The following is a 71,936-nucleotide window of genomic DNA, read 5'->3' as shown; positions in this document are numbered from 1 at the left end:
ATAGGTTTGACAGCAAGGGAATCCGTATAGTCTTCGGAGCCACCTACAATCGAATCCTAGGGATTCTGCAGTAGAGTGGGGACTACTATACGTTTTTGTTTATACTCAAGTTAAGAGTAATATCTTTGAATTTTATTTTTTTATTTTTAAATCACTTCGATTTACCTAAGAATTAGAAAAACAAAGTGGACTAATACCTCCCCGGCAACGGCGCCAAAAACTTGTTTGTGAATTTTAAAAGTAACCGCAAGCGCACGGTATCGTGTAGCTAACGGGTCGATCTCAGGGAAATATGCCACTTAAAATTCAACTTCTTAATAGTAATGCGAGAGTGGAATGATTCAATTTTTGTTAACTAATTAACTAAACTAAACGATCCTAATCTATATGTCTAATGCAATATTATTGAAACGAAAAATAAATTAAACACAATCAATGCATAAATAAAAGACAGGAAAAAAAAAATGCAAACAATAACAAAGCAATAAACAAAGAAATAAACAAAGAAATAAACAAAGCAATAAAAGGAAAATGAAATAGCTAAAATGCAGATGCAACACCACCCGTCACCAGAAGCAGAGCCACGACTGTAGGCTTGCTCCGGTTATGTGGTCCGAGATAATGAATGAATAGGTAGAAAGTAAATAACAGAAAGTAAATAACAAAGCAATAAACAAAGCAATAAACAAAGCAATAAAAGGAAAAGGAAATAGCTAAAATGCAGATGCAACACCACCCGTCACCAGAAGCAGAGGCACGACTGTAGGCTTGCTCAGGTTATGTGGTCCGAGATGATGAATGAATAGGCAGAAAGTAAATAACAGAAAGTAAATAACAAAGCAATAAAAGGAAAAGGAAGCCTTAACCAAAGAGAGGCACGACTGTAGGCATCTCTGATCAAGGATCCAGGGGAAGGGAGAACAATAAATAATGCTGAAAGTAAATCCTAAATTAAGAATATGGAGGGGTAGATAGAAGCGGGAATGGAGGGAGGAGAGAAGATTAATAAAGAAGGTTACTTACTTGCGAATTGAACAAACGATTCGAATCTCAACCAACCCTAACAACCAGATCTAGATCTAGAATGATCTAAATCTGCAATTGCTAGACTCAGAGAAAAACGAATCTAAAAAAAACTGAAACTTGAACTTGAAGAAGTTTGAACTTGAATTGCATTACATAAAAAGATTAAACCTAAACATTGAATCTAGAAATTTAAATCTCACTAATGCAAGCAAAGAAACAGAGAAAATCTAAATAAACTGAAGAGAGAAGAAAGAATGCTTCTACTAAGCTCTAAGACATGTTCTCCTTTGATGGAGTAGGCTCTCTTTTTATAGAGTTTACATCAGATATGAAGCACGGCTGAATTTGAATAAAACTCAGGGTTTCTATCTGACTCAACCAATTAGGGTTTTGACGTAGTAATCGCGCCGACTTAGAGAAATCAGATGCATAATTCCACCGTTGGATTTGAGGTTTAAGTAGTCGTGAAGCTCTCCTCCAAAAATCAGCATGATCGGACATCGGATGACCGTTCGATGAAGGGTTTGATCGAAACTGGACAGAGGCATTCAAAAACGGGATTTTTCCTCTTTTTCTTTTTGAATATAATTCTTTTTCCTCTTTTTCTTTCTTTAATTAAATCCAAGATAAGAGATAAGATATTGAGGTATGCAAGGACTCTTTTCCATTTGGACTCTCTCAATAATATCTCTGTAGATTTGATTTAAAATCTCAGCCGTAGATCAAATTTGCCTTCTTTATCTCTTCAATATTTCGGAGTTGGCTCATAATCACACATCTCTAGCCCATCATGCTCCAGATCAGGCCCATTTTCGCATTTGAGAATTTGAATGGACTTCTTGACGTGTAAAATAGCATGATTCAAGCCCAAAACTCCAAATATTTGCTTAAATCTTGAAAAGTCCTAAAATCTGCAAAAACAACATAAAACCCAAGGTAACTCCACTCTAAGTGTATAAAATGCATGCTTTATGCCATAAGATTTCACACATAAATGTGCTCATCACCGGCCAGAGAAGAGAGGGATTCCCAAATAAATATCAGCCTCCGATGTAGGTGTAATATGAAAACCTGCAGAAAGGTCTCGCTTCATAGCTGATGATGTGCTTGGGCTGTAGTGAGCTCTAGTTTTGTGGAAATTGAGTTCTTGACCAGAGTGCGCGCAATAAGTTTGAATGATTTTGCCAAAAGTGCGAGCTTCTTGTTTTGTAGCCTGACCAAACAGTATCAAGTCATCGGCAAAGGCTAAATGAGATAATTTCTGGCCACCACGAGATAATTGAATGCCCGAAAACTTACGGCATGAAACAGCTAACTCTAGATGAGATGTTAACAGTTCAGCACATAGAATAAATAAGTAAGGGGAAAGTGGATCCCCTTGTCTGAGCCCTCGAGTTGGTAAGATATGACCTTCCACTGAGCCATTAATAAGCAGTGAATAAGAAACAGTTTGAACACAAAACATAATCCAATTTACCCACTTGCTCGGAAACCCATAGGCCTGTAGCACTTGCTTAAGAAAACTCCATTCCAATCTGTCATAGGCTTTGCTCATATCCAATTTAAATGCCATAAGACCTTTCTTTCGCTTGGTATGATGATGTATTTTGGACTTGATTTCATGAGCGATCAGAATATTATCCTGTATATGCCTGCCCTTAACAAATCCATTTTGTTGAAATGAAACCAAATGAGGGATAATGGATTTCAGTCGATTGACCAATAGTTTGGATATAATCTTGTAGGTTGAATTGCATAAACTGACTGGTCTATAATCAGCAACCGCCTTTGGTGAATCATTCTTTGGAATGAGAGTGATGAATGTAGCATTATGAGAGAGTGAGAGTGATGAATGTAGCATTATGAGAGAGTGAGAACGAACCTGTGTTATAGAACTGATGTACCATCGCTGTAATGTCAGGTTTAACCGACTCCCAAGCATGCTAATAGAAAAGTCCTGGAAAACCGTCGGGTCCAGGGGATTTCAACCCTTGGGACCCGAACACTGCATCCTTGATTTCGTCTTCAGAAAACGGATGCATTAGAGAACTCTTGTCAGCATCACCCTGAAGCAACCAAGAGAAAAAAATATAGAGAAAAGAGAAAAAGGGTCCGAGGAGTGAGCGAGAGAGAGAGAGAGAGAGAGAGAGAGAGAGAGAGAGAGAGAGAGAGAGAGAGAGAGAGAGAGAGAGAGAGAGAGAGAGAGAGAGAGAGAGAGAGAGAGAGAGAGAGAGAGAGAGAGAGAGAGAGAGAGAGAGAGGCGATCTGCTTTACCTAGGGTTTTCAGTATTGCCTTCCTGGTTTGAGTCTTTCAGGGTTCATTTCATTTCTCTTCTATCATTGATTATCTTACCCTCTCTCTTTCTAGACCAGTAAGTTACAGGTGTATGATTTACACATCTGATTGTAAGGTTGATGATCTCAGGGTTGCAGGATGGGAAGTACAACAAACAACAACGATGCCTAGGCATCTAAGTAGGGTTATTCTATTGCTCTATTCCTTTGGTAATATCATATGGCTCAGTGGGATGCTTATGGAGGTCTCTCTCTCTTCAGATCTGACAGATCTCCTATCACAACGCCTATTTTCTTTGGATCTCTTTCCTTGTGGCAACATGCTTCCTCAGAATCATCATGATTTAGGCCATACCCAACGTCCTTCCTACCGGTTTTTCAGCTTCGGTATTGGCATGCATGTGCCATGGTTATCTTGCTGGCGCACTAATTATATATGTGTACATCATCGGCAGTAACGGCCGAATGCATGCAAAGGTGGTTGCATCTCTGTATGTGGGTTTCCGCCTGATTGACGTGTTTTTCTTTCAAAGTCTTCGCTGCTCTGATCTTTTGCAGGTAAGGGGTTACTGTGAGCAGAAATACTATCTTCTCTCCCATGCATGTATTGATCGGGTGTCATCCGTCTCCCATCACAGCTCTTCAGTTGATGTGCTATATACTATTGCGGCTACTGTGCTTGTGTTACTTGTTCGGTTAGGGTTTCATCTCTGCTGGTTTTCTATTTTCTTTGACATAGTGCATGCGACATTTGTAACGAGCTCCGGAGCTAACGATGGTTGAGGCATTGGTTCTGTGCTTATATATATCTTCTGGGAGCAGCTCCTTGATCCTCCTCACCGAGAATACTCAAGAACTGAGGTTACTGAAGTGTTCGTGGTTTCCTCTTCATATCTTGTTGTTTTCTCAACTGCAGGTGGCTCATATATGGTGTCGTTCTCTGCTTCCTGCCCTTCTTCTGTTTCTAAACCGGGCTCTTGTGATCGTTTGGCGGCGGAATTCGCAAAGATGGAACTGCATGTTCGTCCTCCAGCAAAGGTGGCCTTAGAGAAAACTAAGCTTGCTCAACTCAAAAGCAATGTACAATACACTGTTGTAGGATGGGTTGTGGATGAAATCGTCGTGACCTATTATGATGTGTCCACTTTCGTCTCTCGGGCCTTCAAATCTGAGCATTTTGAGATTACTGGTCATCACCTAGTGGAAGGTTCACAAAGCCGGTTCACCGTCACATGCAAGAACGAGAAATCTATGCACCTTATCTTATTTGGCCAGCCCTGGAATTACAAAGGCCACTTAATTCTCTTTCAACGATGGGACCAGACTATCCCTGCGGCCTCTTTGCCTTTCTCTTATGCCATTTTCACGGGTACAAATCCTTAAAATCCATTGGCGTTTTCATGATCATGAGGTTCTCAACCTCATATTCAGTCAAGTAGGGTACGTGCTTGAAATTGAAATACCTAAAGGGGATAGTAACCCACCCTATACTCCTGTAGCTCATGTGCTTATTCCTATGAATCAGGATTTGGTCTCTTCAAAGGATATTTGAAATTTTCCCTCTCGAGGTTCTCGCAACTTAACTTTGCTTATGAACTTCGCTCGGGTTTACTCTGCTCCTACTGTGTTCGATTGGGACACAAATATCAGGATCGTAAACTCAGACAGATTGCAAATGCGATGGCAGGTTCCTCTTCGAACCAGCATGTTCCATCGGCTGCAGTCCCCCCTATGGCCATCCTTATAAACATCAAGTAACGGTGAAACACATGAAGGAAGTTTATGAACGTATCTTTGAAGGGCATCGCATTCTGGATCCGCATTTGTTCACAGGTCCAGTTCCACAAGATCGTGATGAAGCCTTACATCGCAACTTTCTTAAGTTGGCCGTTATATTCAATGTTCAATCGACTCAATGTGCTGAAAACATCCTTGATGAAGTCACACCCACTGCTATGAATTTGTTCTAGGGGTCGGCATATCCAGCCAGTCACTCACAATGACGATATGTTTTTTCTAGTGCATCATCTCAATCCCCCGAATCTTTTGGAGTTCCCTAAGGAGGGCTCTCCTAAATCAGCTCTGGAGCATGTGATGTCTTACTCTCCTCCGCCAGTGCCTTCATCTACTCCGATTGAGGGTATAGGACATGGGATGATGGGATCGTCTGAAATGGATCTTCACACTTTGGTTGCAGCTCATTTCTCCTCTACAGCTCAGGATAAAGGTAAAAAGATTGCCACTGTTGAATTGCTTCCATGTAAGCGAAAGCTTCGTCTGCAAGAGTTACCCACAATTGAGATGCCGAAGTCCATGGGGGAATCCCATAAGAAAATGAAACTGGATCAGCATGGGTCCAACTTGCAATGTTCTGAGGTGGTGATGACCAACCTTAATGGGTCATCCGCAGGAAAATGAATGGAGTAATGCTCAACTGTAGAGGTCTAGGTCGAGCTTCTATACAGCAGGAAATTAAGGTTCTTATATCTAAATACCGACCCTCTTTTGTCTTTCTGTCTAAAGTTAAGTCAGTTAAAGTTGATGTTAGTGTGCTATGTAAAAAAATGGGTTTCTCTAAGTGTGTCTCGGCTCCCCCAGTGGGTAGAGCTGGTGGGCTTGTTTTTTGTTGGCTTGATACTGTCAATGTGAATGTGGTGTGGTTTTCTTCGTGGTGTGTGCATCTTCTTATTTCGGATTCTGGCAACATGTGGTATTTCACTTGCGTTTATTTGAGCCCTATTCCATCCGTGCAACATTATCAATGGCAAACTCTTTCAAATTTGGCGTCTTTTATTGATAAGCCATGGGTCCTAAGCGGGGACTGGAATTCTTATCTCGATATATCTGATCGCCAAGGGGGGAAGCCTTTAACCAATTCTTCTTTGGCTCCATTCTAGGGTTTTGCCAATGAATTTGGTTTGATATCTATTCCTTTCACATGGCCCAAATTCACGTGGTCGAATAAACAACAAGTTTCGCATCGCATTGAGGGATGTCTTGATCGCGTCATATGCAATATGGATTGGCTTCAGCTCTTTCCAGAAGCTCATGTTCAACATTTATTGGTCTCTCATTCAGATCATAAGGCCCTTCTTCTTCATATTGATAAAGCTCCATCTAAGCAAGTTCGGCCTTTCAGATTTGAAATATTTTGGCTTCAAAAGAGCTCGTATCTTGACTTATTACATCAATATTGGGCTTTTCCTTTCATTGGTTCTCATTCTTATGTTTTGGCAGCTAAGTTATCAAAGTTGTCCTCGGCTCTTAGAACTTGGAACAAGCAAACAGTTAAAAATTTGGAATTTAAAGAGGAGGCACTGAGGCAATCTATTACTGCTCATGAATCCACTGCCTTGGTTTCAAGAATGGAATCTTGGTATATAGAAGAAAAAAGGAGACTAGCCCTATTGAAGCTGAACTTAAATCAACAAGCTAACAAGTGGAGACAGAAAGCTCATATCTCTTGGTTGCTTCAGGGTGATAGAAATACCAGGTTTTCTCATCAAACTACCATGGTGCGCAGGGCTAGAAATAAGATTCGGCAAATTAAACATAATGGAGTTGTCTCTACAAAGCAGGCAGATATTGCTCATGCATTTGAAGGGTATTTTAAGGCTATCTATTCATCTGCTCAACCGGTCTTGTCAAAATCTTATGTTTCACCCATTGCCAATCGCCTGTCTGATGTTGACAAGAGTTCTCTAATGCATCCATTTTCTGAAGACGAAATCAAGGATGCAGTGTTCGGGTCCCAAGGGTTGAAATCCCTTGGACCCGACGGTTTTCCAGGACTTTTCTATCAGCATGCTTGGGAGTCGGTTAAACTCGACATTACAAACGATGGTACATCAGTTCTATAACACAAGTTCATTCTCACTCTCTCATAATGCTACATTCATCACTCTCATTCCAAAGAATGATTCACCAAAGGCGGTTACTAATTATAGAACAATTAGTTTTCTCTTATTCTTAGTGATATATACTTTTGCAGTCGATCATAAATGTGCTAGGGGATTTAGATTCCCCTACTATCTTCATACTTTTAAAATTTTCTTCCACAACTCACTTAATTCAGATCACTCTGACACACCTATAGTAGTTGAAAAATATATTAGATAAAAGAGTTAAATTTAGGAAATCTGGACGACAACAAAGTAACAACTGTTGAAACGGTTGTTGAGGAATCCGCAAATATACTTGAATGCTTGTTCTCACAAATACTATCAAATGAGTTAAAACGTACCAGAGGTACTTTCTTTAAGGTATTTAGACACCCCGATTTGTGCAATATGGGTTCTACAGTGTCTTCACCCCAAGATCAGTCAGCCCAACCTTTAAGGTTGCACCCTTTCTAGAATGGTTACTTCAGGTGTATCAGGTAATGTGCACTGCTTGACAGAACAACAACAGGGAGAGAGAGACAGAAAGAGGAGGAGAAAATTCAGTACTTAGAATGAATTCAGAAATGGCTTTATATAGAGCTCCAAAGGCTGTAGGTGAAAGGGTAAAGTCACCTTTCTTTGTTGATGGTCCTTTTTCAGCTCAACTCCCTTCAAGAAGGTACCCATGACAAAGGTCACCTCTCTTTGTTGATGGTCTTTTTTCAGCTCAACTCCCTTCAAGAAGGTACCCATGACAAAATGGGCCTTCCGGATCAAGTTCCAAGTTCCAAATCATATATATATATATAATCATGACAGGGTCACAACCCGATGTGGGACTAAATAAAACCATAGATAAAAAACACAATTAAAACAAATATTTATATAAAATAAATTTTAAACATATTTACAACAACAACCATGAACAACAGAGGAAGACCCCACCACGACCTAGACTAAGAGAGCTAACAAGTTCCTTTGACTAAGAAATCAACAAACTGATTACCATCCCTAAGAATGAAATTGAATTGAAACCTGATTAAAGTCAATATTTTACAAGGATTTTCTTCTTCTTTTCCTTCGAAAAAATTATGATTTTTTTGAATTATTGCAAGATTACTATCAAACCCGGCCCACTTCACAAAAAAATATCGGTTTGCCTTGACTTGGTTTGGTCTCAACCTTCACTCCACATATAATTGAAACAATGTGGATTATAAGAAGGATGCATGGTAGTTCTTCTAACATTTCAATTTATTCTAGAAAAAAATTTACATATGAGCACTAAATATTTTCTTTGCACAACAATTTGAGTAACTCTTGGCTTTTCCTTCATCCTCTTCTCTCATACATGATCACCAATTATCCTATGTTGATAGCAGAAAAAGATTCAAAAAGTGCAGGAAGTATTACTAATGTACAGTGAAGAAATGATCCAAGCCAGTCAATTTTACCCAAGGCAATCGCTATTGAATTATTCAGCGAAATGCATCCATCTTTTGTACTTCAAAGAGCACACAGACCTTTAGACTTGGTATAAGCTTTGGAACTAAATCCGTGAATCAAGTTGCAAAAGCCTTGGGTTCCCAAGTTTATAAGACATAATAAAACTCCTTTTATAGGAATTGAGAAGTAAGATCAAGAAATGAAGATTAACCTGAACAACTTTGTGTTGTAGCTCTGACCCTTGCACTTTCCTGTAGCTTAAATTCAACCCACTCATCTGGATTGAGAGCTGGAAAAGGAGCAGAAACCCAAAATGAATGCATAGAGTAGTGTGTCAGGAACATATGCAGTAGGGTACCATACAAACTTCAAGTTTAGAATATTTGCAGTAAAAATTTTAATCAGATTTTGAGGTTTGTCAACATGGAGGCATCATTTTAAAGGCTTCCTCTTGGTCAGCAAATAACTGAGTACCATGTTTGCTTATTGACTTCTAAAGCTAAGAATGATATACTTTACAACAGTTCAACAATAAGTGATTGTTTCAATTTAGTTATACTATGCACATGCTGTGGAATTCTCTGCAGATTCACATTCAAAAAATAGATAAATAAATAGACAATACAGTATGAAAACTAACCAACTTTTTCATCTGCCGCTTCAGTACTGTGATCCAGCTGAACCTGCAACCAAAGAAATTTCAACTCTCAACATTCAATCAAATAACTTACTTTCTACCGGAAAAAAGATCAAACAAATTACTAAATGTGTATTAAGTAAACACTGAAATATCAGAATTGTACAGTAATCAAGAAATAAAGCAAGATAGAAAAAGGCACCTAAATCCTAACATCCATGACAGAGAATATGAGAATAGTAAAAATATAAACAAAAAGTTAGGTCCAACGCTTAACAGAATTTGGTCAAACAAGCCATAATCTAATTTAACTCAGATAAAAATCAAATAGACAATACAGACGTCAAGCTATTACTATTATAACCATTAAACCAAACTCAAGAGATCCAAATGCTCGGAGAACACAGATTTCCTCCAAACCAAGATGAAGATACCGTGCTTGAAAACCGGACAACAATGAACCTCTGATATTCAAGACACATCACTGCATCTACAAGCAGTTCCCACTGAAAAGACTAATCTACAGCAGGAACTACCATATTCGCGAAGAGTAATAGTAGTATGAGATTCCACCAGAAATAGCAGCGATTACTCCAAATGGAATTCTAAAACCACCAGAATTCGGTTTGGGTCCATATTTGAATGTATTGTTCAATACAACTGGAGTAGCATTTGATAATCTGTTGTAATATTAGTCCCACATCGACTGATGTGGGAATATGTGGAGAGGAAGAGGCTATAAAAGAATGCCTCTTCCTTCTTCTTTAATCATCCCAAATATCTTCTCTCTTGGATATTTCTTTATTTATAGTGGAGTTTTTTCTCTCTTACCCATATATTATTGTGTCTTTCTTTTCTCTTAGTTGTTATTATTGTGTTCTTCTTTTCTCTTATTTGCTGATTGTTTTATTCGGTGGGTTCTTCATAACCCGACATAGAACAATCAGCAAATAAGAGAAAAGAAGAACACAATAATAACAACTAAGAGAAAAGAAAGACACAATAATATATGGGCAAGAGAGAAAACTCCACTATAAATAAAGAAATATCAAAGAGACACAATAATATATGGGCAAGAGAGAAAACTCCACTATAAATAAAGAAATATCAAAGAGAGAAGATATTTGGGATGATTAAAGAAGAAGGAAGAGGCATTCTTTTATAGCCTCTTCCTCTCCACATATTCCCACATCAGTCGATGTGGGACTAATATTACAACATAATCTTCTAAAGAACAGAGCCATTTTCGATCTCCGAGACGAAGAAGAGATGAAATGAGACTCTTCGATTGTGAAGCAAAGCAAATAAATGGCGCAGGAAGTAGATGTTGACACAGATGATGAGTGTAACCGTTTCGTCTGCTTTGACACAGATGATGAGTGTAAACGCGTACTAAAGCTCTTTACTCTTCTGCTTCGATCAAAATTGGGAATTTTACCAAAAAAAAAAAAGATCAAAATTGGGAAGCTTTCAACTCGTCTTCTCCTCTGCAACTTTGTATTTTGGAAGTTGGAGCTTTTGATTTTGAAATGAAACACGAGTTCAACTCGTCTTCTCCTCTGCTTCGTCTTCTTCCTCAACCTGCTGCTTCTCGAGCTTCTCCAAGATGCGAGCTTCGATCGATCGTGTAGCAAAGTAGAATAATCCCCTGCAACTGATTTCGATCAACTCTGACGGTAAACCCTAAACTTCCTCCTGCTTGCTGTTCTTCTTCGCCTCCAGATTTTCAGAGCTCCAAATCATTCACACGAATGTTAAGATTGGGCGGTGAAAGCCATGGGTTTTGTGTATTTCAAGACATTTTGAAATTCTCAATTGAACCGCTGGTTTTGGTTTTTGAATTCGTATATATGTATTAACCAACTAACTATATGGAATACCAATACTTGAGTTACATAAACCACTCGAACCGCCCAACTTAGACCGCTATATTGTCATTGGACCAAACCGTCAGCAAAACCAAGTATTAATTATTAAAGGTGGGTTTATGTTATTTTAATGGAAGGATGAAGCCAGCAGTCTGATTAGGTTTATGTTATTTTAATTGAAGGATGAAGCCAGCCGTCCGATTATCTAATCGGACGGCTGGCATGACCATCATGCGCATTTATAGCGCATGCCGGAAGCAAAATTGCAAAATCTTGGCCGGATTTCACCCAGACAATGTATTTATATTGAGGGAGCCGGCAACTTCTCTTCCCGAAATATCAGCTAAAACCATATAATGTTTTGATGTCCCATGTGGTTAAACTCAAACCTTAAACTATGTGTGTGAGTAGTTGTCCAACCCCTGTAATTGGGCTAAAATGTGCTTATATTTATTTTTATGCGTCTGCTATTACATTTTTTTTGGTCTGAAGTCTATTATTACCTTCACATTGATGTAGAGTTCATGATGATTTGGTTGGTTACATTTTCTATTGTTGTGTATATTTCCTTTTGTCAAATCCTTCCAAATTCCAATAACTTTCTGAAAAAGAAAGTAGACAAATACTTGGGATGCTAAATTAATCAAGCAAATGCAGGGAAAGCTGAGCTACACACAACAAGTCAAAATTGTACCTTTGGCTTCATTATTGTTCACTACAAAGACACTTTGAAGAGGCGTTCGCCCTCCTCAGCCACACACAGCATATCTATGCACTTCAAATAAACATTTTCATTTGTTTCATTGTTCTTAAGTTTTCCCAATTATGTAATGATTTTTTTTTTCCGTCTTCATTTTTAATGTATGAAATGCAAAAGGTAACATAATCTATTAGTTGCAGATGAGAAAGAGAGTAGAAACGTAAAGGTAGTTCTCATAAATTATGTAACATGCAGGGGAAAAGCTCATTGATGGCCAAGGTTTGAGCATAGAAGAGAATTCTGTTATTGCATCTGATAGAGATGCACAAGAGGAAGAGCATGACCATGACACTGAAGAGGATGTTCCTTTAATACATTCTCTGAGTAGTATCACATGAGGACAGCAAAGGCTCCACAAGGGTTGGGGATTCTCAGGTAACTAGTCAAGATGATTTAGGTACCTCAAGAACATAAGGTATGGAGTGCATTTCTTCACCCTGTTTAAACTGTCACTGAATGTCAATGCATTTGGTCAAGAGAGAAGGGGGGAAAAAATCTTGTCATCCCATATTACAGCAACTGGAGAATGGGGTACACCTATAGATATTTAGATTGCCCATAATTTCTAGTCAACTGTATCAAAAGTTTTCATGTTTGTACTCTTCCACTAACACATGGCTCATACTTAGTGTAGCGAGTTTGGCCTAGGAAATATATTTGGTGTACCTGTTAAATGGGGTAGTGTCTTTTCCTGAGCAAGCAAAATCATTTGACTTGCTGGAGTGATGGGCATCCTGATCTTCAGACTGGAACTTCTTTTGGAAGCTCAAAGTAAAGATTTTCCACTTTGGTTCTTGAAGCTTGACTTGGTTAAGTTGTATTGATGCAACTTGTTTGTTGCAGCTTGAAACTTGGAAACAGCTAAAAGACAAATGAAGTATACTATTCACTTTTCTAAAATGATGAAAAACAGCTCAATATATAATACAATATTTTGTACACGTGGTTATCCCACTTCCCTAATACCCTCCCTCAAACATGGCCGGCGAACAAGGCCAAGTTTGGTACATAAGAAACGAAAATCCTTGGGAGAAAGGGGTTTTGTAAAAATATCAGCAAGCTGCTGATGAGAAGCCACATAACATGTAACCAAATGTCCTAAAGCAACATTTTCCCGTACAAAATGGTAATCCAATTCAATATGCTTGGTACGCCCATGAAATACTAGATTCACAGTCATGTGAAGAGCACTCATATTATCACAAAGAGAGAATGGTCGGTTGAGGCTGCGGAATGCCGATATCACGAAGAAGAAAACTCAACCAAGTTAACTCAGCAGTAGTAGAAGCCATGGCTCGATACTCTGCTTCTGTACTAGAACGAGAAACTGTAGGTTGCTTCTTAGCGCTCCAAGAAATACAATTTGCCCCAAGAAAAGTGTAATAGCCAGTAGTAGAATGCCGAGTAGTAGGACATCCCGCCCAGTCAGCATCAGAGAAACCATATAACTGAAAAGAGCTAGCTTGATGAAGACACAAACCACAATCCAAAGTACCCTTTACATAACAAAGGAGACGCTTGACAGAAGAGAAATCAGAGACAGTCGGTGCATGCATAGATTGACAAACGGTAATCACCGCAAAAGAAAGATCGGGACGAGTCATAGTCAAGTATTGTAGACCCCCGACTATACTTCGAAACAAAGTAACATCATGAAAAAGTGAAGAATCTGACATCACAACTGGACGAGATATCTCATAGGGGTCATCACAGGCTTTGCATCAAGCATACTGGCACGACAAAGCAAATCAGCCGCATACTTGGTTGGGATAAAAACAAACCGGAACTAGTTTGAGTAACTCTATCCCAAGAAAATAATGTAAAAAGCCCAAATCCGTCATGGCAAAAGTATAACCCAAAGTAGTGATAAAGGAACTTAAGAAAAGCTCATCATTTCCAGTAAGAACAATGTCATCAACATAAAGCAACAAGATCAAAGTCCTCCCGTCTTGGCGATAAACAAACATAGAGCTATCAAAGAAACTACTCTCAAATCCAAAATCCAGAAGAAAACCACTAAACCGATCATACCAAGCTCGGGGCGCCTGTTTAAGTCCATAAAGAGATCTATGTAATTGACAAACATCATCCGTAGAATCCACAAAACCAGGAGGTTGTTGCATAAACACCAGAGTGGATAAAAAACCATGAAGAAATGCATTCTTAACATCCAATTGATGTAGAGGCCATTTTAGCATAGTAGCAATGCTTAAAACCAAATGAATAGAACCAGATTTAACGACTGGACTAAACATCTCAACAAAATCAATACCCTCCTGTTGATTGTAGCCACGAGCAACAAGACGAGCTTTAAGACGCTCTAAACTCCCATCAGCTTTCAATTTTGTCTTGAAAACCCATTTGCAACCAACAACGTTCATCTTAGGTGAACAAGGAACTAAAGACCAAGTATGATTAGTAGTAAGGGCAGCCATTTCGTCTTTCATTGCAGCAGTCCAGCCAGGATGAGCTAAAGCAAACTTCACTGACTTAGGCTCAGAACAAACAAAATCAACATGTAACGCATACTTGGGTTTAGGTTTGCAAACACCAAGTTGAGCACGGGTCACCATATTATGCATGGTTTGTGTAGATGGAGCAGATAAACTACAATCAGTAGCCTTTAAAGAAAAAGGAACCAAACCCATTTCAACAAATTTATCATGGGCCTGAGGTGCAGTGGGCTGTAACTCACTAGAGAATCCCATTTCAGTGTTTTTATCATGGGCCGGAAGTGTAATGGGCTGTAACTCATTAGATAAACACCCATTTGGGCCTAATGGATTTTAAAATAGGTGAAGAAGCTAAAACATCAGGTGGGCAATGGGTGTCTAATGAAGAAGAACGAAGCAAATGTGATGAATCCACAGGAGCTGAACCCATGGACTGATCATGAATAAAACCCAAATGAGGAGCAGTAACAACCATTATTTTGATCCAAATTATTTGAGGACAAAACAGCAGTGGCAGAAACACTTGAAGTTCCAAGTAACAGATCATTAGGTCCAGAAGTTGTAGGAGCAGAAAACCAAGGTCTCACTAGCGATCATTCACATGAAACACAACTAGAAGCTAACTTTGTATCACGCTTATCAAGAGAAGAGAAGGCAGGCTCAACATAAGCAGTCCAACCTTCAAATGTACAAGAAGTACCCAAAGAAGAAGACACAACAGTACCCTTAAAGGGGAAAACATTCTCATCAAATATGACATCCCTGGAGATATAAACACGACCAGTGGAGACATGCAAACAACGATAACCCTTGTGACAATCACTATAGCCCATAAAAACACATGCCAATGAGCGAGGTTCAAATTTATTAGAGTTATAAGCACGAAGACATGGAAAACATGCCGAACCAAAAACTCGAAGCGTATGATATTGGGGATCTTGATTGAACAAAAGATGAAGAGGAGTATCCATTTGTAAAACCTTGGATGGAAGACGATTGATGCGAAAAACTGATGTAAGAAAAGCCTCTACCCAATAACACATAGGAACCGAGGCATGATATAAGAGAGCTAACCCAAGCTCTACAAGATGTCTATGTTTCCTTTCAACAACATTGTTTTGAGCTAGAGTTTTAGGACAGGACATATGATGAAGAATACCCTGTGAAGCTAAGTGAGACTGAAATGCAGTAAGCCCAAATTCACCACCACCATCACTTTGTAAAATCTTTATTTTAGAGTCAAACTGCCGCTCTACAAGAGACTGAAAACGCAGAAGAACATGATAGAAATCCGATTTTTTTTAAGTGGATAGAGCCAAGTAAAACGTGAATAATCATCAACAAATAATGCAAAGTACTTGGATTTCTACACACTCACAACTGGAGAATTCCCCCACAAATCACAGTGAATTCGTTCCAAAGGAGCACAAGCACGTGTGAATGAAGAATTGTAAGGTAGGTGTATGCTTTTACTAAATTGGCAACTATCACAAACATTATCAACAGTCCCTGTCTTAACACTCCCAATCTTTGACTTACAACCAAATTGAATTAAACCATGAGAACGCAAAAAACAAGTGACAGCAGAATAAGGATGGCCCAATCTCAAGTGCCAAATCCTCTCAGAAGCCATAGTTTGCCTAGAAGAAAATAAAACAGAACCAAAACCAACATTGGCAACACTACCAGAACTATCAGTGTTCAAATCAAACACATACAATGCATCCTTCTTAGTCCCCAATGCCAGAACTGTTTGCTTGGTGTGATCCTTAACAAGAAAACTACTGTTAGTGAACTCCAGAACACAACCAAGATCAGAATTAAGTTTAGAAACAGATATCAAATTACGTTTGATTGAAGGCACCACAAGAACATCCATTATTGGAAGAGAATGACTACCATTAGATATGATCCTAGAACCAATATGAGTGATGCGCAAATAATCACCATTACCAATCATCAATGAAGAAGATCCTTTAAAGGGAACAACAATAGAAAGCTTACCTGGAGAATCTGTAACATGATCAGAAGCCCCTGAATCAAGAAGCCAACCAGAAGAAGAATGAAGCTGAATTGCAGCCAATGCTTTCGGAATTTCTTCATACTAATAACTATGATCATATCTGCCCCAGCAAGTTAAAGCATCATGTCCCATTTCTTACAGATCTGACAACAAGCTGAAGAAGAAGAAGAATTAAGCTGAATTGCAGCCAATGCTTTCGGAATCTCAGCAGACTGATAACAATGATCATATCGACCCCAGCATTTCAAAGCATCATGGCCAATTTTCTTGCACATCTGACAACATAGAGATGATGTAGAAGGAAAACCAAAAGAATTATTCTCTTTGTTTTCTTGAAAATTATGCACAGAACCAAAGGCTTTAGCAGAGGGAACAAATCCATGATTCTGTGAAAAAAAGGATCCACTCCGACCACCACGATAGTTATTCAGGCCATAAGAACCATACCGGCCACTACGATAAACAGTACGACCTCCTTGACTACTAGTTTGAGATCCAAAAAATGCAAGATTCGGAGTAGGTGAAACAAACGAATTACCTCTGTTTCTCAGATCATGACTGTGCAGCAACGGAATTAAATCATTATAACACGGGACTGGTGGCTTCAACATCGTCGTCGCAAAGCTTTCATACGCAGATCCCAAATTATTGAGAAGTAGAAAAACTTTTCGTGAATCTTCAATCGGTTTGCCAATCGCTGCAAGCTGATCACAGAGAGTTTTAAACAGAAGCAAGAAATCACTCAAAGATTGTGTCTCTTTCTTCTTCATAAAATGCAACCGAGACAACAATTCAAACTCATGTGCTTCAGAAGATTGAGAAAAAGCATCAGATAATATGAGCCACAAATCTGCAGATGATTGAATGCCATATGCAAGCCGTAGAACACCTTCTAAAAGAGTGCCAGTAAGCCAGGCTTTCACTAATCGATCAGTCTTCAACCAAGAATGATAAGTTGGATTAGGTGTTTCAACACCAACATCAGATATGAGAATTTTTGCGGGAGCAGAGCAATCGCCGGTAAGAAAGTCCAACAGATCTTGACTCTCAACCAAAGACAAAAACTGAGTTTGCCACAAAAGATAATTCTCAGATGTTAAACGGAGGGTTACAAAGTTTGTAACATTCAGATTAGTCGGATAAGGGAACAAAGGAACAGCAGAAACAGGAAAAACCAAAGCTGTTGCAGAGGAGGAAGCTAAGTTAGCCATGAAAGCTTCATGAATAGATCGCCAAATCGTCAAGAACAGATCGTCCGGCGAAATCAGGTATCTGGAGGAAGACGCTTCGCTAATAAAACCTCCAAGAACAAAAACTCCGGTGAAAGTAGTTATCTGAGGAGGACTTAACCACTTCCCTAAAAGAAAACCAAGGTAGCCATGGAAGCTTCAAGAACAGAGCATCCGGCGAACAGAGCTTTCTAAGCCAAAAAATGAAAAAGCAAGAAACGGAAAAAGGCAGACAAAAAAGGTATAGGACATGTGAAGGCCTGATACCATAAAAGACAAATGAAGTATATTATTCACTTTTCTAAAATGATGAAAAACAACTCAATATATAATACAATATTTTGTACACGTGGCTATCCCACTCCCCTAATTAAACAGCCTTTCCGGTGGAGAAGGTTTTATGTCCTTTCAAGTTCTAGATCATGCAGTAGTGGGAGCCTCATGCATTGAGACACTTCTTAGTTATTGCATGTTTGGCTTATTATATGGAAGGATAAGAACTTCTGGATGTAAGTTGACTCCAACTAACCAAATTTAGTTTAGACTACTCATATATTTTGTTTGGTTTTATGCTTGCTTGTAAGGAAGATCAATGTAACTGCAATTCTCCCAGAAAGGAAGATCCATGCAACTACAATTCTCCTGACTTTCTAGGCTTCGCTTTTTCTCCTAATTTTCGTCTTTCTTTTGTCTGTATTCCTTGTCTTCTTTCTTTTGTCATTTTCTTGTTTTCTATTTCATGTGTCTTTTTCTCCCTTTTTGTTCTAGACCGCCGTTCTCCCTAAATCCCATTAAGTTGGGATAAGGCTGGGTTTGTTGTTATTGTTTTGCTTGCTGCTTCACTGAGGATCTTTTTCTCTTGTTTTTGAAACGCAGTTCAGTTGAGGCAAGGGTAGTGCTTTCTTCCTTTCCTCTTCAGTTTGATAATCTATTACTTGGATGTATGAATCTTGTAATACCTTTTGTAAATTTGCTGCTAAATATATCAGAAATTCTGTTTCAGCTAGTTTCTATTTCCTATCTTTTTCAAAATTGATCAATGATTGTTGCTTTTGGTTCAAATCTTCTTCGATCTTGGAAACTCACCAATCTTCTTCTCAGGAGATATGCTAAGAGAGCAAACCGACCTTAAGGTTGATCACCCATAAGAGAAGAAATAAGGAGATTGCAAAGAAAGATTGGTTTGATGCCATCCCGATCCCAAGAGGAGCAATCATGGGAAAGTGACAGAAGCCAAATCCCCATTTCTATGGTGCTCGGGAGGCCTTCGCAAGACCTAGTTCGAAAATGAAACTGGAATGCAAGGTTTGTTGGAGGTGATTAGGCACATCAAAGAAATGGAGTGAGATGTACCCAGATCCAGTAACATTCACGGGCAAGGATCTTGCTATTGCACAGACTCCACATGATGATGCCCCAATTGTCAAAGTGAACTTGGAAAATAGGGAGATACACTAGGTGTTGATTGATGCTTTCTTTTGTCAACCTTATATACTACGAGGTTTTTGACAGTTAGGGTTCGATGATAGTGTCATAGTGCTAGATGAGACTTATCGCTATGGATTTACTAAATCCTCGACAGTTGTCAAAGGCACTATACCGCTCAACCTCTTGGATGGCACTAAATTAGTCAACTTTCATGGTCGATCACTCCCTTCTGCTTCTAATGTAAAGACCAATCCTTGGCATCTTGGACTCCCCCAAACACATGAAAACTAAGTTTTCCACAAAGAACGGAGTTGGTGAATGTCACTTGAATCATAAGTCATTTTGATAGTGCTATGCCAATTTTACGAAGAAGCACTTGAGGAGACCAAGTTCGAGGGTTACCATGATAATCGAGATCCAAGATGATTGGCACAAAGACATATGCGGAGAAGGGAACCAGTGAAAAAGTTGGAAACAATACAACTGTGTTTTGAGGACACAGCTAGGAGAACTATGATTGGAGCAAGCATGAAGATGAAGCTAAAGAGTTCCTACAGTAGAATGGTGATGTGTTCCCATGGTTTGCAAAAGATACACTTGGAATTGATCGACAAAGGGCAGAACATAGCCTTTGGATTGATGAGACAATCTGGTCATTTAACAATGTCAGAATTTCTTGACCAAAAAGTATACGACAATAAGAAAAGAGGTCGATAAACTAGACTTGTCCGTATTCATCAAACCAATTGAGTGTCCGATCTAATAGGTGAATGTTGTGAATGGAGGATGTCCATGGACAAAACTGATCTAAATAAGGCCTACCCCAAGGCTTGTTATTGTTTGCCTTGGATCAATCTGCTCATTGATGCCATAATGGGTCACGAGGTATTGAGCTTTACGGACGCTTAACTCAAGATATAACCAAATTCTGATGAAGCTTGAAGACAAGAAGCATACTGCCTTCACCACAAACTGAAAAAGTTACAATTAATGGGTGATGCAATTCAATTTGTACAACATTGGAGCAACATATCCAAGAGCAGTGACAAGAATTTCTACAAAAATATCAAACTACTCATCGAGGTATATGTTGATATGCTGGAAGTGCAGCTCGGGCAGAATAAACCACTTGACCGACATAGCAGAAGCTTTTTATGACCTCTGAGCTATCAAATGAAGCTCAATTTGGAGATGAATTGTTTGAGGTATCCTTTGAGAAATTCCTAGGCTCTATGGTCTCACAATGAGGCATTGAAGCCAATTTGGAGAAAATCAAAGAAAACCGAGTTTTCTTGTGTATTTGATGTTCTTTTCATTACTGACTTTTGAATTTTTTTTCATTCATAATTCTTTCATGTAAGTTTTTGGCTCTAAAATTTATTTTGCAAATCATTGTCGAGCAACTTGCCATCTTTGTTATAGACATTGTCATGAGCATGATTACTTAAAAAGGGGTTTGAGATGCTAATTATGAGGGATCAAAAGTGTTGAATTTGGTGTATTCAGATTGTCTGTGATATCTTGAAGTCGTTTGCAAGTGATGTGCTATCTCATTAGGTCTCAAGCCTCAATTATCATACAAAAAACTATCCATTTGAGAGATGATTTGATCTATGATTGAGTTTGCACATCTTGTTTGAAATGAGACGTTTGGTACAACCCATCTAGGGAGGTCGATCACTTGATTGGCCTTCAACTCAATGTTAGGACTCAATGGGGAAATTGCTTTTGTGGAGGATTTTAAGAATAAAATCTCAGTCTTCTTATATCGTGACTGGTAAATCAAAAACTGTAGAAAAGGTGGAAACGAAAGCATAACATAATCACGCCTCGGATAAAATGACACATAGAAAGGGAGAGATCATGCAGTTAGATTTGCCATATCATCCACACAGATGGCAAAATCTAGGTTGATTCAAAGAAAATCTTTAATCATACAAGGCTAATATAATTCTTTATGCACTCTATGGCAATTACGAGAGGTTATATATCTAATGCTCTATGGGCATCTCAGTTTTACTAGTAATGATGGTCTTCAACAACAATTTGTAAATTAAATGACTTAAGTTTTGGGTTGGGAGCATCAATTCTGTGGGGCTTCATCCTTATTATTGCCATTTTTTTTTTTTTTTTTGTGGGGCAGGGGAGGGAGGGGTATGTAAATTACAAATCATTAAAAAGAGCAACCAATAGAAGCATTGAAATTACGAAGTCAACGACGTTAATTCATACACCACTAAACAGTTGGGAGACTTAACCAAGAGGGTTAGCCTAGACAAGGAATCCAGGCCACCATAGGAAGATCTTGGAATGGAGGAGAAACATAAAGAATCAAAGAGGTGGATAAAACCGGTTTGGTGTGCAAGTCGTCTATAGTGCACAGCAATGCAGTCTCTTAAGATGCCACATGGAAAATTGCAATCTAATGGTTAGAATTGTTTGATTATCCTTTTACCAAACCAAACCCATTTTCTCGGTTCACCTTTTACGCCTGAATCAAATATCCCAAACTCTGTGAGACAGCCTGTAAAACCCAGCCCTAACCTTGACCCGGAAACCTTGTTATTTGTAGGTCCGATGACCCGAAGTAAGGTAAGAAGTCAGCTTTGGGCCATCCCAGTGGAGGACTTGGTGTCTGGCTTTGAATCCATGAAAGTTGATGATGAAGTTTTATTTATGGAAACTGAATCTTGATGAAGATCGGATTAGTTGATGGACTTGGAGTGCTCTCTATCTTGGTTTGAAGGCATTTCTACCTATTAGGTAAGTCACTTGACATGTGTACAAAACCCCTTTAGGATTGGATTTCATCTGGGTCTCCAATTCCCTGTTTTGGAATTGCTGTCAGCATTGGTCGACTGATTGGTCGACTGGACCACTCGACCAATCCACTCGACCAATGAGTGCTGTCTTTGGCAATTAGGTTTTGCTTGCTCTATTTAAGTCCAATCTCGAGTCTACTTCGTATTTTCTGCCTCCAAACTCTTTGGAACGAACCAAAGACCTCTGCAAGTCATCTCCCTTGCATCCTTGGTGATTTTCTTGACGGATCTTCGTCAAAACTCTTCCTTTTCATCAAAAAGGTATGTCTACACTCTCTTCTTCTCCTCTATCTCTTATTTTCTTTCCTTTTTGAGTTGAGACAGTAGAGGAGATGCTGCATTCTCTGTTGCAAACATCTCTGGACTTGTCTCTCATGATCATCCTAAGGATTAAAGGCTAGAACAATGATCTTAACCATGATCATTGCAAGCTTTTGAAGGAATCATGATCAACCCATGATCTAATCTTTGTTAAACTTCTGATTTGAATTCTGATCTCCTTGGATCTTCTATATTGATCATGTTAGTAGTTAATTGCTGTGTTTTCTTTTCATGATCCATGATCTATCAATCTCTAGTTGTTCTCTTCTACCATACTATGTGTTCTTCATGAATCATGATGGTTACATATATGGTAGGTTTTGTTTCCTTATTTAGATTTATGCTTTTAAGCCTATTTCCTTGAAGATCTAAGTATGCTTTTCATGATACCTTTACCTGAAGCAATGATCCCTTCTCCTATTGTTCTTGTCTTTGATTTCTATTTTGAATTCATCAAGATCCATGGTTGATCTAATTATGGTAACTTTTTGTTTCCTAATTTGGATCTTGATGGCTTGATTTGATTAGTGTTTTGAGGTCCCCTATATGTTAGAATACTACTGATGTAGTTCACCCCTTGATTAGTACCTTTTGAACCACCAAATTTGGATTTCATAACTTAAAACTCTGATTTTATAGGCTACTGTCTGCATTGGTCGACTGAGTGGTCGACTGGACCACTCGACCAATCCACTCGACCAATGAGTACAACAACTCCAGAATTGGTCTGTGTTGGATGTTTTGGTATCTTTTCTGTTAGGGATCTTTCCTAATATGTTGTATACACTTGTTTAGGACCTTCTTCTCAAGTTTGCCAAGATCTTACTTGATTTCTTAGGATTCCTTTGCGAGTTATAAAAGGTAAGGATGGTTATTTCCTTAATTACATAGATAGCATGAATCTAGTTTCTATATTTGAATATCATTGATATGTTTCTTTAATTAGATTCTTACAACGATATACTACTGTTGCATAACCTTGATTACAGTAGCATTGCTTAAATTGATTCATGTATGATTTACTTACCAATTATATACAAAGTGATTGTAATTATTGATTTCTTTCCATATATGAAGTTACCATATATGTGATGATCTGAATTGATGCATGTGTATGCTTAAGTATGGTTTGGAAGGAGAGGTGTCCTTTTGACACTTCTGTCCTTGGACTACTACGGGAATATTATGGGATGTTTCCGGAGATGCCCTCTGGACACCTTCCTAAACTGTTGGATGACATATTTAGGACTGTCTAGTAGTGTTTGGCTAGGATGTCCTGTTATGTCAGACCCTAATCGGAGGGGTATTGAGACCGAACGACCCGTGGTAGCAATGGGGATTCATGGGCGCTCAAGACCGGTAACCAACCCGTGAGAGGACAGGAATCACATTGTGGGGGCCATTTATTGGTAGGATTGCATATGGTTAGACTTGGGCTCACGGGCGCTTAAGACCGGTAACCAACCCGTGAGAGGACGTGAGAGCTTCCCGTTTACCATATGTGGATGATCAATAGGGTTGATGAGTCCGTAGTCAGGGACTATGAGGACTCTAGTGTGAAGGATACCGGAAAGGATCGTCAGGGACGAGGAATGGACGTATCTGGATCCGACTTGATGTAACTAAGTAGAAGACTTGCATTTGGCTAGGTTTTACCCCCGACATGCGCCGGTACTTAGACCAATGGTGATGTGAGAGAGTGGTGACTTAACCCCCAGCCATGGAATGTCCCGAGGGATGCCGGACCCATTACCAACTGATGATGAGTGATTGAGACCTTCCTAAAGAAGTACGGTGCTATGACTTAAAGCATGTCTGCCAATAGAGACCAGCATACATAGAGTTAGATTCATTCATTCATTGCTTGTCTCATATCATATTGCATTTATGTTTGTTCTGAAATCCTCGCCATTTATGTTATTATGGTTTTAATCGCCTTCTTGAGTTTCTTTGAAACTCATTCCTTTATTGTACAATGTTTGTTAGACTATTCTGCAGGTACTGAATATTATGACGGTCCCTATGAAGAAGCGCAAGGCGAAGAGGCATATCTCCAGGAAGGTGATTGCGGTTACAACAATTACATTGAAGATCCCGCGAGTGGTTATGCTCCGTACGATGCTTAGTCCGACCATTGAGTGGAAGCGTCCTTGTGCCATTTATGAGATTTACACTTATAAGGATGTTGTCTATAAAGTGGAGAACAATTTAGTCACCCATTGTACTTGCTACTGGGATTAGATTTTGTCTAGTTTATTCTCTTTAGGAGCTACTTTTCCGCTGGTTGTAGAGTGGGATTTTTGCCTCACTTTACTTATCTGTTTTGACACTCTGATTATATCTAGTATTCTGATTTATTTATGATTCATTCTTTCCTTATTGGATCTATGGTTTATCTTCCGCACTTTTATTATGATTGTTCATGATTATGTTATTGTTTATGTGGGAGGCTGATCACTCGATACCTGATCTTGGGCTGTGGATCACACTCTCGGGTATGCCGGATAGGGTACCGGCTGGGGAGGATGTGACAGATTGGTATCGAGCCCAAGGTTCGAGGAGATCCTAACCACAAAAGACAATAACTGAACATGCTCGAGTCATTGATCTGAAATGACTCTTCTACTCTTAGAAGTGAATAATAGAACACTTGAATTAGAAACTTAACCTTTGAGGCATAACGAACATTTCCGAATAACATACCATAATTATACTTGAACAAATGTCACTAATGCAAGGAAAAGAAAGGTGCATAATATACAATAATTAAGTGAAACAAAATGAACTTCATTAATTTCAAAAGTTTTTACAACGATTACATCTGAATTGCATAAATGGAAATCCTAGGGTACGATCTATCTAGGTGATCCTCTCTCGATCTCTGTATGCTCGAACTCCTCCGCTAGTTGAGTCACCCGATGCTCTATCCTATCCCTGTCGTGACTCCATCCTCTCATACATCTGCTCTGTCCGACCTCCATCCTCTCCAGCATGGAAGTCATCGATCTCATCTGTGCCCCAAGATCTGAAGTCTCTGGAACTGCATGAGAGGGGCCACCTACCTCGAAGTGTGATGAAGGAAACTCGTGATGCACTGGCTCAGCCTCGTGCATATTTGCATCATCTCCGGCCTGATCATCACTATCAGGACCGATATCCTCTCCTTCATCCTCTGACCCCTGATCCTCATCCTCCGACTCCTCATCATCCTCACCCTCCGGACCGGAGATCTCTCGAGGCTCGCTGCGGTCTCATCGACGAATGGTCCGAGTCCCGATTGGGTATCCACAGTGAACCGGTGTCCACCGGTGTATCCTTGAAGCTCACCCCGAAATGCACGAAGATCAAGGTCGGTAGCCTTCCGTAGCAAAGGTTCCGCATGCTAGGCCGCGAGAACTAAGTCCGGCATGACCTGCTGAATGATGTAGGAGAGATCGATCTCGAAGCCCATGTAGATGCGGTAGATGACTAAGGCCTCCATCACTGTGACCCGATGGTGATGTCCGGCTTTCGGCATAATGTTTCGGCCGACTATGCGACCGATAATCCGTGCAGAACCCGTCATCCGTCCGCTGGTCCATGGAGTAAAGCATCGACGGCTATCCCATAGCGTAGAGCATATCTCGCGAAGCTCGTACGGCATCGGATGGCTGTCCGGATCCGCCCCTGCGGTATCCACACACAGCTTGTGGATAGTAAGGAACCTGCAAGATCTCAGCCGGTGCCCGGGTGGAGAAGCGAATCTGAGTTCGGAAGACCCTGCTCCTTAGGACAAGTCTAAGTGGATGTCCTTGACCTCGAGCCTCCTCTGTGTAGGTAAGGTTGCTGAAGAACAACCTCACTAGTTCCGGGTATACCGGCAGATCCTCAGTGAAGAGATGAGTCCACTGCAACGTGTCGAGTCTCTGCCGAATCCTAAAGACTCTGAGCTGGCGTAGGTAAAGTAGACGTCCCAACTCGATGTTACAGTAACTGAAGTAGGCCTCATACAGGAACTCGGCCTGAGGTGTGTCAAACATGTGCGGTCTCCGAACCTCCTGTCTAGGCTCTGAAGGAACCTGACCTCTGCCCCTAAGTGCCCCTACAATGCGACCACGACCTCTACCTCGTCCTCGCCCTCCCCTCTGCATAGTGTGTATCTGTGAAAGAAACAAGAGACAATTCCAGTTAGTGCTACCTTAAGATTTGAGCCAAAAGGGTATTTTCGTAATTTTTCGGAAAATTTCAAATTTGGGGAAAATTTGATTTGAACATACTAGCATGTGCGCAATACTTGGAATTTCATGTCTATGAGGTTTGTTTGAAGAAAATCGATCGAAAACTTGAATTAAAGCGAAAAATTCAGCAAGAAGGAAGTTTGGGGATTTCGCAATTTAGGTCAAAATTGGATTTTTGAAAAGTTGAAATTGGTTAAATCAAATTGTATGGATCTATCTACAATGTCATCTTGAGCATGTAGCATTTGATCTCGTGCGAAAATTTCAAGCGGTTTGAGAGAAAACGGAATTTTTCTAAAGATATCGATTTCTGTATGAAAACGTTGCGAGATGAACACCAATATGTTAAAACTTGTTGTCTATGCATGGCATTGTGTTTAAAACCTAGGGAATATGTTTCTAAGCATTCCTAAGCATGATTTCTAGCATTGGATACAAGCAAAGCATGGTTTTGATTGAAATGCAAGCATGAGAAGATGAAAATGGAAGAAAGAATGAGAGTTTTACCTTGTTTGTGATGGTTGTGTGTTGTTGTGTTGTTGCTGAAGCACCAAATCACCTCAAGAACACTTGTGAGAACCTTTGGAGACTTTCCCTAGAGCTCTCTCACCTTTGGAAGAAGTTAGAATGAAGTTGGAATGTGGAAATGAGGCTTATAATGCGAATTTTCGCATTACATGCGTATTGGTCGACTCATTGGTCGACTGGGTCACTCGACCAATCACTCGACCAATGGTCACAGAGACCTCTTTTGCTGTTGAATTTTTGGAAAATGTGATTTTTGCCTTATGGATTATTGTTTGATGACTATATGGATATATTTAAGCATGATTTAAGTTTTCAAATCATTTGGACTTGTGGTTTATGTCGAAACTTCGAAATTCGGTATTTTGATGTTCTCGGTTTTGCAAAATGGTTACTCTGAGAAGTGGGCGTGGTGAATCCAGTGGTCAAGGAGGTGGTGAAATACCTCATGGAGGTGGTGAAATACCTCAGGGAGGTGGTGAGATACCTAATGTTGATCAAGGTACCCATGAGATACCCGGTGCCTCGAATGTTGGAAGTTTCCGAGATATTGCCAATATTATGGGCAATATGATGCAGCGACAAGCGGCTCGGTTCAACCAGATGTTGGTGGGTTTCATGACTCTGCATAATGAGACCCGAGCTGGTGCTAATGTGAATCCTCATGCCGCAGATCTGAATGCGGGAGGTTTAGCTGGAACTCCTCATACTCGCTTTGATGGAGAGTTTTACGAAGATGCAAGTACCCACTTTCACCGGAGTTACCAAGGACCCCTTGTTTCCTAACAAGTGGCTTCGTGAGTTGGAGAAGGCTTTCCGACATCTGCAATGCTCGGAAGCTCGAGAAGATCTGTTGCTTTGAGCAGAAGTTGCAACAAGAAGCTGATGCATGGTGGATCTCCACTCGGCTGTTTTGGAAGGTTTGCATGCGGGAGTTGTAACTTGGGAGTTGTTCAAAGAGGCTTTTTGTATGAATTACTTTCCCGAGGCGGTAAAAGATGCGAAGGAAGCTGAGTTCATGATTCTTACACAAGGATCTCTCGTCCGTGTTGGAGTACCAACGAAGTTCGAGGAGCTTCATTTCTTTGCTCCAGATTCTCCGAAGGTTGACCTCGCCAAAGCAAAGAAGTTCTTCAAAGGACTGCGCCCTGCCATTAAAGCTTACCTCACGGTCCAGCCTATAGTGAGCTATGCTCAAGTGGTGCAGAACTCGAAGAAGTTGGAAGAAACGAGAGAAGGAAAGTGCTCGTGTGCAAAAGCCACCGGCGATCAAGGAATTCTGGTTTGGTGGATCGTAATGACCGTCGTTTTGTGAGACCTACACCCTACCCCACTCCTACCTTTCAGCCTAAGAGTGTAGGTCAGAACACGGATTTTCAGCAGCCCGGCTAGTTTAGACAGTATGGCGGAAACCGACCACCAGCAAGTGCAAGTGCAAGTGCAAGTGCAAGTGCAAGGCCTTTTGTTCAGAAGCCCTCTGTTGCAGCCACCCCTGTTGGATCCAGCAATCTGTTTGCTTCTCTTGCAAGCAAGCTGGTCATTTCGCTCGTGCCTGTCCGAAGCGGCCCGCCCGATGCTTTGCCCCGGTGGTGAAGAGTGCTCCTGCTCCTCCCTCTGGTAGAGTTTTCAGTATTTCCGGTCTTGAGCGGGATCCAAGCCATGAAGTGATTTCGGGTACATTGTTAGTTGCTTCTATTTCTGCATTTGTCTTATTTGATACGGGTGCATCTCATTCGTTCATGTCATCTGCATTCATCAAGAAGACTAACCTAATCCCCGAGAAGTTGTCTAGTTGTTTATTGATTAGTACACCTCTTGGTCCTTTGTGAAACTAGATAAGGGGTTATCTAAATGTCCTGTGTTGATTGGTGAGAAGAACTTGGAAGCCAATTTTGTAATTCTTGACATGAAGGACTTCGATATTATTTTGGGAATCGATTGGTTAACAGCCCACAAAGCTGTGTTCCTTTGTTCCTCAAAGAAGATTCAGTTCCATAATTGTGGAAGTCCGGTCTTGGAATTTCAGGGGGAAAAGAGAAGGGTTTGTAAGAAAGTGCTGTCCGCACTGATGCAAGTCTATGCCCTAGTGGATGATGCTTCATCGAAGGCAAGGGTAAAGTGGAGAAAAGAGTCGATGAAGTCGGGGTTGTCTGTGACTTTGTTGATGTCTTCCCTGATGATCTATCGGGAGTGCCTCCAGACAGGGATGTCGAGTTTTCTATTGATCTCGTCCCTGGTGCCGCTCCGGTATCTAAAGCTCCGTATAGGATGGCTCCTACTGAGTTGAAAGAGTTGCAAAATCAGTTGAATGAGCTCATTGATAGAGGTTTTGTACAGCCTAGTGTGTCACCTTGGGGAGCTCTGGTCTTGTTTGTCAAGAAGAAAGACGGTAGTATGCGCTTGTGCATCGACTACCGTGAGTTGAATAAGCTGACTATCAAGAATAGATACCCGCTGCCCAGAATTGATGATCTCTTCGATCAGTTGAAGGGTGCAGTTGTGTTCTCAAAGATTGACTTAAGGTCCGGATATCACCAATTGAAAGTGAAGTCTAGTGATATCTTCAAGACAGTTTTCCGAACGCGGTATGGTCACTACGAGTTTAGAGTCATGCCTTTCGGATTGACCAATGCTCCTGCGGTGTTCATGGACCTCATGAACCGAGTATTTCACGATGTGCTTGATAAGTTTGTGATTGTTTTCATTGATGACATCTTGATCTTTTCGAAGAGCGAAGAAGAGCATGCGAGTCATCTAAGTTTCACTTTGCAAAGGTTGCGAGAAAAGAAGTTGTTCGCTAAGTTTAGCAAGTGTGATTTCTGGCTTAAGAGAGTGGTATTCCTTGGTCATGTAGTTTCAGCTGAAGGTATTCGTGTCAATCCTGAAGAGCTACCCATGCTGACAAATACTGCCGTGGGCGACTCAAGAGCTACCCATGCTGACAAAGCTATTGTCACCTAAGACTCTGCTACACAACCCCTCCCTTCTGTATCAGAGAACTATTCTTCCCTTCCTTGAGGGGGGGGTGTAATTTGTGATTCAGAGATTCAACGAATTATTTGGTGAATCAAAACTTTGTTTTGAATAATCCTGAAAGCTTCCCAATATATAATCCTTGGACTTGCAATGATGCATTCAATTGCACTCTATTAGAACCAAGGTAGAATATTCAAAAATTAGAAAATAATTCATCACATATTAACCCATTCTGCCTGTTTTACAATGAAGAACTGACCCTTTTTTTTTTTTTTGGGGGGGGGGGGGATACCTTGAGTCCCACACGGTAAAAATGTTCATAAAAGGGAGGAGAGAATATATCCAACTAACACCTAGTGAGATCCTTGGAAAAGGAATTAGTGTGGAGGCAGGGGATGTGAGAGACAACAACCCCGATGGTTCCTCTGCCCAAAGAGTCACAGAATCCTAAACACCTCCCTTGGATGTACTAATGGGGATATAAAGGGAGGAGAGAGAAATTGATCGATCTCAAGTGGTCGTGTATAATGGGTTTAACTCTACAATCACATAAATGTTAGATGGGTTCAACTGTAGGGTCTTCTAACTTAATTGAATCCATTTTAATTTCAGCCGTTAAATTAGGTACCTTCTACATGTCAGTTTATGGTGCTGCATTGCATAGCACTGCAGACGATCCGTACAACAAACAATCTTTATCCCAAAGAGGCTCTTGAGATTGAGACTGTTCTGAATAATCACAACAGCAAACTTGGAGCTATCTTTTAATTCACACCAGGCAATCTATTGTCACCACCAGAATTTTGAAACCAGAGCTCTCCCAAGTCCAATTAAAGCTCCAAAAAGAAAACAGAATCGCATTTAACTCCACTTCAATATGCTGAATCTAGGAGACTATGATAATTGTATTCAAGCTGAATTACTGTTCATTCCCAAACTTTATTTATGCTGCTTATTGCCAATTTTTCAATTAGCAAGGTTTTTAATTAGTCTTGGAGGAGTCTAAATCAGTTGGGTGTATTGTGAGCCCAAAAAATGTGAAAAGGCCATACCCATGATTTTTGCTAGTAAAGTTGTGTGTTGGGAGAAAATTGCAGTACCACCTGGGTGAGATTCTTAGGAGTCTGCCTTGTGAGATTTCAGTAGGAATGTGGACCTGCAAGTCTATTCACTCTTCTATTTTTCATCTTAATTTTATCATAATTCCATCCATTCCAGTCAGTGTCCCTCATCTACTCGACTTTCTTTTTGGATAAAATAAAATAGATTGTATTAAGAAAAGTAGGTACTGCATGGAACTTCTGAGTATACAACCAGGCATGGTGCCCTATTAAAAGGCCAAGACAACACATCTAATAACACATAGCATCAAAAGGAAGTCAGTATTCTCAAATAGACTGGAGTCTGGATAATAAGGCCATGGCAATCTAGATTCTGGTAGCAAATCCACTAAATTAGGGCAATTGGTTTTGGATCATAAGAGATCGACTTCCCACATCCAGGTCCTGTAACACCACTTCCAAAAGCCAGCTACCACGGCTGCAAGTAGATCTCCCTGATTAACAAAATCAGTCTTTTGATTCCAGCATCCGCCATCTTTCATATAACAAAGACACCACACAATAGTCTAATGTCTGTGGATTAACCTGCAAATGTAAGTGCTAGGTCAGCCACTAAAGCCATTGAGGTTCAAAAATATTCAGTACAAGGATGCTTGGTGACCAGTCATTCCAAGATGGGTTTACATCAAGACTAGTGGGGGCACAATATTTGGAGCTTTAGCGAATAGAAAGCTGTAGAAAGTATAGTAGCAGGAGTTACCTTTGATTGTTTAAACAGTTTTTCATATCTCCAGTCCCAGATATAGTAACAAGTGATAACCAAAACAGACATGAACCTGTTCAAAAGCTTAGATCAGAGTAAAAAAATCAGCAGACCTGTAAAACACATGAAACAAGGAACTAAAAAAATCTTGTTTATTCTGTTAATCAAAACCACCAAAAAATAGGTGCAACCAGGAACACCTACTTGTTCTTGATCTTGCTCAGTTGGTTGATGGCTTCCCAATAAAATGCATGATAGAACAATATCCAACACCAATTGATGTCCTAGTGGTATTGATGGAATCTGTGATTCCTGATGAGCATATATACCATATCAAAAAACTGTTACAAGAAACTTCAGATCCATTAGTCCTGATAAACATTATAAGTAGAGGAAATAAGATTCTCATTGTAAAAAAATAAAAAAAAATAAAAAAAAATAAAAAATAAAAAAAAAAAAGAAAAAGAAAGTGCTCAGGGCATCATCTCTCTTAACTTGTGATAGGTCTCAGAGAAAAGGATGCAAAGAGGGTTGGCCTTGAAGATGGACAGGGCTATAGAAGAAAATCAAATAAACGCAAAAAGAAAAAGCGCCTGCAAGCAAAGAAGATGAGAGCATAGAAGAGGAGCCATATATTAAGGCAGGCTATATACAATAACTTAGTTGGCTATGGTGTGATACAAAGGGCCATGAGTTAGTTAACAATCACAAACAACAGTTGCTTGAAATCCAAACCATGATCATCCAGCTCTGAAAAATAGATTTTCCACTATTACTTGCACTATCAAGAGACTAAAGTCCAAGTTACTCTCAATCTCCCAACTTGATTACTTACCTTTTTTACAATCTGTCCCTTTGCCCAACATTTTAGTTGAGGCTCTTTCTGGTCTTGAAACTCAGATCACCTTGTCATTCCTCACAAAAGACAACTTTCCAAGTTTGGCCATACACCTAAAATTCGCAGAACAAATAAGTAATTCATCATTTCATGTAACACAGTCATGTTTATGCAAACCGAAAATCATGGATCACATGCATTGGGAATCAAGTACCCTTTGGATTTATCTTAGGTGCTTTAGAATGATTAGTCTAAGAAATTATGATGGCTCAAAAGTATGAAATTTAAAGGTTTGACAGAGTTTCAGTACTATAACTCGTCAAAATCATATCCAAGGTGTATAATTTAACCTTCACTGAAAGCAAGGGTGAGTCAAGCCTGGGAGAGCAACTCTGCAGTTTAATAGATTTCCTTAGTAGCATCCTTGCTCTGTAACCAAGAATTTTCCAAAGTAATCACAATGCATTTTTCATGAAAAGAAATATTGAGAAAATGAAAATCTTGTTTATTCTGTTAATCAAAACCACCAAACAATAGGTGCAACCATGAACACCAACTTGTTCTTGATGTTGCTCAGTCAGTTAATGGCTTGCCAATAAAATGCATGATAGGATAATAGCCAATGACAATTGAGATCCTGATGGCATCGATGGAATCTAATGATTCCCGATGGCCACACCATATCCAAGAAAACTGGTACAAGAAACTTCGAATTCGTTCGCTGATAAACGTTATGAGCAGAGGAAATCAGATTTTCATTGTTAAGAAAACCAAGTGCCAACGGAGCATCATCTCTCTCTACTTGTGTTAAGGCATAGAGAAAAGAATGCAAAGAGGGTTGGCCTTAGAGAGAGACAGGGCTACGGGTTCTTCTAAAATTTTTGAAAAGGAAAATAAAGGTAAAAGAAAAAAGAAAAAGTACCTTGCAAGTAAAGTAAAGATGATGAGAGCATGGAAGAGGAGGCATATATCAATGCAGGCTATATACAACAGCTCTCAGTTGTCTTGGTGTGATAAAAATTGCCATGAGTTAGTGATAACAATCACCATCAGAAGTTGTGCTTGGAATCAGAATCATTATCATCTAGCCCTGAAAAAAAGATTCCCCCCATTACTTGCACTACAAAGGGACTAAAGCCCGAGTTACTCTCAATCTAACCAACCTTATCACTTACTCAATAACTTGGACAACTTGTGCAGCCACTTCAATAACCTGTTGGTTAAATGAAGCATCAATCGCAATTAGTTAGACAAAAATTGCAATAGTAATCATAGAGATGTAAAAATTAATAGTGTTCATCATAACAAAATAAATTGTATACATTGAGCTATTAGTCATGAGTAGTGTAAATCTTTAAAATTATGATCGCATATACCATACTATTAAAAGTCTTTGCAGTTTTCTTCCATCTGTGGCGTCATCCAGTTTCTCTTTTTGGACAACTTTTCATTCATTTCATTTCTTTATCCAGCAACTCATCATTTTTCTTTTGTTTGTTATTTCTTCCTTCAATTTGGTCACTTGACACTACCTTCGTGTTATGGTGCATTTTTGTTAGATAAAGTTCTCCGGGTTACTCCAACTCCAAGTGCTTTCTCATTTCTTATTTCTCCTGGCAGTTGATTCAAAACCTACAAGAACATTAAGCAAGTTACCTTCTCATTTAAGTCCAAAATCTCAAACGGATTTCTTTTTCTTTTCTGGCAAAAAATTAGTAAATTGTGTTGAGAAGAGTCTATCTTTTAAAGTTGTTCATTTGAACAATGAAAAAAACAGGATCTTGCAAAAAGGTCAGGTAGAGGAGAAAACTAACTGGTAATATTGATAACAGTAGATTTCGCTGCAAAATGAAACATATGCTGGGCAACTTTATGAGAATTTTCTTGTCATTCTTTTTTAATGAGTTCAGAACTGTTTGTAAAACCTCTTACCTCTTCAGCTCCAAATCATCCACAGAAAGGCAAGAGAGTTTCTACTTGAGGTCCCATATAATTCCTGCCAAAAACACCTGTCATAACTATCATCTTATTGAAGTTGTTCAAAATATGTGTCTAGCAGTCATACTGAAAACAGAGAGTGAGTCTGGAAAAGATTAAACATTATAGAACTAAATCAAAATTCATTAAGCTGAAGAAAAAGAAGAAAAAAAATCAGTCCACATCCTAATTCATCTTAATTCCATCCTAATTCCATCCATTCCAGTCTGTGTCCCTCTTCTACTCAACTTTCTTTATGGATAAAACAAAATAGAGCTTGGATAGTAAGGCCATGGTAATCTAGCTTCTGGTAGAAATCTGCTAAATTAGGGCAGCTGGTTTTGGATCATAAGAGATCACCTTTCCACATCCACATCCTGAAACACCGCTTCCAAAAGCCAGCTACAATGGCTGCAAGTAGATCTCCATGTTAACAAAACCAGTCTTTTGATTCAAGCACCTGCCATCTTTCACAAAGCAAAAACACCACACAGTAGTCTCTAATGACTCTGTGGATTAACCTACAAATGTAAGTGTTGGGTCAGCCACTACAGGCCATTGAGGTTAAAAAAAATATTCAGTACAGGGATGCTTGGTGACCAATCATTCCAAGATGGGTTTTCACCAAGACCAGTGGGGGCAGAATATTCCGAGCTTTTACCCAATAGAAAGCTGTAGAAGGTATAGTAGAAGGAGTTACCTTTGATTGTTTAAACATTTTTTTATATCCCGAGTGCCAGATATAGTAACAAGTGATAAACAAAACAGACATCAGAGCCAAGAAAGCAGCAAACCTGTAAAAACACATGAAACAAAGGACAAAAGAAACCTTATTTATCCTGTTAATCAAAACCACCAAAAAAATAGGTTCAACTAGGAACACCTACTTGTTCTTGATCTTGCTCAGTTGGTTGATGGCTTCCAAATAAAATGCATGATAGAACAATATCCAACACCAATTGACGTCCTTGTGGTATTGATGGAATCTGTGATTCCTGATGACCATACCATATAAAAAAAACTGTTACAAGAAACTTCAGATCTGTTAGCCAGAGGAAATAAGATTCTCATTGTTATATATAAAAAAAAAAAATAAAAAAAAAAAAAACAAGTGCCAGAGAGCATCATCTTTCTTAACTTGTGATAGGTCTCAGAGAAAAGGATGCAAAGAGGGTTGGCCTTGAAGACGGACAGGGCTATAGGTCTTCTCAAAGTTTTCGGTAAAGAAAATCAAATAAACGCAAAAAGAAAAAGCACCTGCAAGCAAAGAAGATGAGAGCATAGAAGAGGAGCCACATATTAAGGCAGGCTATGTACAATAACTTAGTTGACTATGGTGTGATACAAAGGGCCATGAGTTAGTTAACAATCACAAACAACAGTTGCTTGAAATCCAAACCATGATCATCGAGCTCTGAAAAATAGATTTCCCACTATTACTTGCACTATCAAGAGACTAAAGCCCAAGTTACTCTCAATTTCCCAACTTGATTACCTACCTATTTTACAATCTGTCTCTTTGCCCAACATTTTAGTTGAGGCTCTTGCTAGTCTTGCAACTCAAATCACCTTGTCATTCCTTACAAAAGACAACTTCCCCATATTGGCCACACACCTAAAAGTCGCAAGCCAAATTAGTCATTCATTGTTAAATGTAACAAAGCCATGCTTATGCAAACGAAAAATCATGGATCACATGCATTGGGAATCAAGTACCCTTTGGATTTATCTTAGGTGCTTTAGAACGATTAGTCTAAGAAATTATAATGGCTCAAAAGTATGAAATTTAAAGGTTTGACAGAGTTTCAGTAGCCAGTATAACTCATCAAAATCATATCCAAGGTGTATAATTTGACCTTCACTGAAAGCAAGGGTGAGTCAAGCCTGGGAGAGCAACTCTACAGTTGAACAGATTTCCTTGGTAGCATCCTTGTTCTGTAACCAAGAATTTTGCAAAGTAATCAGAATGCATTTTTCATGAAAAGAAATATTGAGAAATTGAAAATTTCATCCAACAACATTTTGGATAGCTATAAAGATACAATTTAGAGGGAATCAAATGTGAGAACAGATTGTTGTTCAGCCATACTCTGCTTCATTATTTGTTGAAGCCACGCACCAAAGTAGAAGCATTGCTATTCTTATTTGCTACTACCAATCCTGTCTTTAATAACATACACTAATGTAGAAACTAGAACAGAGGCCTCCACAAATCCATTCTGAGGAATCAAAAGTAAGTCAATATAAGAACAAAAAGATAGCATCTATTAGGAACGCGCATATAGAACAACAAAAATACTAATAGGATTCAATTATTGGACTAATATCTGAATTACTTGAATACGAATTACAGCAATAAACTAAAGATAGACCTGGTTTTGATGGTGCCAGTCACCGCCTACACCTCATGGTGCCCTCTGCCAAAACCTGACCAAAACTTGCTTAAAACATCCGATGCCTCTTCTCACATATTTCCCCTCTTTTATCATCCACCAACCAGCAGTTGGTAGTTATAATATCTGTTAACCACATCTGTGGAACTATGAGACCGCTCAAATGTACCATTTGAAAAATAAAAGATTACCTATAATATAAGACTGATGAGTACACGACAAGTTGAGCAGTCACTTCATTAACCTGTTGGTGAAGTGAAGCATCGATCACAAATAGAAATGCAGAAATTAAATATTGTTCATCATTACAAAATTAACTGAACCCAGTGATTGTGTATGTATACTATAAAAAGCCTCTGCAGCTTTCTTCCATCTCTTGCTTCATCCAGTTTCTTTCTCAGAGAACTCTTCCTTCATTTGGCTTCTTTATTCTACAACTCCTCATCTTTTTCTTTCTTTTATCATTTCTTCCTTCAATTCAACCACTTGGTAGTCTCCAACTACACGTTATGGTGCACTTTTGTTTGACAAAGTTCTCTAGACTTCAACTCCAAGTGCTTTGTCATTTATTATTTCTCCAGACAGTTGATTCAATACCTACATGAACACTAAGGAAGTTTCCCTATGTCATTTATCTCTTTTTGGTGAAAAATTAGCAAGTATAGTATCATCGAAAGCCAAAAGAAAGAGAGAAAAAGCCTTTCAGCTGCAAATCTTAAATTTTCTCAAAGCTTACTACAAAGATATATCCTATGATGTTTGTGTAGCACACACACAAATTTCAAATATTGGCACACATTTGATTTGTAAAGTAGATCATAAATTCTTGAAACATTCATAAATAAGTAATGTACAACATGCAAACAATAGAAAAAATATAAAATAATAAAATAATAAAATAAAATAAAAAGGAAAAAAGAGGAGCCGCGACCACATAATATGCATGACTGAAATGAGTTGAGAAATGTTCTATAAATTAACCTGCTGGACTTTTTCCTACCAGACGTTGCATTATATTAAAAAGGGACTGTGTTAAGGATATCTTCAACCGTACTCTGCTCCATCATCCCTTGAAGCCACAGACCCAAAAAAAAGGCTTTTCCATTCATATTTTCTACTACAAACCCCGGTTCTTATTAGCATACTGAAATGAAGAAACAGAAACACAGGCCTACACACAATCAACCTAACGAATGAAAATCATTATTAAAGAACGAAAATATAACATGGAAAACTAGTGTCTTCTACCTACTTAGGGTGTCAAATCTGGAACCACATTGTTTGAAATGAACATAATATACAACAAATGACATAGAAATCAATAATTGTTTAGACAACTTGTGTAGAGAGAGTGATAACTCTAATTTTACTTGCCTTGACTAGAGAATTCATCCAGCAACTCATCGGTTTTTTTTTTTCTTCTTTCTGTTGTCATTTCTTCCTTCAATTCGGCTACCTGACACTACCTTCGTGTTATGGTGCATTTTTGTAAGATAAAGTTTCCAGGCCTACTCCAACTCCAAATGCTTTCTTATTTCTTATTTCTCCTGGCAGTTTGATTCAAAACCTACATGAACATTAAGGAAGTTACTTCTCATTTGAGTCCATAATAATCTCAAACTGATTTCTTTTTCCTTTTTGACGAAAAATTAGTAAATTGTGTTGAGAAGAGTCTACCTTTTATTTTATTTTTTTTGGTTGCCAACCTCGGTTTTCCAAGGCTTTGCCCTGACTAATCCGGTGTTCGACCCGGGTCACACACCTTACCACAAGGTTTCTCTACCTTTTACAGTTGTTCATTTGAACAATGAAAAAAGCAGGATCTTGCAAGAAGACAGGTAGTAGAGAAAACTAAATAGTAACATTGATAACAGTTGATTCCCCTGCAAAATGTAACATTAGGTTGACAATTTTATGAGATTTTTCTGGTCATTCTTTCTTTAATGACTTCAGCACTGTTTATTATACCTCTTCAGCTCCAAATTTTCCACAGAGAGGCAAGAGATTTTCTACTTGAGGTCCAATATAAGTCCTGCCAAAACCACCTGTCATAACTATCATCTTATTGAAATGGTTTAAAATCTGCCTACCAGTCATACTAAAAACAGAGAGTGAGTCTGGAAAAGACTACACATTATTGAACTAAATTCCAAATTCATTAGCCAGTTTGAAGTCTGAACAACGAAAAAATAAATAACAGCAATGCCATTCATGGAATGCTAATGTGCACTTCTCTATAGTGGTTTTTCACAGAAGAACTCATTTGGGAAAAAAAAAATCTACAGAATACACAAATCAATTTAAATGCAGATGAAGTCAGATTTTGTTGAGACAGAGGCAAATGTACCTTGAATAAATTTGTCATGACAAATGGAACTTTGAGCACCCACCATCAATCAAGAGTTTTATTCGATCATTCTCAGTTCGGCCCATGCAGTACACACCATTTAGTGCCCACAATTTGTCTAACTTTACACAATCTGGTAATTCTTCCAAGGATATACACCCCCTAACATCCAAGTACTTCAAAGATCCCAATGGATTATTACCACCTTGAATCGCAGTCAGCTTCCTGCAGTCCTTGGCAATCAGTGTCTCTAAATTTTTCAATTTAGAAAGATCAGGTGATATTTCCAAGGACTCACACCCAATTATGCTCAAATATGTCAAGGATTCCAATGTGTCAACTCCCTGAATCTCAGTAAGATTCTTATAGCCTTCAATACCTAATTCGGTCAACTTTTTCATGTTTGACAAATCGGGAAATATTTCCAAGGAATCATTTCCAATTATCTTCAAAGATTCCAACGTATCAACACTTTGAATCGTGGTAAGACACTTACAGCCGTCAATACTTAATACCATCAACTCTTTCAACTTTGATAGATCCATTGATATTCCCAAGGATTCACACCCAACTATTTTCAAATCTGTCAAGGATTTCAATGTGTCAAATCCCTGAATCTTGGTAAGATTCTTGCAGTCTCTAATATTTAGAGAATCCAACCTTTCAAGGCTAGACAAATCTGGTAATCTTGTTAAGGACTCGCATTCAACAATTTCCAAATGTGTCAAGGATTTCAATGTGTCAAATCCTATGAGCTACAAATCTTAAATTTTCTCAAAGCTTACTACAAAGATATATCCTATGATGTTTGTGTAGCACACACACAGATTTCAAATATTGGCACACATTTGATTTGTGAAGTAAATCATAAATTCTTGATAAATTCATAAATAAGTAATGTACAACATGCATATAAACAACAATAGAGAGAAGAAAAAAAAAAAAAAGAAAAGAAAAGAGGGGCCGTGACCACATAATATGCATGACTGAATGAGTTTAGAAATGCTCTATAATTTAACCTGCTGGACTTTTTCCTACCAGAAGTTGCATTAACATATTAAAAGGGGAATGTCTTAAGGATATCTTCTTATTTTTCATTCTCTTTCTTCAAGATTTTTTGGCAGATCTCTTACCTCACTCTGCAGCTCCAAATCTTCCACAGAAAGGCAACAGATTTTCTACTTGAGGTCCCATTTAATTCCTGCCAAATACACTTGTCAATTGTCATAACTATCTTTTATTGAAGTGGTTCAAAATATGTGTCAATCAGTTATGTTGCAAACAGAGTGAGTCTGGAAAAGATTACATATTATTGAACTAAATTCTGAATTCCTTTAGCCGGGAAAAAAAAAGAAAAGAAAAGAATCTCAAGAGAACTACTGGCTTGGATTGGTTACCATAGTGGTTCTTTTGTTAATCATCCCTTTTGTGAAGCCCCACAGATCACGTTGGTATGTTTTGCAGATGATCTGTTTGTGTTTGGATGAAAACAACTCTTTGAATGCTGTGCTAGACTTCCTTCTACAGAATTTCTCAAAACATTCAGGTCTGCACATTAATCATGCTTAGTCTTCAATTTTTTTTGATGAATGCACAGTTGAGCTCAGATTGGAATTGAGCTCCTTATTGAATGTTAATGAGGGCTTTTCCTATTGTTTAGGGGTGCTCTTATGTTCTAAAAGACTACACATCTCAAATTTTGATGCACTGCTGGAGAAGGTGAATTCTAAACTTGTCACTTTCTGTGCTTGGTCTCTCGCATATGCTGGCAGACTTACCTTGCTCCAAATGGTGGCTATGGGCATTGTGAGCTACTGGATGAATGTGTTTTATATCTCTGCTATTATCCTCAGGAAACTTCAGCAGAAGGTGTCGTTTCCTATGGTGGGGCGATGATGAACTGGGTGCTGTAAGGTGGCGTGGTCTGATTGATTCTATAGCTATATTCATGAATCCACTAAAAGATTACCATCTTGATCAAACAAAATTTGTGTTCTTGCCTGGAAAGCATGTCTCTATTTCTACCCAAAAAAAGGGTATAAAATCAGATATGTTCATTACCAACGTCAATCTCTCTTGGATCATTAACTACAACAGAAGGAAAATCCTAAATGTCAAAGATAATCATTCCTCTAATGACCACACCAAGGCCTAAAAGGTTGTACCAAAGGATGATATGCTAAATCTGAATTGAAGTTATGGTGTTGTTGGGGGCAGGGAGCACAAATGAATAAAGACACTATGCTTCAAACTCAATCCTTCATCAGCAAATAGATTCTAGCATAAGAGAAGTATTTGTACAAAAAACTGGTGTCGAGAAGCACATACGGATGCAAAAACTGTCTAAAGCTTTATCATACATGTTAATTGCTAAACTCAATTTGAAACTTGATGAACTCCAACAGAATTACTATAATAATTATGTATGAACATTGGGAATTAATCCATTGAAACTCGAGATTTAAAGAACTCAGGAATATTGGTCATTAAATTTCATAACCATGAACGTCTAGGAACGCAAGGATACCATGTCCATTTTCCATGGTTAATTTCATAGGAGAAGCTTTGAGGAGTGGTTTATTTGTTCCATGACTTTTTCTTGTGTTAAAGTCATTCTGAAATGGGGTGCAAAATAATTGCTCTGTAAAGCGGCAGCTTTGGAAGGGGATCAGGAATCACTTGAAACCTAAATACCAAAAATGGGAACCATGTGTAACTGCAATAGCATTAGTTATTCAAAGGTCCAAAACCTTCACAGAAGCCCGAAGCCTAAAGGTAAGAAAGAAAGAATAAAGAAGGTTTGTAATTGAAAAATAAAAATTCTTTAACTAGTTTGAAGTTTGAACAACAAAAAAAGAAAGAATGGCAATGCCGTTAAAATCTAAAGTTATTTTGTACTTCTTTTCTACAAATAGTTCTACACAAAAGAACTTGTTTGGGTTTTAGAACCAATCCTTATAAATAAACAAAAAATAAAAACTATGAAATTCGTAGATCAACTAGGGCTACTGAATTTAAATGCAATAAAGTCGGGTTCATTTGAGACAGTGGCAGAATGAATAAACTTGTCAAGACGAAGCCAGTTGGAACTTTGAGCACCCAACATCAATCAAGAGTTTTGTTGGATCAATATCAGTGAGGCCATGTAGGAAACACAACTTAGTTCCCATGATTTCTTTGACTTTGTAACATCTTGTAATTTTTTCCAAGGATATATACCCCTTAACATTCAATACTTCCAAAGATCCCACTTAATAGTTGCCAACTTAAACCTCAGTTAGCTTCTTGCAGTGCTTAGCTTTTAGCCTCTGTAAGTTTCCTATGTTTTGACAGATTGGGTCATATTTCCAAGGACTCACACCCAATTATGTCCAACTCCTCCAAGGATTCCAATGTGCCAACACCCTGATTCTCCCTAAGATTGCTGTACTTCCTAATCTCTAGATACTGTAACCTTTTAAGGTTATACAGACCTACTAATCTTCTTAAGGTCTCGCATCCAATAATGTTGAAACACGTCAAGAATTCCAATATGTCAACTACATGAATCTTGGTTAGAATCTCACAACCTTCAATACATAGCCCATTCAACTTTCCCAAGGTTGACGGATCTAGTAATATTTCTAAAGATTCACATATGCAATGACAATAAGGATTCCACCCATTGGGCGATTAAGTTCAAAAGAGAGGTATTTGCCTTGCTCCTCAATGTGAACTATACCATAAGGAGGGAGAGGATTTTTTTCTCATGTTTTTGTGATGCACCCTAAGAAGTTTGGAAGGGGTTGTTTTAATATTATCTGAGCATCTTATTTGATGAGCTATGTGGTTTGTGGAAATGGAGGAATATGAAGTCCTCTCTGCATAGTGTTTGGCTTAGGGTTTTCAATCTTGTTTCCTATTATGTTTGGTTACAACGTAATAATTGACAGAATGAGAGAAAGAATGGGCAAGAGTAGTTGAGTGCTCAAGACTATGGTAAATGAAATAAAGGATGGTAGTTTGTTGTTAAAAGGGAGACCACTGCTTGTGCATGATCTCATGCTCACTCATTGTCTTGGGCTGGTGGTGCATCCAGATAATATGAGGAGACATGAAGAGCACTCTATTGGTGCAAACTTGCCAGGGAAGATCAAGATTGACAAGATGGAAGCTCAAAAGGTAATCAGGGGAAGTGCAAGTTAAGGTGGTGTATTTAGAGATGAAAATGCACACATTGTGCATTTGTTTTCCCTCTTTAGTAGTTTGCAAACCATCTTTCATGAAGAAGTTGAAGCTTTTATGAGGACTTTTGAGCTGGTGAAGGAGCTCGGTTGTTAGAATCAGAAAAAGATGCATTGGGCTTGCCTAGGTTCTGGCTTCCTACCTAGGTTTTTTGTATTTCTTATAATATCTTTTTGATCTATTAAGGCTCTTACTGGTCTTGCACCTCAAACCACCTTGTCATTCCTTACAAAAGACAACTTCCCTAGATTGGCCATACACCTAAAATTCGCAAACCAAATTAGTCATTCATCGTTAAGTGTAACAAAGTCAAGTTTATGCAGACCGAAAATTCATGGATCACACAAATTGGGAACCAAGTACCCTTTGGATTTATGTTAAGGACCTTAAAGAATTAATCTAACAGATTTTGAATGGCTCAGAAAGATGAAATTCAAAGCTTGAACAGAGTTACAGTAGCCTCTATAATTCATCAAAATCATATCCAAGGTGAATAATTTAACCTTTTCCGAAAGAAAAACTGAGAGTCAGGCCTTGAGTGAGCAACTTTGTAGTTGAATATATTTCCCAGGTAGTGTCCTTGCTCTGTAACTGATTTTTGCAAGGTAATGATAATGTATTTTTTCATGAAAAGAAATATTTAGAAGATGAAAATTTCATCCAACAACATTTTGGATAGCTATCAAATGTGAGCATAAGACGTTGTTCAACTGTACTCTGCTCCATCATCCCTTGAAGCCACAGACCCCAAAAAAGGCCTTTCCATTCATATTTTCTACTACAAACCCCTGCTAGCATTAGAACACTGAAATGTAGAAACAGAATCACAGGCCTAAACACAATCAACCTAACGAATGAAAGTCAATATATAAGAACAAAAATATAAAATGGAAACCTAGTGTCTTGTACCTACTTAGGGCATCAAATCTGGAACCACATTGTTTGAAATGAACATAATATACTACAAATGATGACATAGAAATCAATAATTGTTTAATTTCTCTTAACCACATGAATGAAAATGTGGGACTACTCCAATATGGAATTATCACATCCATATGAATGCCACTAGGGGGAGGGTGAGACTCATGAAATTTGGAGAAAAGGATTACCTGTAAGATAAGGGAGATGAGTATTAGACAACTTGTGCTGCCACTTCAATAACCTGTTGGTTAAATGAAGCATCAATCACAATTAGTTCGACAAAAATTGCAATAGTAATCATACAGACGTAAAAATATTGTTCATCATAACAACATAAATTGTATAGAGTGAGCTATTAATCATGAGTATTGTAAATCTTTAAAATTATGATTGCATACGCCGTACTATTAAAAGTCTTTGCAGATGCTTCATCCAGTTTCTTTTTTCGAACAACTTTTCATTCATTTCATTTCTTTATCCAGCAACTCGTCATTTCTTTCTTTCTTTTGTCAATTCTTCCTTCAATTCGGCCACTTGACACTACCTTCTTGTTATGGTGCATTTTTGTTAGATAAAGTTCCCCAGGCATACTCTAACTCCAAGTGCTTTCTCATCTCTATTTTCTCTTGGCAGTTGATTCAAAACCTACATGAACATTAAGGAAGTTCCCTTCTCATTTGAGTCCATAATCTCAAACTGATTTCTTTTTCTCTTTTGGCAAAAAATCACTAAATTGTGTTGAGAAAGTCTACCTTTTTACAGTTTTTCATTTGAATAATTAGAAAAGCAGGATCTTGCAAAAAGAACAGTAGAGGAGAAAACTAACTGGTAATGTTGATAACCGTAGATTCTGCAAAATGTAACATACGCTTGGCAACTTTATGAGATTTTTCTTTTCATTCTTTTTTAATGAGTTCATGAGTGTTTATAAAACATCTTACCTCTTCAGCTCCAAATCTTCCAAAGAAAGGAAGAGATTTTCTACTTGGGGTCCCATATAGTTCCTGTCAAAAACACTTGTCATAACTATAGCTTTGTTGCTATTAGAAATAAACGATTACGTTATTATTGAAATAAACTCAAAATTCATTAAGCTGCAAAAAAGAAGAAGAAAAACAATCATAAGAGAAATGCAGACTTCATTCCGAACTGCTTTACTAATTTAACATGTAAAGATATAAATCAGATATGTTCATTGCCAATGTTGATCTCTCTTTGACCATTAACTACAATGGAGGATTCCTCTCAGGACCGCTCCCAAGGCCCAGAAGGTCGTAGCAAAGGATGATATGCTAATTAAATCTGAAATGGAATTTTGGTGTTGTTGGGGCAGGGAGCCCAAATGACTAATAAGCAATACCCCAAAATGGAAGGGACTAGTGGTATGGGAAGAAAACTTAGGGGCAATGACTCCATCTATTCACCATTTTTTGCTTCTTATTTTAGTATGTCTGCTTTAGAAGACTGTGGCATAGGGCAACAAAAACCCTATGCTGAAAAGAGGAGTAAGACATCTCATCCATAGACATACCAGAACCAGATGAAGTTATTCATAGACATCTCAACCAAAAGCACCTGTCATAACTATCATCTTATTGAAGGGGTTTAAAATGTGCCTACTAGTCATACTAAAAACAGAGAGTCTGGAAATTGAACTAAGTTCCAAATTCATTAGCCAGTTTGAAGTCTGAACTACCAAAAAAGAAATAACAGCAATGTCATTCACAAAATGCTAATGTGTACTTCTCTACAATGGTTTTTCACAAGAGAACTAGTTTGGGTCTTAGAATCGATCCTCAAGGTTCTTTTTTTTTTTTCTTTGGGTGGGGGTGGGGGTGGGGGAAGATCTACAGAATACACAAATCAATTTAAATGCAGATGAAGTCAGATTTTGTTGACACGGAGGCAAACATACCTTGAATAAATTTGACATTACAAAGCCAGTTGGAACTTTGAGCACCCGCCATCAATCGGGAGTTTTATTCGATCGTTAGCGTTAGGCTCGTGCAACGCACACCATTTAGTTTCTTCAATTTGTTTGACTTTACACAATCTGGTAATTCTTCCAAGGATATACACCCCCTAAGATCCAATTTTGTCAAAGATCCCAACCGATTATTACCCGCTTGAATGGCAGTCAACTTCCTGCAGTCCTTGACAATCAGTTTCTCTAAGTTTTTCAATTTAGAAAGATCAGGTGATATTTCCAAGGACTCACACCCAATTATGCTCAAATATGTCAAGGATTCCAATGTGTCAACTCCCTGAATCTCGGTAAGATTCTTATAGCCTTCAATAAATAATTCAGTCAACTTTTTCATGTTTGATAGATCGGGAAATATTTCCAAGGAGTCGTTCCCAATAATTTCCAGACCCCTTAAGGATTCCAACTTGTCAACACTCTGAATCATGGTAAGATACTTACAGCCATCAATACTTAATGCCATCAACTCTTTCAACTTTGATAGATCCAGTGATATTCCCAAGGATTCACACCCAACTATGTCCAAATATATCAAGGATTTCAATGTGTCAAATCCCTGAATCTCAATAAGATTTCTACAATCTCGAATATTTAGAGATTCCAACCTTTCAAGGCTAGACAGATCTGGTAATCTTGTTAAGGACTCGCATTCAACAATTTCCAAATCTGTCAAGAATCGCAATCCATCAACTTTGTGAATTTTGGATAGAATCTTACAGCCTTCAATACATAGCTCCTCCAGGCTTTTCAAATTTGACAAATGCAAGCTTTCTAAGGACTCACAGCCACTTATAAGCAAAATATATAAGGACTCCAATCTATCAACTCCAGGAATCTTGGTTAGAATCTTACAACCTTCAATACGTAGCTCCTCCAAGCTTCTCAAATTCGACAAATCCGGTAAGCTTTTTAAGGACTCACAACCACTTATAAGCAAATTATATAAGGACTCCAATCTATCAACTCCGTGAATTTTGTATAGAATCTTACAACCTTCAATATGTAGCTCCTCCAAGCTTTTCAAATTTGACAAATCCGGTAAGCTTTCTAAGGACTCACAGCCACTTATAAGCAAACTATATAAGGACTCCAATCCATCAACTCCGTGAATTTTGTATAGAATCTTACAACCTTCAATATGTAGCTCTTCCAAGCTTTTCAAATTTGACAAATCCGGTAAGCTTTCTAAGGACTCACAGCCCCTAATATACAAATTTGACAAGGATTCCAATCTATCAACTCCATGAATCATGGTTAGAATCTTACAACCTTCAATACATAGCTTCTCCAAGCTTTTCAAATTTGATAGATCTGGTAAGCTTTCTAAGGACTCACAGCCACTTATATGCAAATTCAATAAAGACTCCAACCTATCAACTCCATGAATCTCAGATAGAATCTTACAACCTTCAATACATAGCCATGCCAAGCTTTTCAAATTTGATAGATCCAGTAAGCTTTCTAAGGACTCACAGTCACGTATATGCAAATTGTATAACAACTCCAATCCGTCAACTCCACGAATCTCGGATAGAATCTTACAACCTTCAATACGTAGGTACTTCAAATTCCTCAAAATTGATAGATCCGATAAGCTTTTTAAGGACTCACAACCACTTATATGCAAATTAGATAAGGACTCCAATCCATCAACTCCATGAATCTCGGATAGAATCTTACAACCTTCAATACGTAGCCACGCCAAGCTTTTCAAATTTGATAGATCTGTTAAGATTTCTAAGGACTCACAACCACTTATATGCAACTTAGATAAGGATTCCAATCCGTCATCTCCGTGAACTTTGGATAGAATCTTACAACCTTCAATACATAGCTCCTGCAAGCTTTTCAAATTCGACAAATTTGGTAAGCTTTCTAAAGTCTCACAGCCACTTATATGCAAATACTCCAATCTATCAACTCCATGAATCTCGGTTAGAAACATACAACCTCCAATATGTAGCCTCTTCAACCTTTTCAAATTTGATAGATCAGGTAAGCTTTCGAAGGTCTCACAGCCACTTATACGCAAATCAGATAAGGACTCCAATCTGTCAACTCCATCAATCTCGGTTAGAATGTTGCAACCTTCAATATGTAGCTTCTCCAACCTAATCAAATTTGACAGATCCGATAATCTTCTTAAGGAATCACAGCCACATATATACAAATCAAATAAAGATTTGAACTCGCCAACACAGAGTATCTCCTTTAGATTGTTGCAGCCCTTAATATGAAGGTAACTCAACTTTCTAAAGATAGACAGATCGGGTAACCTTTTCAAGTGACTGAATCTACTAATCTTCAAATGCTCTAAGAATTCACAGCAATTGATATTCAATTCTTCAATCTCATCCAGATTCTCATGACCTTCAAACGACAAATGCTTTAACTTCTTAAAGTTTAACAAATCAGGAAATTTTTCCAAGGCTTCACAGCAACTGATATTCAATTCCTCTAAGTTCTCCAATCCACTGATGCCATTAATCTCTGATAGATTCTTGCATTCTTCTATTCTCAATCTTTGCAAAGATCCCAATCTATCAATGCCTGGAATTTTGGTTAAGTTATCCAGATTTTCAATATGTAAATTCTTCAACTTCTGTAAGTTGGAAAGATTCGGTAATCCTTCCATCCAAGGGCAACAATCACAAATCTTCAACTCTTGCAATGATTCATAGTCTCCAAGGCACTCAATCTTTAACACTCGAGGACAACTTGTGATTCTTAGTTCCCTCAACCTTTTTGAATCTTGTAGATAAGGTATTCTTCTTAATGATTCGCAATTTTCTATACCCAACACCTCCAGAGAGTCCAGTCCCTCGCCTTCGAAACCGGATATGAAGTCATTGTTGGAAACCAGTAAAGTCTTTAGATATTTCGAGCCCCTCAACTTTGGTAATTTTTGCAATGAATTGCAATGAAAAATGTGGAAGTACTCCAGGGAGTCCAATTTGTTGTCAAAACCTTCAATTTCTTCTAGGCTTTCACATCCATCAAGAGCCAATGTCTTTAATTTTCTCAAGCCTCTTGATGTACTTGATACTTTTACCACTGTGTCGCAGGAATGTATTTCAAGGCGAGTCAAAGTTGAGGGAAGACCTGAGATATTTTGAATTGACTTGCAGGAATTTATTTCAAGGTTGGTTAGGCTTGGAGGAAGACTCGTCAAATCGAATAAATGAGGGTTGTCCTCCTCATCCTCAGACTCTATTTTAAGGTCTACCAATGATGCCATACAACCCAAATTCTCTGCAAACTTTACCAGAGCCTTGCCTGTTAAATTGAGTTCTTGGAGATTAGTCAACTTATTGAATTGACTTGGTACATCCTTTAGTTTCTGACACCCACCAATGTTTAATGTGACTAACTTTGAGAGACAACAAATGGATGCATCAATCTCAACCAGATTTTTACAATGTTGAAGCCGCAAAACCTCCAAATTTTGATTTTCTGAAAGATCAGGAGTCTTAGATAGCTGATAACAATGTGACAAATCTAGAACCTTTAAATTTTTTGCCATCTGCAACAAAAAAAAAATCATATTTGTTCCTCTAAATAACTTGAAAAGGTTAATTTTTTTAAAGACTTTGACATCAGCAAAATAAATACAAGAGAGAAGTTTCTACTAGACCTTGATGTAGTTCCAATCAGTCCAATCAGGAGTCTTAGATAGCTGATAACAATGTGACAAATCTAGAACCTTTAAATTTTTTGCCATCTGCAAAAGAGAAAAAAAAATCATATTTGTTCCTCTAAATAACTTGAAAATGTTCTTTTTTAAAGACTTTGATATCAGAAAAATAAAACAAGAGAGAAGTTTCTGCTAGACCTTGATGTAGTTCCAACCAGTCCAATCAGTTGTGATATTACTCCAAGATAGATCAAGAACCACCAATTTACGTGGACAGCAAGTAGTTTGGGCAAATTGGCTTGAACAACCTCTCCACCTAAGCCACCTCAATTCTGAAAAAGAAAGGGTAAAGTTCCAAGAGAAATGTGCAAAATCGATCTGGAGAAACCTTAACCGTGTCATTCCAATAAATCCTTCACTTGTCAAGCCTTCATTCTCTGATATATTTCTAAAATCAACTTTAAGTCCTATGACACTACTTGTTCCCTACACAAATGCACACACACACACACACAAAAGAAGAAGAAGAAGCCAAGAAAAATCTATCAAAACCTAATTCACAAGGTCGTCATGGAAAAACAACCAAAAGTTTATTCGGTACCTACCGCTTGTGTGCACAATACATCCAAGACATCCTCTTGAGACCATATTCTTGTACGCTTCCCTGGCTCAGTGGCATTCTCTTGATAAACAATATTCCTTCCAAGATCCCGAAGCAGATCATGCATCTGTAGCACACCTCTTTCACCAATCGTTAACAAAGACTTTTCACGAAGAGAATCAAGCCCTACTAAATGATGAAAGCCACAACCTTCCCATATGTAACAAACAATATCCTTATACATACCAATGAAAAAACAGGCAACATCGAGAAACATTTGTTTCTCCTCATCATCTAATCCATCAAAACTTATTCTTAGCCTCTTCATGACATCATTATTTGGAACTTTCTGCAGCTTCTTTAGCATGTCTTCCCACATTGGTTTTGTCTTTGAATATAAAGATGAACCTATTACTTGAAGCGCCAAGGGAAGTTTTCCAGTAGTTTCTATGATGGCTTTTGAGAGATCCAAATAATCATTAGGAGGTTGGTGGCTTTTGAATGCATGATGGCTAAAAAGTTGAAGAGAATCATCTGAATCCATTGGTGGTGGCTCATAATTTCCATCTGATTCCCAAAAGTCTAAAATATGCTTATCTCTGGTTGTGATAATGATTTTGCTTCCCAAGCCAAACCATCTGCGGTCGCCAGCAAAATATTTTACTTGATCTTCTTTATCCACATCATCGAGGACAATAAGGACTTTTTTGGAACATAACCTTTGTTGGATCACATTAGTCCCATCATCCACACGAGCAATATCTCTACCTTCATACTTCAAGATATCACGTAAAACTTGGCTTTGCAAAGCAACAAGTCCATTATGTTGTTGAGCAGCTTCTCGAACATTTGCAATAAAACTATACCCATCAAAGTGCTTGAAGACTTCATTACATACAGCCTTAGCAATCGTTGTCTTTCCAATGCCTCCAAGGCCATGGATCCCAATAATTTTTCTACTGTCAGATTCAATGTCTAAAAGCATCAGTACTTCTCTTATGCGAGATTCAACTCCAACTAGGCTGTTATTTTGACCAAAGGGTCTCTTGTTCAATTTACCATAAACTTCTTCAACAAGCTGTTTTATCATGAGTGCTTCAAATCTATACAATTTATAGAAGAAAAAGGTCAGCATTATACATAAGAAAATGAATAAATTCAACTTAGAAGGAACCACTTGGGAATTATGCTAAGTAAAGAATGGAACTTGTTAAGATTTCCTTTGAATGAAATGGAATGAATTACATTAATAATTAAATGAGTATATATGTGTGTAATAATAGGTCAACAGCTAATTCTTAGAATTATGCAAACTTACCCAAAATCTAATTCTAACGTTTATAGAGAATAAAAAAAAGGATACATGGTATGAGTTAACTAATATGAAAAACTGAATATATGGTAAGCATATTTGGTCAATGGCAATTACAACTAATCCTCTTGACCCAAATAATTAAAGAGATACAACTAATAGTCCCCTCAAGGTGGAGCATGTAGGTCACGAATGCATATGTTGAATTTCAGACGTTGAAATTGATCACAACCAAAGGACTTGGTAAATCCATGAGTTGATTAGTGGAAATGATTTTTGAAATTTTAATAAAACCTTGTTGTATTTTATCATGGGCGACATGACAGTCTATCTCAATGTGCTTGGTGTGTTCATAAAAATCTGGAATAATAGAAATGTGAAGGGCTATCTGATTATGATAATATAGGAGGATGAACATTTTTAATGGTAAGCCAAGGTCCCATAATAAGTATGAAAGCCATGTGATTTCACAAGTGGCAACTACCATCATTTTATACTCTGCTTCAAGAGATGAGCAAGATATAGTAGATTGCTTCTTTGTTTTCCAAGAAATGGGACTAGAACCAAAGAGAATGCATTAGCCTCTTGTGGAACATTGAGTCATAGGGCAACAAGCCTACTCAAAGTCACAAAAAGTTTATAGATGTAGATCCAGTTGGGAATGACAAAAGATGTGTTGGCCAGGAATGCCTTTTAATTACCTCAATAAATTATGTGCATCATGCTAATGTGGTTGCCTTGGCTAATGGATAAACTGAGTTAATATGCTAACAATGTGGACAATGTTAAGTCGGTGACAATGAGGTAAATTAAGTGACTAACCAAGAAACTATATGTGATAGATCAATAAGAATGGTGCATGTGGAATTGGAAAGCTTTAGATTTTGTTCTATTGGAAAATCTGTGAGTCGAGAGCCAGTCATGCCACAATCATTGAGAATGTTAAGAGTATACTTGTAAAGACGTTGATGAGAGTGTGCAACTTCTATGCCAAGAAGGTAGTTTAGAGTTCTAATGTCTTTGGTATGAAATTTCTCATTGGTGTGAGTTTTAACAGCTTGGAGTAATGTAACATCAAAAATCGTTATGATGATGTCGTCAACGTAGACTAGAATGTAAACTGAAGCAAACTATTGATGAAGAGAAAACAATGAGTGGCAGCTTGAAATTGAGTGAAACCAAAACCAAATAGGGTAGTTGATAACTTGGAAAACCAATTGCGAGATGCTTATCTGAGTCCATACAATGACTTCTGCAAATTGCAAACAATATTTCCCCCTTTCGAGGATATCCATGTGGTGGTGTCATGTATACTTCCTTAAGAAGATCCCCGTGTAGAAATGCATTGTTGACATCTAATTGATGAATTGGCCATCCATGAGCTACCGTAATGGTTAGGAGAATACATACGAAAAAGAGTTTTGTGATAAGGGCAAATGTATCATGGTAATCAATGCCCTTAATCTATGTATATCCCTTAGCAACCAAACGAGTCTCATCGTTCAATAGAACTATTGACCCCATCCTTTGCTTCTAAAAAGCCACTTATATCCAATACCTTATTGGCAAGTGGTAAGGAACAAGTGACCAAGTATTGTTGTGGGGGTAGAGCGGGAATCTCATTTTGCATGGCATCATGCCACTCATTATGTTTCATGGCTTGGGCAAAACTAGTAGGCTCAACAGTGATAGTTAAGAGTATTGAGAAAAGATAAGTGAGAAGGAGAAACCGATGGTAACTTACGTGACATGAAAGGGGATGATGCACCTTGGCCAATAGTTGAAGATGAATTTACTTGGGCAAAAAAGGCAAATGGTAATCTTTTAAATTGGGGGGGGGGGGGGGGGTTAAAGGAAACACATAAGATATGGAGGTCATAGGTGATGAATATAATTGGTAGGGGGAAATTGTTTCATGAAATACACCATCACAAGAAATACATATGGGTTTTGAGGAAAGGTCATAAATTTAGAAAGCCTTTTGTCCATAAGGGTACACAACGAAATTGCTAGGAGAAGCACGTCGATCAAATTTATGTTTGACGTTTATATTTCGACCAAAATAGAGGCACCCAAAGACTTTAAGATGAAAGAAGGTAGGCTTTTGGTTGAAAAGGATTTCATGAAGAGTTTTGTGTTGGAGTACAGGTGTTGGTAAGTGATTAATTAGGTCAGTAGCAGTGAGATCGCATCCACTCCAAAATTGAAAGGGTAAATTTGCTTGGAAACGAAGGTTTCTAGCAATATTTAGGGGTGTCAACATAACTAGATTATTGAACCACACCTAAAGAATGAAAAAAGAGTGATGTATCCCTATTAAATAAATAAATTCCATTGATTATCAGTGTGAATCTGACGAATTGAGGCATTGAATAAAATTTGAACCATGGTAAAAAAAATAATGAATTAAGGAATTAGCTTCAGAATTATGAGCCACTAAATAAACCCATATACTACATGAGTAATCGTACACCATAGTTAGGAAATATCGAGCCCCAAAAAGCGAGTATGTATTATAAGGACCCCAGTTGTCGAGATGCACCAATTCATAACATGATTTAGTAGAGATCATACTAGAGGCCAATGGTAAGGGGGTTTGTTTTGCTAGTGGGCACACGGTGCAAGTGCATTTATTAGAAAAAAAACATTTAGCAATATTTGAAGCCATGGGAAGGGATGATTCTAGAAGATAGAGACCACCGTGTCTTTTACCTGTCGCAAGTCTCATCTTTGTCTATTGGTCTTGAAAAAGGCAACAATTATGAAGAAAAATAACATGGCAATTAGACTAGGTAATAAGTTTTACTAACAAACAACAAATTGTATTCAAATGAGGGGACATGTAAAGACATTAGATAAGGTAACCTTTGAAAATAAATGAACAGTTCCAACATTAGTAACTTGCATGCACATTAGATCCATTAGGTAAACAAATAAAAGAATGAGATGTTGATGGGGTATAAGATGAAATTAATTTAGAGTCTGAAGTCATATAGTCTAGCAAATAGCATCGGCATCAATTATCCAAAAGGAGGAATAAGGCAACAACATAGAAGTACCTACGAAATTACTTAATGGGTGTGGACTACCGATTGGAATGTAGAGAAAGAAACTATTTGATTTGTTCACTTGTTATTGTAGGAGGGACAGAGACCAATGCTGCTGGTTCAAAGAGTGAGACGTACTCATAACAGTATGTTGAGAAGAAAGATGTCCATGTGATTGAACTATCATGTTGCAACATTGTAGTTTGGAGAATGCACAATGCTAGACTACAATGATTACTATCATCATTTACCTATAAAAGCAAAGTGGTTGGATATCCATGTTGAAATAATGTGATCAAAATGGTAATCTACATCGCAAAAATTTTCTATGTTGGCTATTGCCTTTGGAAAATTCCATTGCAAAAACGACTGTTGGTGTTGTTGATGTAGTGGGCATTTTAGGAGATGAGGGGTGAGGATAAGTTAGCTGACAACATGTTAACATTTCCTTTGACTGGAATGGAATGACTTACATTTAGGGAAATTTTCTATCACCCCCCTATACTTGCTCTCTATTTACTCTTATTCTCAAAAGTTTTACCCTCTGATTCTCCCTAAAAAATTAAACTCTTACCTCTACTTCTTTCCTAGTATTTTAAAGTGGCCAAATTACCCTACATTTTTGTACTTTTAGTTAACAAAAGAAATTTCTTTCTTTTATTGATCAAAAATTTTCTTCCTTCTTAGGAAGAAAAATTGAGTATTTTCTCGACTATTAGATCAACATATGACATGTCACAGAATCTAATCATTCACTAGGCACTCCCTGTAAGATTCCCTCATTAGAGAGGAGCCGAACCCCAAAAATACTTGTCAAAATTCAAATTAATTTTGAAAAATATTATTGTAAATTTCAAAATTTTCTTAATAATTTACTCTCTAACCCAGGAATAATCAGAAGGTATCAAAACTCATTTTGTATTGCTAGTAGAATATCACGTAAAATTTATGTGTACATCTGCTAGTAGTAGTGGAATTAAATAAGAGTTTTTTTTGAGAGGAGAGAGGTGACTTGGTTTTACTTAGTAGTGGAATTTAAATAAGAGTTTTTAGTGGAGAGGATTCATTACAATTAGTACTAACATAGAATTAGAATAAAAAAAAAAATCAATGAGAACATATAATTACATTTTAGACATAATTAATCATATTCTTTTAGTAAATGATTAAGGGGTATATCTTCAGAATAAATATAGTTGTCCTCAACAAATTCGTGTTTTTATAATAGCAGTACAATTTTCCCAATAATCTATTCATATATATTTCTTTATACCATATAACTAATGCAAATTGGTTATATGAATGGAAATATAAGAATAATCTAACTTCCTTTGGTTGGTGATTTATCATGATTTTGTAGAATACTAATTGCAATTGAGTAAAATATAACTATTGGACTTACGTTTCATCCTTGACATGCCAACCAACCAAATCTCCAATCTCTTTCATTGCATCCTTCCACTTTTGCACATCAGATTCCATTTTGTTTTGGTGTTGCTCAAAGGCTTCCTCATATTTCCCTTTCTGGCCTCGCACATCCCTTGGCTCGACTTTGTAAAAAATGGGCATTACTATCTGATATAGTGTTCTTTTGCATTCACATATACATGTTAGCTCTTTCAGACAGTACTTACTCGACGCATAATTCTCTGAGAATATGGGAATTGAGATCTTTGATTGTTGGATTGCAGTGAAAAGCTCCTCCTCAATCTTGTTTCCCTTGTGGAGTTCTTCAGCATCCTTAAAAGTATGAATTCCACCTCCTATTAAGGCATTGTAGAGGTGGTCAACAAAATTCGTACGAACGTCTTTGCCATGAAAACTCAAAAACACCTCATAATTAATCTTAGAACAAGAAACAACTGATGATGATGAAAAAGAAGAAGAAGAGATCTGATGAGGCACTGGCATTTTTTTTCCTTTGTCAAAATTACTTGGACAATGCTTCCTTCAAATCTGAAGTTGCAGAGCAGGTTTAGATGAAAACTAGAGGATACGATAACAAAGATTTTTTGAATTTTGGGAAAGCCCCTGCTATTTTGTTCTGCACATTATGAGAATGTTGTATACTTTTATATAACCATTATGATCACATCTGACTTAAGTTTAGAAAATTAATATTTCTAATCATCTTTAGTGCCTTTACATGTGCCATCACATGGCTTTGTCTTTTTTATTTTAAAAAAATAAAAAGTTCACTTTCTTGGGTGTTGTGTAAGAAATTTCTTTTTATTATTGACTTGTCACATCACAATGTTTTTTCTTATATTTGGAAAAAATTTGAATTTTTTCTGAACCACCTTCTGTCACGTCATTGTAAAAAGTTAATGTTAAAATAATTATTTTTTGGATAACCACGATTGACTACCAAGGTCCGACATGTCGCTCCATGTCGCCGTGTCGGACCATGGCGACACGGCGACTCGGGCGACATGGAGCGACATGTCGCCCGACTTTTTGGGATGGGGGCGGAAGTTGAACCGACTGCCATTAAAGGCATATTAGAGATTTAGATCTGCATCTGCCATTGTTGGACCTGGTTCCGCTGAAAGAGAAAATCAAAGAAAGATTTAGAAGAGGAAAGAAAGAAAAGGCCAAGTAGAACTGTAGAAGTAGTGCAGAAGATCGGTGTGAACAGGCGCGTTGTGGGGACGGTTGATGTCGTCGGTTCAGAAACAAGAAAAATGCTTGCTGTGTTCGACAAATCCATCGTCAAGAGTCCCGAAGGCCCTGATTCAGAATCGGTTTCCGCTTTGAAAGATGGGTTTTTGGCCCAGCATTTCTCATCAATTCATCTGGGTTCTGTAACCATTAATCTTGGTTCTGCACTTCTGCTGGTGTCATGGCCTTTACTACTGATAAACAAAACCCTCTCAAGTATAAAAAGTTTCTATAGATCAAGATTTTCTTCTACTTTTCCTCTACTCCTTTGTGTTTTTCAGTATGTGTTTGATGATCTATTGATCGTGAGTGTCTATACATATGATCGATCCAAGAATTTCTTATTCTCAGCTTCAGCCTTCAGCAGTTCAGCTATGATGATCGATCTTCATCTGTCGAAATTTCGACATTCGGCGATATATCGCCGGAAGTCGGCGATATATCGCCGACTTTTGGTAAAGTCGATGTCGCTGGGGGGTTTCGTGTCGCCCCCCAGCGACACAGCGAAAAATCTCGCCGACACGAGGAACTATGTTGACTACATGGCTTTTTCTTTTTCACCTAAAAAAAACATCTATTAAGAAAAAAAGCATTATATTCTAACCCTACCAGAAAAAGAACACTCCCCAAACTAGATTGAATCTTTCTGATTACATTCTAATTTTTCTTTTTTTTATCCACCAAGTTTGTAGATAACCTTTTACCAAAAAAAAAAAAGTTTGTAGATAACCATTACACTCTGAGTAGTTATCATTACATTGCATGAATTTGTCCTTGGTTTTGGAAAAAGTTTAAGAAAGGGAAGAGAGAATCTATTAGTTGGCCGGCAGTATCATTAAAAGCAAAACAAGGAACATTGACCCAATGAGTGACTTGGACTCAAGCTTTTTAACATTTTATTTTTACATTTTATTTTTCTTTTGTTTTTTTTTTTCGATCAAGGAAGAGGCAAAGTATTATATTAGTTAAAGCCACGACTACATATTTTGGTTGTATCTATTACAACCACTCTGTTGTGATAGTCTAGTGCAGAAGATTCATATGCTATATGGTTAAATCATTGTTGGAGCATTGACTGGTTACACCCACTAAGGTGAGAGTCTGGTGACTGCCACTCCTTCCACTGTCGGCACCACCTTCCTCACCTCTCCCTCACTCTCCAAATACAATCATAAGAGAGATGCAGACCGGGATCAGTTACCATAGTATTTTGAACTTCATTCCAAATTACTTTAGGGCCTGCCTGTTTGGTTACATGAATCCAAAGATTCAAATTTATGGATTCATGAATTTGAGAATTATACCCATTTGGTTGTAAAAATCTATAGATTTATGAAATCTAGAGATTCACCTTTTTACACTAAAAACGTGAATATGTAGATTTATGGGTAAGGGGTGAAATCCAGAGATTTCAAAAAAACTATACATTTGCACATTCACAAAAATCACGTCGATCAAATAGTTTTTTAGGATGAATCCACAGATTTTATTCCACAACCAAACATCTAATTTTATAAATTATAACTCCATAGATTTGAAATCTATAAATTTGAAATCTCTAGATATTTAAAATCTTCAGACTCATGTAACCAAACAGGCCCTTACTAATTTAACATGTAAAGATATAAATCAGATATGTTCATTGCCAATGTCGATCTCTCTTTGACCATTAACTACAATGGAGGATTCCTCTCACGACCACTCCCAAGGCCCAGAAGGTCGTAGCAAAGGATGATATGCTAATTAAATCTGAAATGGAATTTTGGTGTTGTTGGGGCAGGGAGCCCAAATGACTAATAACCAATACCCCAAAATGGAAGGGACTAGTGGCATGGGAAGAAAACTTAGGGGCAATGACTCCATGCATTAAATTGAATTTTTTTTTAAATAATATTTTATATTTTGATAAAATAAAAATACGGTCAATCTGATAGTCTATTATCTGAGATTCCATTAGTATTTTTGACATTTTAGCTACTAATTAATTACCTTTAGAAAAAATAAAAATAAAATATCTTCCTAAATCCTATCCTTCCTTCTACAATTTTGTTTCTTTTTCTTCTATTTGAATTTTTTTTTTAAAATTAATATTTAATTACTAATTAATTACCTTTAGAAAAAATAAAAATAAAATATCTTCCTAAATCCTATCCTTAACTCAATGATTTTGTTTCTTTTTTCTCTATTTGAATTTTTGAAAAAAAAATAATATTTAGTATTTTCTATTTTGGTAAAATAAAAATACGGTTAATCTCGTACTCTCTTAATAAATAAAGTAATAAAATAAGAAACTAAAATCCTTATTTGAAATTCTATTAGTATTTTTTTATATTTTAGTTACTAATTAATTACCTTTAGAAAAAATTAAAATTAAAATCTTCCTACATCCTATCCTTCCCTCAACGATTATTTTCTCTATATTTTTTGAAAAAATTATTTTATATTTTCTATTTTGGTAAATAAATATACGGTTAATCTGCTACTCTATTAATACATAAAGTAATAAAATAAGAAACTAAAAATCCTTATTTGAGATCCATTAGTATTTTTTTTAAAAGAAAAGATAATCAAATCAAGAAGGTGAATTTCTCCATTCCTATGATTTTAGTTTTCATTTTTATATTGTAAAAAGAATAATCTAATTCTCTCCCTTTTTACAAAAATCCATATTCCTTTTTTATAAAGCCAAAAATCATTATATGGGATTTTTTTTTTTAACTTGCAATTATCCGAATATTCTTATAGATTGTTGCCTAACAAATCTCATTCATCCTATCTAAAACTAAAATCTAAATTAAAAATTTAACTCCACGACTACAGTTGGAAATTCAACTCCTCCAACTGTTTTTAAGCTTCCACTATTCGACGATTTACAGCCGTTGATTGCAGTAAAAAACTTTTTCATTAACATAGATCTTGAAGCCCTAACTTGCTACTAGATCTCAACTTTTGTTTTTTCATTTTCAAATTCAGGAACCCTATGTTATCGGAGAGCATTGATTTCTACTGCAAGTGATGAGGATATTCAGGAAACTAAGACCTTATTGGATATAATTCGCGGTTTGCGAAGTATTCAAATTTTGGTGTTTGGAATTCTCCCCTCTATTATTCTGCAGCTTAAGGCCACCTGAGGTAATATACGTATTATTTATCTGTTGCATTCGTATCAACGTCAATCTTAATATCTTCAATTCACGGATACTACAATCGTTTCCACTTATCGATGGCTGAATTGTTTTGAATCTTTAGATTATCTCTCTTTCCTTGAATCAGGAGTTGATATTAATCTCCGAAATTACCGTAGACAGGTAAGCCAATCCAACCGACCAACTTAATTTTGTTGTCTTTATCATTTATTCTTCTTGCACTGGATTAAAGTTTTAGATTTTCTTGTCCTTGAATTGTTAGCACCTCTTGGATTTTATAGCCAAACTATTTCGTACTTTAAAAGGATTTATGTTAAAAATGAATTGCACTTAGAGTATCTTTTAGATATCAAAGTCAAAAATTTATACATTGAAAAGAAAAAGAATACCTAAGCATTAGAATGACAAATAAAATAGTATAGACATAATACTTCGAAAGTTATAAACTAAAATGATGTTTAATATGATTATTTTCTCATTTGTTTTTCAAATTTATAGTTGCTTCAATTTTTTTTTCCTTTCAATTTTTTCTCCATGTATCATGCATCGGGCGTCTTTTACTAGTAATTTATAAGAAGGGAATATAATACATTGTTTTGAAACATAGTGATTGAAACCTAAACAACAATGGAGGTGGTACCTTTGGCGATTCAAGAAGAGGATGAGAAGATGATCAAAATCGTGGTTAATGGAATTCTTGATCCCTCTCACGACCTTGTAGATATGATCGGCCGCGATCGAAATCGTGCAGCAAGGATACGCAGTGAAGCATTCCAGAGGAAGACGGGGAGATCTCTTGGTGGGTTGCCTTTCGATGGCTTTGATTATAATTCCGTTAAGTTCTCATGTGAGATGCCCGTGGGTTATGTCCAGATTCCTGTGGGATTCATTGGTTCATTATTGCTCGATGGAAGCAGGGAGTATATGGTGCCCTTGGCAATCACTGAAGGGCGCGTGGTGTCCAGTACCAATAGGGGTTGTAAGGCCATTTACGAATCTGGTAGTGCCCCCAGCGCATTGCTCAGAGATGGGATCACTCGCACTCTTGTTGTCAGATTCGCCTCCGCCTTGAGAGCTGCAGAATTGAAGTTCTACCTGGAAAATCCTCTCAATTTTGACCAATTGGCGAACGTTTTCACCCCTGAGTGAGTTTTCGATTTTTGGGTTTTTACTATCTGCATGCCGAATTAATTCAAATGTTTTGCAGGTCAGATAGAGATTGCAAGAATTCAAATTCACAGGCACACACTATAAAATAATTATGAGTTATCTTTTACTAGTAATATTTTTACTAGGTTTATATATATATACCAAAATTTGATTGTGTCGTTAACCAATCAAAAATAAAATCATATACTAATCTAGCTAGCAGAAAGTACGGGGTCGAACTATGGGGAACTAAAATGCTAAGTTACTAAGATTGAATTCAATAAAACTAAATTTAAACTAAATCTATTAATTAATGTAAAAACTTTAACTATGAATACGTGAAGATCTTTGGGATTTCGAATCCCAATGCTTTTCCCTAACCAATATAACTCTACACTTCAAAGCAAGTTAAGGATGATCTTCCTAGGTATGCCCTATCTTTGCAAGACTATCGTCTTTTACAAAAGTTTGGCACGCTTAGTTTGCTGAGTTATATAACATCTTTGGCTAGACTCAAATACAATCAAATAGAAGATATAGAACAATCAAATTAATGAAATAAACATGGTTCATCTACATCCCAAAGAAAAGGAACTAGTTACTCATTATCACAAAGTTCATAAGACAAATAAAGATGAAACATAGAGAGAGAGAGAGAGAGAGAGAGAGAGAGAGAGAGAGATGTGGTCTTCTTCTTGAGCAATGAGAGCCAAGATCCGCGTTCGTCGTCTTCTCATCTTCTTTGTGGCTTCTTTTTTATGTCTCCCGCACACAATGAATCCCCTCTTTTTACCCGTCGATTCAATTTTTATTAGTTCAGATTTTGGAAAAACTCAAAACTATAAAGTTGTAGACGTTGTAGATATTTTCGATATCGTTCCATAGCATCTTGAATCACTGCAATCCGAGCTCATATGAGAGAGATATGCCTAAAATACTGAAGGTAGGTCTGTTTACCCGATTTTCAGATTTATTACCAATTTTGTTCCTTAGACCTCCACCTATTTCCAATTTGGCTAAGATCTCTGATGCGGATCAATTATACTTCTGGATCCGACTGAGCCTCCTCTCGTATCCGGGACGATGAGTCCTGTAAGAAAGGTTAGATGCGGGCCGGCTTGTGTGCCGGGCAGCCGCCTCCGATAGCAAAGTCAGACAACGAATAGAGTGAGGTCTCGTGCAAAAGCTTCACAAGATTAGACTCAGAGTGTATTGGGTTCTTACCGGAGGGGTATGTCTATGCTTTTATATTGTAAGTGTTACCTTTTATGTATTTGGTAAGTTAGCCCGACAAGGGCTGTTGTTTCTCCTAGGATCGTGCTTCCTTGTCGTTGGTCCCATTCAATTAGCTGCTGAGTTGACCTTCTATATCAAGGATGATTGCTATATATGTGGCGTATGTTACGCTTTTGGTCATGGATGATTGGCATCTGTCCCGACTAACTAGCATGTGGAGCCCCATCCGGGTCAGACCCGGTCGGGTAGAAATCTTCAGTATCATAAGCCCCCTATCCCGAACGTTGTTTACATCATGCGGGATAGCAAGGAAGATTAAAAAAGTGCAAGACCTTAAGGAAGGTGCAAGTTGACCAGGATTGACCCGATTCAAATTATTGCCTTAAAAAAGTGCAGGACCTTATGGAAGGTGCAAGTTGACCGGGATTGACCCGATTCAAATTATTGCCTTAAGAAAGTGCAAGTCCTTATGGAAGGTGCAAGATGATTGGGATTGACCCAATTCAAATTATTGCCTTAAAAAAGGTGCAAGTCCTTAAGGAAGGTGCAAGATGACTGGGATGGGCCCGATTCAAATTATTACCTTAAAAAAGGTGCAAGTCCTTAAGGAAGGTGCAACTTGACCGGGATGGACCTGATTCAAATTATTACCTTATAAAAGGTGCAAGTCCTTATGGAAGGTGCAAGTTGACCGGGATTGACCCGATTCAAAGTATTACCTTAAAAAAGGTGCAAGTCCTTAAGGAAGGCGCAAGTTGACTGGGATGGACCCGATTCAAATTATTACCTTAAAAAAAGGTGCAAGTCCTTAAGGAAGGCGCAAGTTGACCGGGATGGACCCAATTCAAATTATTACCTTAAAAAAGGTGCAAGATGACCGGGATGGATCTGATTCAATTTATTACCTTAAAAAAGGTGCAAGTCCTTCAGGAAGGTGCAACTTGACCAGGATGGACCCGATTCAAATTATTAGCTTAAAAAATGTGCAAGTCCTTATGGAAGGTGCAAGTTGACCGGGATAAGACCCGATTCAAATTATTACCTTAAAAAAGATGCAAGTCCTTAAGGAAGGCGCAAGTTGAACGGGATAAGACCCGATTCAAATTATTACCTTAAAAAATGTGCAAGTCCTTAAGGAAGGCGCAAGTTGACTGGGATGGACCCGATTCAAATTATTGCCTTAAAAAAGGTGCAAGTCTTTAAGGAAGGCGCAAGTTGACCGAGATGGACCCGATTCAAATTATTACTTTAAAAAAGGTGCAAGTCCTTAAGGAATGTGCAAGTTGACCGGGATGGACCCGATTCAAATTATTACCTTAAAAAAGGTGCAAGTCCTTAAGGAAGGTGGAAGGTGCAAGATAACCGGGATGGACTCGATTCAAATTATTACCTTAAAAAATGTGCAAGTCCTTAAGGAAGGTGCAACTTGACGGGGATGGACCCGATTCAAGTTATTACCTTAAAAAATGTGCAAGTCCTTATGGAAGGTGCAAGTTGACCGGGATTGACCCGATTCAAATTATTATCTTAAAAAAGGTGCAACTCCTTAAGGAAGGTGCAACTTGACCGGGATGGACCTAATTCAATGTATTGCCTTAAAAACACTGGCTTCATAAACACTGGCTTGTTTTTGGCCCTTACGTAACAGTGTCCTGTATGTGTTGGGCTTATCTGTTAGTAAGACTTCCAAAAGTCTCTGGTGTGTAATGCCACTCCAAAGTGCGTTGTACGCCACCTGATCATCAAGATCCTCGATCTCAATGGTTACTTCATCGAAACGTTTCAGGAAATCCCAAATGGATTCATTACGCCCTTGCCTTATAGCGAATAAACTATCAGACGTCTTCTTGCTTCCGATCGCACTTCTAAACTGGGCTATGAATTTTCTAGCAAGTTCCCTGAAGTTATGGATGGATCCGGGTTGTAGACCACTAAACCACTTAATGGCCGGGCCTTTCAACGAGGCCGGAACGTTCTTGCATAGTAGCTCATCTTCCTGACCTAGAACAATCATTATTGACTTGAAATAACTTATGTGGTTCTTCAGATTCATTTTTCTTTCGAATGGAGTAAAGGTAGGCATAATGAAATTCTGAGGAAGAGGTAAATTTATAATCTCATTTGAGAATGCTTCTTGATCAACCACGTCCAAATCCTTGTCGTGATCCCAATCCTCCAATTTACGCTCGACCTCTGCCATCCTCTTCCAAAGGCAATTTTGCCTAACTCCATTCCTGCCTGATTCAGCGTTGTTTTCTTTTCTGGATTGAGTTCGGGCAACTGAGACCCTCGATCGGGTTGATTGAGGATGACTTTCTCCTTGGTGCTCCATTTCTTCCCAACGGCTTCTTTGACGATGGTCGGGACCAGCATGACTGGACCTTTGACCTTCGTCAGGTCTTCCTTTCAAGATCCTCCCTCTTGGCCGAGATCTTCTTGCATTTTGGAAGGCTCTCAGTAGCCTTCCCGTCTGAGTGTTACGCCTTGGTCCTTGCTCAACTCCAACTTGATGGACCAAACCTCGCAACACCCCTTGCATCTTGATCATTCCCTTGCGAAGCTCGTCCATATCTGCTGTCGTAGAATACCCCTGAGGGCCTCGGGATGTGCCTTGCCCGTTTGGATTTTCAACGACCAGGTTCCCCTCGGGAGGATCTTGTTCCACTCGGGTTGAGTGGACTCCATCGTCTTGATGTGTTTGATCTTCAGGAATCTGATTCCCGCCAGCATTTTCTATTCGGGAACGTCCATTATTTCCTCCTCGTTTTGGCATGACTTGAAGATTTTGTCGTTCCCACAGACGGCGCCAAACTGATGCAGATCAATTATACTTCTGGATCCGACTGAGCCTCCTCTCTTATCCGGGACGATGAGTCCTGCAAGAAAGGTTAGATGCGGGCCGGCTTGTGTGCCAAGCAGCCGCCTCCAATGGCAAAGTTAGACAACAAATAGAGTGAGGTCTCGTGCAAAAGCTACACAAGATTAGACTCAGAGTGTATTGGGTTCTTACCGGAGGGGTATGTCTATGCTTTTATATTGTAAGTGTTACTTTTTATGTATTTGGTAAGTTAGCCCGACAAGGGTTGTTGTTTCTCCTAGGATCGTGCTTCCTTGTCGTTGGTCCCATTCAATCAGCTGTTGAGTTGACCTTCTATATCAAGGATGATTGCTATATATGTGGCGTATGTTACGCTTTTGGTCATGGATGATTGGCATCTGTCCCGACTAACTAGCATGTGGAGCCCCATCCGGGTCAGACCCGGTCGGGTAGAAATCTTCCGTATCAATCTCACTTTTCATGATTTCTTGGGCAACAAGATTGAATGTCATGATTTAAAATCCACCAATATCTAATATATTTGTCAACTTTACTCCATATTCTATATATATATATATATATATATACTAGAAGATATACCATGCTATTTTTTACCTTTTATATTTTTCTTCTACCAATATATGTACTTATATTTAACTTTATAAAAGCTTTTTTGTTAAAAAAGACGAGGTGTGATTCATCACTATGATTTACATTTTACCCTTGACTCCAGACTAAGATGCTTAATAGCTATCTTAAGATTGAGGGCCTTTTTGTATCAATCCTTATCTATCGTGCTTATTTAAAAGAAGTGAATATAATTATTTATTTAAAAAAAATGAAAAGTAACTTGATAATTTTTTGGCAGAATAAGTTATGTAATGAAAATAAGTTTAGCATGCTAAAATAAAAATAAAATCAATAAAAAATAAAATATGTCATTAAGGTTTTCGAGTAAGCGAATGCATAAACAATAGAGTTTCACAAAATGAATGTGTATTTAATATTATATCCTCAATTTACATTTGTATTTTAAGTGGCATGTATAAAATAAATAAAATAAGTTTTTGACTAAAAATCCATAATAAACAAAAGATCTATTATGAATTTCTGAAAGGATTTTTTTGTTATTTTAAACAAACATAGGATTTAATATTGATATCCAATATACCCAAAAAAAAAAAAATGAAGAGAAAGAGAGTTGATACAAAAAAGGCCCAAATCTTTCATGCGAAGCCCATTGAAGAAATGGATTTTATGGAATCCATTTGTCGAAAAACCTTGTCACCTAACTTCATGTTCTCCAAGTCTCCTGCAAGAAGCTCGTTCGTTTTGTATCCAACTCGCACAAAATTCCTCTCTACTTTACTCCCTATTTCTATATAGCTCCCTCATCTAACCAAGGATTTTTTTGATTATTGCGGAGACATATATACCAGCTAAAATTTACTTAAAAGGTTGTGAGGAGAGTGGAGATCTAGGCGTCCTCCCATCTCCCCACACTTGCATAAGCCGGACACAAGGTCTACCCATGTATATTGTGAGGGTAGGGAAATCGGGAGGACGGGCGGTTGAATGGAAAGGATTTGCACGATTGCACCACTATTAAGTATCTTTTGATGGTAGAGATCTTCTCTATCTGACCTATTCTTCCATTTATTCAGTTACACTTATATAAATATAAGACCTATACTGTCCTCGCTTGATATTGAAAAACTCTATGAGTTAAAGTTTCCCACTCATATAGTGCTTTGAAATTTTTCCAAAGACATCAACATATATAGCTCTAATAATATTGTGCCCCGAAGTTATCACATATGTTTTTGTAAACCCTGAATTTTTCTACATTGAGAATTGTTTTCAATTATATATATATATATATATATATATATATATATATATATATATATATATATATATATATATATATATTTTTGGATAATGTTTTCAATTTTCAATGTCTCAGCTCTTTTAGCTTGAAGTCATACTGACACTGAGTGCCGTGTTCCCATTAATCTAATAGGAAAAACAAAAAGCCTAAACCTGCTTAAAAAAACCGCCAAGTGCCGTAGCTAGCTCAGTATCCTTTGAAAAGCACATATAATTAAGACTAAAACCATATTATGCTCAGAAAGATCGAATGAAAAATAACAAATAAGAGCCAAATTGCTGTTTAGATAGAAGCTTTGTTTCTTACACCATGAAAGCCAACAACATAATCAAATAAAAATAGCATCAGCAAATGAAACTCTAAAAGGAGGAGAAAAAAACCACCTCTCTAAAATAAGAAAACTAAAAAGGAAAGATGCACATGAAAGAAAATACCATATGAACCACCTAATTTTTTTTCTTAATCTAACGTCATATTTTGTCTGTCTATCACTTTTTGCTCACATCAACAAATAAATTTGTTTTTTATATAAAACTTATGTTAGGCATATGGACATCAACACATGTTAGAGGCACCATTACTCGTTAATGAGAGGAGACATATGGAACATCATATCACTCTTTCTTAGAAATTTTTTTTGAAAGAGATTTAGTATAACACTACTCCTAACAAATCTTTTAAAATAATCAAACCACTCAAAAGAGGGAAGATGTGAGAGGTATAACATGAATTTTTTTTTTTTTTTTTTTTACTTTCTAATAATATGTATTAAAAATGTGGTTTAGGAGAATTTTTTTTTAATTAAGTTAAATTGATCGTAGTCGTTTCAACCTTAGTGATGAAACATAATCGTTTAAACAAATAAAAAGAAGATGCCCATCTTCTCAGAACATTTTGAAACTTCACATCATCTAATGTCTCTTTTGTTTTTTTTTCGTGTGTTGGTTTTTTTGTTTTTCCGTTTTAAATGAAGAAAATGTTTATTTCAACAATACTCCCAACAAGTCTTTTAAAAGATGCATGATACGTGTTAGTAGAGTGGTAGATTTATATTTCTCAGTAGAGAGGTTATGGGTTTAACTCTTGCGAACGAAAAAGTTCCCTTTGAGGATGTAATCAAGGTGTGCGTTAGCTGGCCCGGATAAACCTCAGATATTACCAAAAAAAAAATCGTAACCATCTATACTACAAACATCTAGTCTAGAAGAATATTTTATTAATTAAATTGAAATTGATCATCATTGTTTTAACCTTAGTGACAAAACAGAATCGTTTAAACAAATAACTTAAATTGTGAAGAAAACTTTTGTTCAGTCATCTACTCAGTTGGAAAAGATATTTTATGACATATCCATTAACAATTAAATTTGCATATAACAACAATCCGAATCTGATCCGTTTACACCCCTATCTATATACTTGTTCACGAAGAATGTAATCAATTAAGTAGAAGTACCTATCATCATTATGAGATGAGATCTACACCAATATTAGTAGATTATACAGTAGTATAACTACTTGTAATATTATTATTAAATTACATATTGAGAAAGAATCATCACGATTACAATATGCATTGGAGCTCTAAAGTAAATGGATTTTCATTAAAATAATCCAAGCATGCATTTATCATGATGGAATTACTAGTATATATAGAATTAAAGTGGGAGAGACACTGCATGGCAAGTAGAGGAGTTTCCATCAATCATCCTCCAGAGTAGCTTCTTGCATTACCAAAGTTGCTGGCTAGCTTTCTCCCTCATAGGATCAATCTCCCCAAAAAACCCTATATCCATCCATCATTGGATGATTCCATCAAGCATGAAATCCCTTGCTGCAACAACATCAAGCATTCATATCCCTCCCAGCTGACGACCACTGATCAAAGACGAACAGCAAATTACCAGCGTAGCATATGGGATTTCGACTTTGTGCAATCTTTGAACAGTGGTTACAAGGTAGCTAATTATCACATTAATAATCCTTAATTATTCTTCCTGACTTTAGCTTTTTACTCTACTTCGATCATTGGCTAACAGAATTTCTCTACAGGAAGAGTCGTACAAGAGCGAAACCAAGAAACTGGAAGAAAAAGTAAGACTTAGGCTTGATGCTGGAGCCAAGGGTGTCCAGTTAGGTCTGCTAGAGTTGATTGATGACATAGAGAGGCTGGGGTTAGGGTACATCTTTGAGCAGGATATCAAGAAGGCCCTCGACACCATAGTTTCCACGGAAGATATGGAAATTAGTCTCCATGCTACAGCTCTTCGATTTAGGCTCCTTAGAAAACATGGGTATGAGGTGAACCAAGGTATATATTGTTAGGGGTAATCTGGTATTTGTACTGCTTTAGTCATGAACCGAACCGGTTGGGTTCATTTGGTTCACAGCCTATTGTATTAAGAATGCTGGGTTGGTTCAGGGGTATTGCGTGCAAATCGATTTCATTTTTGAGATATTTTCTCTCTGTTCTACAGGTTCTTCTTGGAGCTCTTTTGAAGCTTCGTTCATGGCCGTCGAGTTCGAATGCTTGTAGCTCTGGTTATCCCTGGTGCTTGAAGGAGGAAACATAGGGCTTTTGATCGCTAGAGTGAGGCGAACACTTGATGGTACTTTGGAGACCTGTGGTTGCTTGTATCAGGTGTTTCGTATTCTCTTCTTTCTTCTTCTAGATCTATAAACTCCCAAAGACTTAGTGAATTGGATTCATACCTGAATCCTGGAGAGTAGGCATATGCCGAACTCCGTAATCATGTCTTCTTCTTCTCTGATGTTTGAATACCCTTGTATGTTCGGTCCACAAGATATTAGGGCATGAGATTTTGATAATTCGATCACAGATTGGCATCAGAGCCATCTCAGTCATGTTCCCTGCTTCATTTAGGTATTGTTGAATCATTTAAATCCTAAATTTGAAGGTTGCTTATACGGTTTAAGGTTGTCTCAGGTTAAATTCTTAAATTCTTTAAATTCTTTCGCTGCTTATACCTCTGATATATGAATAACAATTCGGTTCTTATAGTTTCTATTCAATTTTTGTCATAATTGTTAACCTTATGAAATTGTTTTCATTTCATATGAGATGAATGTGCTATGATCATGATTCGGTTCTATAAAACCTCTGTTAAAACTGTTTCATACAATTGTGGTATACTCTGTTAATGTTTTTGTAACCTGTTGGGTGACAATCTGAGTATAGGTAGATAATTCTGATATGATTAGGGTTTAATTAATCTCATTTATTTTTGCCTCTCTGATTATACTATCTGCTGTCTAAATTCTCTTGTTAATATTGATCTAATACTTGGTGTGTATTGATCTGTGGTGTTAACATCTGATTATTAGGTTGCTGTAACTTGTATAAATTGAGCTTATGTTTTTGTGATTAATTAATATTGATTATTTAACTCTTTGTTAGAATAATCTTTTATTTTTCAGAATTGGTTAATCAGTATTTGTGAATAGTATTCTTGTATACTGATTAGTGTCTTGTACTGGGTTCAAAGTGGAGCCTAGTAAGGGTTTTTGTCTACTAGGGGAGGATACTCCTCCCAGTGTGGTTAGTGTTATTACCACAGGCTCTAGTAGAGCTGTAGGACTAGGGGGGAACCCTAACTACCTAAGTTTGGATACTCCTATGGGGGGTTCCAGGGTAGATATTGAGAAGTTTGATGGCACAGGGGATTTTGGGATTTGGAAGAGGAAGGTTCGAGCTTTAATGGCTCAACAAAAGCTCCTAAGATCAATAGATGACCCAGATGCTTTCTTTGAAAGTATTGATCCAGTCTTGAGGACTGAAGTGATGGAGAATGCAATTGGTTGCATGCTCTGGAACATCACTGATGGGGTTATCAGATGTCTTGATGATGATGACAACACTCCTATTAAAGTTTGGAATAAGCTTGAGCAGATATATCAGAAAAAGAATCTAGGTAACAAAATTTATTTGAAGGAGAGGTTGTATGGGTTTAAGATGGATCCTACAATCAGCCTTGACAAGAATCTAGATATATTTAAGAAGCT

The 71,936-nt window shown here is 37.7% G+C and overlaps 5 protein-coding genes and 2 long non-coding RNA genes across 7 annotated transcripts; 3 read left to right on the top strand and 4 right to left on the bottom strand.

The window, feature by feature from the left end:
• The first annotated feature begins 6,338 nt into the window (after positions 1-6,338).
• Positions 6,339-7,181, top strand: LOC149018281 (uncharacterized). Its single transcript, XM_089153872.1, has one exon. The coding sequence runs from the start codon at positions 6,339-6,341 to the stop codon at positions 7,179-7,181; it is 843 nt and encodes a 280-aa protein (XP_089009998.1).
• Positions 7,182-16,502: 9,321 nt separating this feature from the next.
• On the bottom strand, positions 16,503-17,600 carry LOC149018280 (uncharacterized). Its single transcript, XM_089153871.1, has one exon. It carries the CDS (start codon positions 17,598-17,600, stop codon positions 16,503-16,505), a length of 1,098 nt encoding a protein of 365 aa, XP_089009997.1.
• Positions 17,601-30,886: 13,286 nt separating this feature from the next.
• Positions 30,887-40,190, bottom strand: LOC149018279 (uncharacterized). The gene is made up of 17 exons (XR_016172910.1): positions 39,287-40,190; positions 38,908-38,971; positions 38,617-38,822; positions 38,314-38,506; positions 36,636-37,536; positions 36,403-36,481; positions 36,046-36,161; positions 35,247-35,567; positions 34,502-35,067; positions 33,951-34,201; positions 33,745-33,782; positions 33,492-33,659; positions 32,920-32,998; positions 32,567-32,682; positions 31,936-32,072; positions 31,729-31,804; positions 30,887-31,553 (listed from the first exon to the last, which is right to left on the bottom strand). It is a non-coding gene; the product is annotated as an uncharacterized LOC149018279 (long non-coding RNA).
• A 265-nt stretch (positions 40,191-40,455) lies between these two features.
• On the bottom strand, positions 40,456-45,180 carry LOC149018278 (uncharacterized). The gene is made up of 3 exons (XR_016172911.1): positions 44,840-45,180; positions 44,623-44,675; positions 40,456-40,487 (listed from the first exon to the last, which is right to left on the bottom strand). It is a non-coding gene; the product is annotated as an uncharacterized LOC149018278 (long non-coding RNA).
• Positions 45,181-46,478: 1,298 nt separating this feature from the next.
• LOC149018277 (disease resistance protein L6-like) lies at positions 46,479-57,044 on the bottom strand. The gene is made up of 6 exons (XM_089153870.1): positions 56,415-57,044; positions 50,658-51,756; positions 50,251-50,538; positions 50,053-50,139; positions 46,557-49,941; positions 46,479-46,516 (listed from the first exon to the last, which is right to left on the bottom strand). Exons 1-6 carry the CDS (start codon positions 56,921-56,923, stop codon positions 46,479-46,481), a joined length of 5,406 nt encoding a protein of 1,801 aa, XP_089009996.1. The 5' UTR covers positions 56,924-57,044.
• Positions 57,045-61,446: 4,402 nt separating this feature from the next.
• Positions 61,447-61,968, top strand: LOC149018276 (3-hydroxy-3-methylglutaryl-coenzyme A reductase 1-like). Its single transcript, XM_089153869.1, has one exon. The coding sequence runs from the start codon at positions 61,447-61,449 to the stop codon at positions 61,966-61,968; it is 522 nt and encodes a 173-aa protein (XP_089009995.1).
• Positions 61,969-68,983: 7,015 nt separating this feature from the next.
• Positions 68,984-70,486, top strand: LOC149018275 (isoprene synthase, chloroplastic-like). Its single transcript, XM_089153868.1, has 3 exons — positions 68,984-69,034; positions 69,921-70,214; positions 70,391-70,486. The coding sequence occupies exons 1-3, from the start codon at positions 68,984-68,986 to the stop codon at positions 70,484-70,486; spliced, it is 441 nt and encodes a 146-aa protein (XP_089009994.1).
• The last annotated feature ends 1,450 nt before the right edge of the window (positions 70,487-71,936 follow it).

This window comes from Hakea prostrata, chromosome 4, assembly GCF_041222555.1.
Source record: "Hakea prostrata isolate BN-2017 chromosome 4, UWA_Hpros_2, whole genome shotgun sequence".
NCBI lineage: Eukaryota > Viridiplantae > Streptophyta > Magnoliopsida > Proteales > Proteaceae > Hakea > Hakea prostrata.
Note: the sequence above shows the minus strand (reverse complement) of the source record. Positions and strands in the feature narration are given on the sequence as shown.

Excerpts from the sequence above, each read along its gene's own strand:
- LOC149018280 (XM_089153871.1), bottom strand. The coding sequence starts at position 17,600 with ATGGCTAACTTAGCTTCCTCCTCTGCAACAGCTTTGGTTTTTCCTGTT.
- LOC149018275 (XM_089153868.1), top strand. The coding sequence starts at position 68,984 with ATGGGTTTAACTCTTGCGAACGAAAAAGTTCCCTTTGAGGATGTAATC. Across the intron at positions 69,035-69,920 it reads CCTTTGAGGATGTAATCAAG|CTTTTTACTCTACTTCGATC; the intron begins GTGTGCGTTAGC and ends TCCTGACTTTAG. Across the intron at positions 70,215-70,390 it reads TTAGAAAACATGGGTATGAG|GTTCTTCTTGGAGCTCTTTT; the intron begins GTGAACCAAGGT and ends TCTGTTCTACAG.
- LOC149018276 (XM_089153869.1), top strand. The coding sequence starts at position 61,447 with ATGGAGGTGGTACCTTTGGCGATTCAAGAAGAGGATGAGAAGATGATC.
- LOC149018277 (XM_089153870.1), bottom strand. The coding sequence starts at position 56,923 with ATGCCAGTGCCTCATCAGATCTCTTCTTCTTCTTTTTCATCATCATCA. Across the intron at positions 51,757-56,414 it reads TGGCATGTCAAGGATGAAAC|ATTTGAAGCACTCATGATAA; the intron begins GTAAGTCCAATA and ends TAAATTGTATAG. Across the intron at positions 46,517-46,556 it reads GTTGACTGCCATTCAAGCGG|GGGGTGTATATCCTTGGAAG; the intron begins GTAATAATCGGT and ends ATTGGATCTTAG.
- LOC149018281 (XM_089153872.1), top strand. The coding sequence starts at position 6,339 with ATGGATTGGCTTCAGCTCTTTCCAGAAGCTCATGTTCAACATTTATTG.